The sequence below is a fragment of the Oncorhynchus clarkii genome, chromosome 2 (genome assembly GCF_045791955.1).
Source record: "Oncorhynchus clarkii lewisi isolate Uvic-CL-2024 chromosome 2, UVic_Ocla_1.0, whole genome shotgun sequence".
Taxonomy (NCBI): domain Eukaryota; kingdom Metazoa; phylum Chordata; class Actinopteri; order Salmoniformes; family Salmonidae; genus Oncorhynchus; species Oncorhynchus clarkii.
The window spans coordinates 17545018-17616451 of NC_092148.1; the positions used below are offsets into that span (position 1 = coordinate 17545018).

The 71434-nt window shown below is 43.9% G+C and overlaps 3 protein-coding genes across 5 annotated transcripts; 2 read left to right on the plus strand and 1 right to left on the minus strand.

Moving 5' to 3' along the window:
* The first annotated feature begins 3269 nt into the window (after positions 1-3269).
* Positions 3270-12499, plus strand: LOC139423412 (RNA-binding protein 42-like). Of its 2 annotated transcripts, none has more exons than XM_071175096.1 (11): positions 3270-3399; positions 3666-3726; positions 3906-4041; positions 4194-4263; positions 7883-7954; positions 8093-8265; positions 9700-9876; positions 10076-10222; positions 10408-10525; positions 11193-11387; positions 11799-12499. In XM_071175096.1, exons 2-11 carry the CDS (start codon positions 3671-3673, stop codon positions 11909-11911), a joined length of 1257 nt encoding a protein of 418 aa, XP_071031197.1. In that variant the 5' UTR covers positions 3270-3399; positions 3666-3670; the 3' UTR covers positions 11912-12499. The 2 variants fall into 2 exon arrangements, with proteins under 2 accessions (XP_071031197.1, XP_071031198.1); XM_071175097.1 differs by having other exon boundaries at positions 3273-3412.
* An 866-nt stretch (positions 12500-13365) lies between these two features.
* Positions 13366-56554, plus strand: LOC139423438 (rho GTPase-activating protein 33-like). The gene is made up of 24 exons (XM_071175099.1): positions 13366-13841; positions 28062-28153; positions 29875-29959; positions 33336-33422; positions 33688-33825; positions 34175-34267; positions 34754-34876; positions 35444-35521; positions 35874-35940; positions 37624-37674; positions 38974-39123; positions 39464-39566; positions 39719-39863; positions 39960-40042; positions 40628-40735; positions 40908-41056; positions 44817-44973; positions 45113-45252; positions 45430-45504; positions 45716-46464; positions 46586-46772; positions 46928-47274; positions 47713-51229; positions 51282-56554. The coding sequence occupies exons 1-23, from the start codon at positions 13836-13838 to the stop codon at positions 50116-50118; spliced, it is 5619 nt and encodes a 1872-aa protein (XP_071031200.1). The 5' UTR covers positions 13366-13835; the 3' UTR covers positions 50119-51229; positions 51282-56554.
* Positions 56555-61049: 4495 nt separating this feature from the next.
* On the minus strand, positions 61050-65604 carry LOC139423485 (uroplakin-1a-like). 2 transcript variants are annotated; one of them, XM_071175107.1, is made up of 8 exons: positions 65588-65604; positions 64990-65096; positions 64526-64726; positions 64286-64360; positions 64047-64154; positions 63257-63433; positions 62707-62790; positions 61050-62522 (listed from the first exon to the last, which is right to left on the minus strand). In XM_071175107.1, exons 2-8 carry the CDS (start codon positions 65053-65055, stop codon positions 62478-62480), a joined length of 756 nt encoding a protein of 251 aa, XP_071031208.1. In that variant the 5' UTR covers positions 65056-65096; positions 65588-65604; the 3' UTR covers positions 61050-62477. The 2 variants fall into 2 exon arrangements, with proteins under 2 accessions (XP_071031208.1, XP_071031203.1); XM_071175102.1 differs by lacking the exon at positions 65588-65604 and having other exon boundaries at positions 64990-65165.
* Positions 65605-71434: the final 5830 nt, after the last annotated feature.

Consider the following 71434-nt stretch of genomic DNA (forward strand, 5'->3'; position numbering starts at 1 on the left):
AATAACAAAAAAAATGAAAAACAACTGTGTGCCCCTGGCTATCTGTAAATCAAAGATATATATATATATATATATATAATATTGTACCAAGTAATGCAGTAACTGATGCTCCTCCCTCGATAGATGCTTTTAGTAACAGGGGTGTATTTACATACACAAAAATTGTTCCCTATTGGGTTGCACTAAAAAACAGTTAGCAGGAAGTTAAATAAAATTCAATTTCAACACACTGTGCTGGTTGGCAGGACAGTTCATCATTAAGATGAGGGCGAATTAGACAAAATATCTAAAGGAACTTATTATTAAAGACTTTGCAAATGTGAGTCTGTTGTAGACCCACTTCTTCTCTGCTTACTTTATGTCAATATAAAAGTCCCCCACAAGTGATTACTTTTTTGTCCACACATGGCACACGTGCAGGACCTTTATTTTGACATGAGGAAGTGGGTCTACAACAACAACAATAATAATAATACCTTTCATATATTTTGTCTCAGTTCCACTCGGCTCTTTGAAGGGGGGGAAAGATCTGTTTGAATCAGATGGTGTGTCGACTGGAGATGAAGGAGAACAATTGGATTACAGTGTGAAATACAAAAGGAAATAAGATAAGTGGTTGTGGAATCTAGTAAATCCAAGCCTAGTTCTGGGGAAAAAAGAGTAAGGGTTTTGGATAGATGTTAACTGGGAGACCTGTCTGTCTCTATAACAATTGTGGATGTGTTGTATAAGGTGGTGTCGGTGAGAGTAATGAGAAGTGGGCTTATTTTGGTTTTCGGTGTATCTATGTAACAGAAGTAGCGTGCTTTGCACCTCAAGAAGATATCGGATTGGAGTGTGTCGTGTTTATTTTCAAAGCAGAGCGCCTATCAATGGTGTTATCTCTGGGGTGACGCTAGAAGTGAATGCAAAGGATATATGTGAAAAATTGGATCAAGTGGTTGGTGCACACCGACTGACCCGCATGGTGGAAGGAGAGAGGTAGCCCACTCCATCCATTCTCTCCCTTATCACATGTATTTGGGTTTTATGAGATACCCTGTGAGAGCTTTTGTACCCAAACCCATACAGTGTGATGAATGCAAAATATTTGGCCATGTGTCAAGTGTATGTAGACAGGAGGACTATCGTATGACAGCTGAGCCTAAATGCTGCAATTGTGGTGATGATCATGCGGTGATGATCAAATTCCCTGTTAGTGTGAAGGCAATGGAGGTGGCAAGAATACGGGCTGTCCAGCATGTCTCCTATCCGGAGAAGAAAGGAGTGATGTTGAAGAAATAATGGTAGTAGGAGCAGAGACACCAGAGAATATTTATTGGCGACAGAGGGATCCTGACATGTTGCATGTTAAGAAGATGGACTTAGTAACGTTGATTGCATTGGTTATCATCAAACTCACAGCGCAAACAGAGAGGAAATCTGAGGAGTGCGGCTGAACGTTTTGTGGGACTCGGGGACTCAGGGATTTTACAGAAAGAATTGTGGCGATGAATGCTCTGTCCTCACAGGCCCCGGAGTCTGTGTAGGAATGTATTTAACTTCTGGCTTCCCATGGACTGTTTTTTGTGCAACCCAATACAATAGGGAGCAACGTTAGTGTATGTAAACACCGCCAACATGTATTTGAGGTTTTATGTTGCATTGATTGCCATGTGGATATCAATACATCTTGAACTTGACCGCTTTCTGTGTGATTATCAGACCACCTGGAAAAAGTTTTGCCTAGATGTGGACAGCTTGAGGTGGAGTTGGAGCAAGCTTGCGGGAAGATGGAGGATGGCGAGATGACACAAGGCAGAAAAAAGAGCGAAATGACGTGAGGCAGAAAGAAGGGGGCGAGGTTCAAACCCAAGACGACATCTGCTAAATACAAGCCGAGTACTTTCTCCTTTGACTCAAGTACAGGAGAGATAATTACGTTACACTCCTGAAACCCTGAGCAGTCGACAGATAGTGAACTTGAAATTGAACCTGACAGAAGTGAAGAGGAAGAACCTGAACACTTAGGTGAAGGCTTTTGAGCCTCACCCCAATGATCAGGAAAATGCCTAAGATTACTCTGGCCCAGTGGGAGTATGATTCATTTAGAAAGTGGATCTATGCCTTTTGACTGATTAGTTTGCTGGGTGAAGAAGCGAAAATATTCAGAAGTGGACTTACGTAGATTTTTATGTGTGTCTGCTGCCCAGGGGGAGAGGGCGCTGCGTTTTGCAACTCGGAATGAGAGCTGTGTCCTGCTTTGCTCTTAGGAACAAAATCCTGCTGAAAGGCTTGATAACTAGGGTAGTGTTGAGGTGGATCGAATTATGTTGAGGATCCCCGATGTCTGTGATGCATGCCCCTAGACTGAGGACACCCTCTCTGTCCTTCTGAGTTTAGATGCAGTGTTTGTTGGATAAAGTCATGCAAGGGTATATGAGTTATCCCATGAGAGCTTTTATTCAGAACCCACTACAGTGTTTCAGGTACCAAGTTTATGGTCATGTTGCTGGTTTATGGTCATGTATGTAGGAGGGAGATTCCGAGGTGTGAGAAGTGTGCAAGAGGACATGGTACAAAGGAGTGTGTTCTTTCGGTGGGAAAAGTGGAGTGTTTCAATTGTGGGGGTGGCCATGTTGCTGGGAATCAGAAATGTTCTGTGCGAGTGACACAGCTTGAAGTTTCCAGGATGAGAGCAGTGCAGAAAGCGTCATATGCTGAGGCAGTGAGAAAGTAGAGGATGGTGGACAAAGTGTGAGGGAAAGGATCCCTGTGAGTAGTAGGCCAGTACAGAGTGATTTGAACAGTTCTCTACACCAGCAGAGAAGTTTTTGGGTGTATTTTACTGCAGAAGAACTATAGTGGGTTTTGAGAGAAGGGGACACAGGCTCCCTAGCCAACGGCCTGGTGTAGGATCTGTGAGAGCCAAAGTAGTGGGAAGGGGTAGTGGGGTGTGTTGAGGATATTGCTGTTATAAACTGTTTAGTAACGTAACTGGAGCAGTGAAAATAAATGTTTTGCCATACCTGTGGAATATGGTCTGATATACCACGGCTGTCAGCCAATCAGCATTCAGGGCTTGAACCGCCCAGTTTATAAATAGGGTTAGTTGGTGGTACAATTACCCTTTTTTGTGAACAAATGTGCATTGCACTTTCTGAACTGTGAAAGGCAATAATATTCAACAAAGTGTATTGTCTGTCGGAAAACTACGCGAAGAAGAAGAACAGATCCCCTGGAACGGACCCAACCACACAGTCGTGATGGAACAAAACCACGACTCCTACGTCATAATAATGCGACTGGACATTTTGGACAACGTTGGCCTCGGTTTGTAGGGACGGATAAATACAAAAATTCATGCTTTATTTAAATAGCTAGTTAAGATTAAAGAGTTTTGGAACGTCACGATTTAGGGTAATAACGTTTTGTACGTATACGTGCTGTACTAACTTGCTGTTTTTTTTAAAATTATGGCATCCTGGTTAACGTTAGCCAGACAACTAGCGATAACTGTTAGCAAACAGTTAAAGTTACTAGCCAATACAGTAGCTATAACGTAAACAAGCTAACTATCAATGCCTTTGGTGTTAGCCAAACGTTAACTGTACACATTTTCAGTAGCTACCTAGATGTGTTTACCACCAAAGAATGGACTACCAACAAAACGTTTGTCTTTGCAGTAAGTATGGCGATGAAATCAGGAGAGGAGCGGTTGAAGGAGATGGAGGCTGAAATGGCTCTGTGAGTACAAGAGTTGAGGCATGACACTTCGGTTACCTTCAATAATATTGCAATGCCGTGTGTGGTGACTATGCCAAAAGAACCCCTACTAAATGGTCTTACTTCTCTATCAGGACAGGCAAACAATATCTCACGACAATCGTCATCTGTTGGTAACTCTTGTGTTGGTTCTGAACCAGGTTTGAGCAGGAGGTCCTGGGGGGTCAAGTGGCAATGACTGCAGGAGACCCTGTAGTGATGGAGTTGCTCCCAATGGGTGTTCCTATGACTGTTCCTATGATCCGACCCATCATCGGCACCAACACCTACCGACAGGTACTGAGCTCTTGAAGGAAGAATGATTGAACATTATATAGGAAAGATCAATAGTAGAATGAACAAACTCAAACCTATCTTCTGCTAAAAGCAAACAGAATGTGGTGGTAGCCGGATGCATCCAACTCCTTCAAATCCCCTTTCTCTCTCAGGTTCAGCAAACTTTGGATGCAAGGGCTGCCACTTTCGTGGGACCTCCACCCCCTGCATTTGTAGGCCCAGGTGACATGGTTTGATTCACGTTTATTAACATAATACTTTGCATTTGGAATGTATTCAGACCCCTTCCATTTTTCCACATTTTGTTACAGCCTTATTCTAAAATAGATGTAATACTTCCCCCCCTCATCAATATACATGATAATAACAAAATGAATATCAGGTTTTTGTAAGTTTTGTAAGAAAAATACATAAGAATTTAAACCCTTTGCTATGAGACTCAAAATTGAGCTCAGGTGCATTCTGTTTCCATTGATCGTCCTTGATGTTTCTACTACTTGATTGGAGTTCACCTGTGGTAAATTCAATTGATTGGACATGATTTGGAAAGGTACACACTTGTCTATATAAGGTCCCACAGTTGACAGTGCATGTCAGAGAAAAAACCAAGCCATGAGGTTGACGGAATTGTACGTAGAGCTCCGAGACTTGATTGTGTCGAGGCACAGATCTGGGGAAAGGTGCGAAAAAATCTCTGCAGCATTGAAGGGCCCCAAGAACATCGTGGCCTCCATCATTCTTAAATCGGAGGAGAAGGGCCTTAGTCAGGGAGGTGACCAAGAACCCGATGGTCACTCTGACAGAGCTCCAGAGTTCCTCTGTGTAGATGGGAGGACCTTCCAGAATAACAACCATCTCTGCAACACTCCACAAATCAGGCCTTTGTAGTAGAGTGGCCAGACGGAAGCCAATCTTCCCCAATCCGCCCACTTGGAGTTTGCCAAAAGGCACCTAAAGGACTTTCAGACCATAAGAAAAAAAGATTCTCGGATCTGATGAAACCAAGATTGAACTCTTTGGCCTGAATGCCAAGTGTCACGTCTGGAGGAAACCTGGCACCATCCCTACGGTGAAGCATAGTGGTGGCAGCATTTTGCTGTGATGCTTTTCAGCAGCAGGGCCTGGAATATAGTCCGGATCGAGGAAAGATTAATGGAGCAAAGTAGAGATCCTTGATGAAAACCTGCTCCAGAGCGCTCAAGACCTCAGACTTGGGAGAAGGTTCACCTTCCAACAGGACAACGACCCTAAGCACACAGCCAAAACAATGCAGGAGTGGCTTCAGGACAAGTCTCAATGTCCTTGAGGGGCCCAGCCAGAGCCCGGACTTGAACCCGATCAAACATCTCTGGAGAGACCTGAAAATAGCTGTGCAGCGATGCTCCCCATCCAACCTGACAGAGCTTGAGAGGATCTGCAGATAAAAATGAGAGAAACTCCCCAAATACAGGTGTGCCAGGCTTATAGTGTCATACCCAAGAAGACTTGAGGCTATAATCACTGCCAAAGGTACTACAACAAAGTACTGAGTAAATGGTCTGAATACTTGACTGCCCTTGACCAGCACAAAACCATCCTGTGGCGGACTGCAATAGCATCGAATAGTCCCCGCGATATGCAACTGTTCAGGGAAGTCAGGAACCAATACACGCAGTCAGTCAGGAAAGCAAATGCTTGCTTTATCAAGCAGTCATTTGCATCCTGTAGCTCTAACTCCAAAAGTTTTTGGGACAAAACAAGTCCATGGAGAACAAGAGCACCTCCTCCCAGCTGCTCACTGCACTGAGGCTAGGTAATACAGTCACCACCGATAAATCCATGATAATTGAACATTTCAATAAGCATTTCTCAACGGCTGGCCATGCCTTCCTCCTGGCTACTCCAACCCCGGCCAACAGCCCCAGCTTCTCCTTCACCCAAATCCAGATAGCAGATGTTCTGAAAGAGCTGCAAAACCTGGACCCGTACAAATCAGCTGGGCTAGACAATCTGGACCCTCTCTTTCTAAAACTATCCGCCACCATTGTTGCAACCCCCATTACCAGCCTGTTCAACCTCTTTAGTATCGTCGGAGATCCCCAAAGATTGGAAAGCTGCCGCGGTCATCCCCCTCTTCAAAGGGGGTGACACTCTAGACCCAAACTGTTACAGACCTGTATCCATCCTGCCCTGCCTACATAAAATCTTCGAAAGCCAAGTTAATAAACAGATCACTGACCATTTAGAATCCCACCGTACATTCTCCGCTGTGCAATCCGGTTTCCGAGCCGGTCACGGGTGCATCTCAGCCAGGCTCAAGGTACTTGAGATATCATAACCGCCATCGATAAAAGACAGTACTGTGCAGCCGTCTTCATCGACCTGGCCAAGGCTTTCGACTCTTGTCAATCACCGTATTCTTATCGGCAGACTCAATAGCCTTGTTTTTTTCTAATGACTGCCTCGCCTGGTTTACCAACTACTTTGCAGACAGCGTTCAGGGTTCAATTCTCGGGCCGACTCTTTTCTCTGTATATATCAACGATGTCGCTCTTGCTGCGGGCGATTCCCTGATCCACCTCTACGCAGACGACACCATTCTGTATACTTCTGGCCCTTCCTTGGACACTGTGCTAACTAACCTCCAAATGAGCTTCAATGCCATACAACACTCCTTCCGTGCCTCCAACTGCTCTTAAACGCTAGTAAAACCAAATGCATGCTTTTCAACCATTCGCTGTCGTCACCCGCTGCCAGACTAGCACCACCACCCTGGACGGTTCCAACCTAGAATATGTGGACAACTAAAAATACCTAGGTGTCTGGTTAGACTGTAAACTCTCATTCCAGACTCATATTAAACATCTCCAATCCAAAATCAAATCCTTCCTTTCCTTCCAGTTCTCTGTTGCCAGTGACTGTAACGAATTGCAAAAATCGCTGAAGTTGGACTTTTATTTCCCTCACCAACTTTAAACATCAGCTATCTGAGCAGCTAACTGACCGCTGCAGCTGTACATAGTCCATCTGTAAATAGCCCACCCAATCTACCTACCTTATCTCCATACTGTTTTTAATTAATTTTCTGTTCTTTTGCCCACCAGTATCTCTACTTGCACATCATCATCTGCTTATTTATCACTCCAGTGTTAATCTGCTAAATTGTAACTATTTGCTCCTATGGCCTATTTACTGCCTACCTCCTCATGCCTTTTGCACACACTGTATATAGACTCTTTTTTTTCTACTGTGTCATTGACTTGTTTATTGTGTTATTGGCTTGTTTGTTTATTCCATGTGTAACTCTGTGTTGTCTGTGTCACACTGCTTTGCTTTATCTTGGCCAGGTCGCAGTTGTAAATGAGAACTTGTTCTCAACTAGACTACCTGGTTAAATAAAGGTGAAATATAAAATAAATAAATAAAAACATATGTAAATGTGATATTTCAGCAAAAAATATGTAACCTGTTTTACCTTTGTCATTATGGGGTATTATGTGTAGATTGAGGATTTCTTTTAAAATCTATTTTAGAATAAGACTAATGTAACAAAATGTGGAAAAGGTGAAGGGGTCTGAATACTTTTCAAATGCGATGTATATGCCATTTAGCAGACGCGTTTATCCAAAGCGACTTAGTCATGCACGAATACATTTTTTATGATGGGGGGTCCCAGGAATCAAACCCACTATCCTGGCATTGCAAGCACCATACTCTACCAACTGAGCTACAGAGGACTACTTATTATTACATGACATACTTAAAATGTATATTTTACTCAAAAACAGTGTTCATCATTTACACCACCATGTCTACAGGTCTCTTCAGTTCATGCTGTTCTTTTTTTTCTTCTGCTCTTCAGCTATAACCCCAGGTGTCAGACCACCGCCAATGATGAGACCAGCGTTTATGCCGCACATCCTGCAGAGACCAGGTCATTTATCTCTACTGTTGCTGACTTCCCCTCAGTGCTAGCTAAATGAAAGAAGGAGCATCAAATCTCTACAGCAATTCAGTCTTCAAATGAAAAACAATGTGTTGGGAGGCTAATTTGAAATCTCTCTGTCAGCAGGTCCGAGGATGCCTGTGATGAGTGGTCCCCCTCCACAGGGTATGATGGCTCCCCCACTGCCACGCCCCCCTCCTCCCCCGCCCATGATGATGGCACCCCCCATGCAAGGACCCCCTCAGCATCCTCAGCATCCCATGGACCCAATGGGGCATATGAGCTCAGTAGGACCTCCGGTTAGTTGCTACAGTGCCTTTTGTCTACCCCGAGGCTCCTTGAACGACTGATATCAATGGTCTCCCTAAAGGCCCATGCAGACTCTACGATTTTAGCCATCTTATGCCACGATTTGGCCCTCCCAGACAACATTTCTACGTTGTTGGAAATTCTTAGGTCATAAACGATTTTCTTGGCTCGTTCAGTGTGACATGGTCTTGGTCTGCTGATTTTGAGTACCAGTACATGCAGTCGTAGGCTCAGACAAAGTTCTGGCAGTGTCAGAAATGTTGAGCCTTTATCGTGTAGTGTGGCTGGTGTCACGAGCCGATCCCGGTGACTTACCAATAGGAACACGGCCGGCACTGAGTATGCACACAACAGTACGATTATTGTGAATAGTCAGATTAATATACAGTGAGTTTCCATGAATGTGGTGATTACAGATAATCCTGAATTGTGAATAATGATAAGTGAGAAATAAAATGCTAACCTCCCGTTATTGTAAAGATAAGAGGTTAGTCTTGGAGGTATGGTATTTGTGCGTCTAACTTTCTCACTCATTATTTACGATTCATTCAGGATGATTCGTAATCATGGTAGCATCCACATTAATGTAGCAGTATTTAGAAACGTTCTATTCTTATTTATAATAAACGTGACTCTAAAATCACACAATACAGTATTTACCATTCATTTCTATTGGGCACAACCTAATCTGAAACAACCAAAACAAAGAGCAAATGCATCCAACAAATTTTAGCCAGAAGCTTGATGTAGTCATTTTGTGCTATGAATATGGGAACAAATACTTATCTTTTTACTACTTTAATACACAAGTGAATGTCCCAATACTTTTGCTCCCCTAAAATGGGGAGACTATGTACAAAAAGTGGTGTAATTTCTAAATGTTTCGCCCAATACCCTCAAATTAAAGCTGCCAGTCTGCGCTTTAACCTCCATAGTCATTGTTTGATTTAAAATCCAAACTTTTGGATTATGGAAGCAAAATAAGAAAACATGCTTCACTGTCCCTGTAGTAGTTTGATTTAAACATTTAAATGCTTTGCAAGAAGAACAATTTCCCTAATCTTGTTTAGGCTACATCTGACATTTTTGACATCTGAAATCAGATGCACCGGTGCAGTTGACGTAGCATACATCGGCTGACGTAGCCTCGCAAGCCAATCACAGAATGTGTCGACCGTACTGAAGCAAATCGTACGATCTGGACAGGTTGATAGATTTAAATTAGGTAAGATCGCACAGTGTGACATGTAATAATCGTAAAAGACTGATTCTGACGTACAGTGTTGGAAGGCCTTTAAGGAAATTCGGCATTAACTGTGTCTTCAATTAGGAATGTGAACAGGCTTGGTCAATCTTGCCCTATTCTGTTGTGAGTCATTATCTCCATTTCTCTATATGCTCTTACCATATCTTACCATCTACAGGTGGGATCGACCCATGGTACACCCATGGGACACTCCATGGTGTCTGCACCCTCCAGGTCTGTGACCCAGGCCCCTCCCAAGCTCACCCCCTCCATCATCTCTGCGGCCCCCACTGTCTACACGGCTCCCTCCGGACCCAAGATACCAGACATCCATGCCCAGAGAAAGGCTCGCATGGTAAGTACACTCACGTCTACTCTTTAGTTTTCATTGCCTTTGCATTAAAAAAAAAATGTTCAGCGACTACTTCAAATTTGCATTCTACATACTTGCCAAGTTTGCTCCTGTTTGTTGCAAATTCACACTGAATCTCATCTATCATCATACCTCTGATTTGTTTTTTTTCCTCTCTCGGTTCTCCCTCTGACTTCATCAGGAGGAGCTGGCAGCGTCTGTAGCAGAGCAGCAGGCAGCGGTGATGGCCGCCGGACTGCTGGAGGCTAAGAAGGAGGCCAGCCTAGCCGCCTCAGATGACAACGTTATCGGACCCAGCATGCCAGAGCCCGAGCCCGTCCACACTGAGGTACAGAACACTCTGCCTTGTTTATCAGCCCTGGCCCTAATTAAAGGGTTTAAACTTTTCTGCATTCAAAATGCTTGTACAATTCAATTGGTGGATTGAAATAGACTTGACCCAAACCCTACAAAGGATCAGTATTGCAGCAATCTCGAAAATATGTCTGACTCTAGAATCTTGTTTCTCTGCAGCCAGCGGATAGCACAACAGAGGAGAAGAAGAAGGGTAAGCAAGAGAAGGCGAAGAAGTGTATCCGTACAGCCGCAGGCACCAGCTGGGAGGACCAGAGTCTACTGGAGTGGGACTCAGGTAAACTAGCTAATGACTTCAGATTACACTGACACGATTATATAGCCCGCCGGATGCCAGAAGTTCAATCAAATTAAATGTCCACTTACTCTGCCAATTGTCCATAGGGTTGGTCCTTATGCAGGGGGGAAATTGAGAAAAAACATCTAATAGAACATAAATTAGACTTTCCAAAAGTGGGTCTTTCCTCAGCTTACTTCATGTCAAAATAAAAGTCCTGCACGTGCGCTATACATGCAAAAAAGAAAAAGCACGATATTGTGGGGGACTTATTTTGATGAGGTTAGCAGAGGAACATCTAAAAGGAACGCATAGTTAAACAGAATTTCAGGTGGGTCTGTTGTAGACATGCAGTTCCTGAGAGAGATCAGTTCTTCTGCTTATCTCATGTCAAAAGCCCTGATTTTTCTTTTTGTTAGTTATGGCACACGTGCAGGACTTTTTTTAAATACATTTTTATTCCCCCTGCATAAGGACAATTAACAGAGTAAGTAGAATTTTTTTTAATGATTTTACAAGCAAATTCTAGCGTTGCTTAAAGCAGCTACCTACTTGCCTGTATTGAGAATAGTTTTCACTACAATAGGCCACTGTCCCATTCCCTTTTTGTCCCTCCCTCTTTGCTCAGTCTCACACCTCATCTTCTAACTTCCCCTCCTCCATCCAGATGATTTCAGAATCTTCTGTGGAGACCTTGGCAATGAGGTGAACGACGACATCCTGGCAAGGGCATTCAGCCGCTACCCCTCCTACCTGAAAGCCAAGGTGGTGCGGGACAAACGCACAGGCAAGACCAAGGGCTACGGCTTTGTCAGCTTCAAGGACCCCAATGACTACGTCCGAGCCATGAGGGAGATGAACGGTGAGCAATATCCGTATGTGTAATATGGCCCAAAAAGTTTTGTATCCAACCCCAATATGTCATTTTAAAATGGGGAGTAACTCCTGATCTGGATCTTTTCATTCTGAGGAACTGTAGTAGTGAGTAATATCTCGCGGGAACATGGACATTTCGTTTTTCATGCAATAACAAGATTTTCTGCATAATTGGCAAGAAAACATAGTTAGAAAGCTAATGAAGGTGACAAATGCACGGCCAAGGGCAGCTTTGTCTGCTTCAAGGACCCTAACGATTATATCCGCACCATGAGAGAGATGAACGGTGAGCAATTGTTTGTGAGGGGAATGACTTACTCTTCTCCTTTCCTAACAGCTACCTGTGTGGTGGTGCCAGTCCAATTCTCAACTGATCGTAGACTTTTTTTGTCCACAGGGAAGTATGTCGGCAGCAGACCAATCAAACTGAGAAAGAGCATGTGGAAGGACAGGAACATGGAAGTTGTACGCAAGAAACAGAAGGAGAAAAAGAAACTGGGACTGAGATAGATGGTATTTCCCTTGTGTATGTATGTGCGAGTGTTGTTTTTTGACTGGGAGTGTGTGAGAATCACACTGATGGCAGAACACTGTTGCCATTGCCCAGTTGGAAGGCCACTCATCCAGCTATCTGACATGTTTTCCATTACCACAGAGTAGGGATGTCATTTTACTCATGGAACATGGTTAAACTAGGCTACAAAACACTGTACATGATCCTGGTTGTAATGGTTAGACATGAACCATGCCCTTCTGAAGTGTAGAATGTACTGATCTCCTGTTTCTGTTGTTTTTTTACATTTTAGTTTGTAAAAAAATTCAACATCACTCAGATTTTCTTAGTTGGTATGGCTCCCATGCATCTCATGATTTTTGTCTGAAATGTGCGTTTGGTGATCTTGTTTATGTATATGCTATTGTGGAAACTACTTCCAATGGCAATTATGTATTTCCGGAGAGCCTCTGTTATTCACACAGGGATTTAAAAAAAAAAAAAACTAAATATTTGTACATTAAAGTGGATTATTTTAAAGCAGCGATTTGAAAATAATGCAAAGTTTTTTTTAAATAAAACCAAATGTCTTAACCGGCTTGACATATTTGCCTGGCACTCACCTTTCCTGTCTCCTCCAGCCCAGGCAATGATAGCATTTGGTGAGGTGGGATAGTTTATAAATTGGTCTCCAATATCATCTATTGATTATTTAATCAACCGACTATTGAAAGGTAACCTTAATATACATTCCTTGCTTTAAATTGTAATGGTATACAAAATAGAAGTTAATGTCAGCTTTTAAGATAACTCATGTTGAATATTATGGCCAACTACGATTTGGAGTATTCAATGTTACCATAGCCAGAGGGTAAGGCATTCTCAAGTGTGCTATTCAATGGGGGAATATAGGATAACACTGTTGCGGATTTGATTTGAGACTAGGAAAGTATAGTGGAACTAAAACCTTTTGCCCTCACAGTGCACCATTTCTAGGAAATAGCAATGTGTTAAAGCAGATTAGGATGTCTGTCTAGGAAAGTAATTGGATGATAAATGATTGTATCAAGTCTCACCAATCTAAATATAATTCGAGGAAAAAGACGGCGAGCTAGCTGAATTGATTTTGTTGTAACTTGAAAGCATAAAAAAGGATAGATCGCCAGTCTGCTTCTTACGGCTTTGTCTGACCCGGGGCATCAACTGGACCTCAGCATTCACACAAAGCAGGGGAGCCCTATCGCCTCAATCTAAAAGAGTATTATTGGCTGATCAATGAAGATATAAAAAAATGGTTGATGTATCATTGTTGGCGTCGTTAAAATAATGTTATCTTATTTACGGTTAGCTAGAGCATTTCACGCTATCTTTGCGTTTCCATAAAATACGCATATCCCTTTGAGTTTTTGGTATTGGCGGATAGACATTGCCTATCCACATTTCAACCACATGTGTGTTGAAACGTCCCATCATTGCCTGAATTGAGGCAAAAAATGCACCATACTGGCAATGTAGAAAGGCCGAATTTGCATGAACCGAGAAATTATCTTCAGATTTCTAACTAGCAAATTATGTCGTCGATGACATTTGTCTACATTTTCATAAGGATCTCGCTGAAAATAAGTGTTTTTGTCAAAGCAAATAACTCGATTTCGCCACCCCCTCGTGGTCCCCGTACCTCCTCCCAGTCCTGTCTTGGAAGGGCTAGTGACGAGTGGTTTGGTCCTTTTTCGTGTTAGATTCACATCAACTAGGAATGATGCTTCGACATTTTCTAAATGTGAGGTAAACTGTTGGCATAGTTTGCTAACGTTACGTATCAATGTAAGAAAAAGAGGGCCACTTTAATGAATGCATCAATCAAACATTAATTTAAACCAGTGAGATTGGAATTTGAAGACGGAGACCCTCCGACCCTTTCCCCCGAACCTGGATATCGGAATGGTGGTAAGTCATTTTGTTTTTTATTTCAGGCTGCATATGTGTCCGTAGACATGAGGCAAGTTGAACAAAACGTTATTTTTATTTTTATAGTATGGCCACAAAATATGTGCTAGCTAGTTTGTCGTACCATGTATGTCATATATGGCTAGTCTGTGTGGCAAACTGAAACAGAAGATGCTGTCCAGTCCGTTGTTGCCATTAGTTACAGGGACACTGCTGAACCCTGGCCTGTCACTGCTTCGCTCAAGTCATTTGACATGGTTATTATCTTTATCTGATCAACTAACTAAACCATATAGCTAATGTTATTCAGCCAGATCCCACGTGGCTGTTCCGTTTTTTTTAGCTCATTTTAGCTAACTAACTAGTTAGGTTATTTCATCTAGTGTGCTAGCTAACTCCAGTTAGCCACATCGCGCGCCCCTCCCTTGAAATACAAGCATGAATGGCGGTGTTGTCTGTCAGCCAGGCAGGGTGATTCGGTTTTACGGGGCATTCATCACTTGGCTTAATATTAGTATTTATGTGCGATCTACAACGTGTCACCGTTTAACACAATCTAGCAAGGCTAGCTAATATTATTATGATTGCCTTGTTACTGTTTGCCAGCTCAAACAGTTCTGAAAACTGACCGTCTTTTGTCTACTCCGACCGCGGCTTCCATTTCATTAATTGCGCTCAACTTAGTCACACTACAGAGACACTAATGTAGCTAATATGATACGAATGTTATGCTCAGCACATTACAATGACAATGTTTCCCATTGTCGGGATGCAACGTTTTCAGATAGAAGCGTTTTAATGTCCCTATCCTTCGCTTGTGGATACAATTAGTCCAATGGGAAAACAATTGATTCCAGCTAACTGCATCAGCGTGATGAAGTATCACTTCAGACCGTTTCAACGCTGTGCCGTCGTCTTGCACTTTAACATCACTTCACTGACTTCGTGTTTTCCTAAGGTACAGGCGCATTAGACCTTATGGTTAGTCATAAATGTGCTGTGCAACTTTAAATATTGTTTTTGATTGAATGTAGCGATTGGCCTGCCAACTCAATGTTGATATCTTGTCTACTCCCCTCGAGTTATGCCGCGTTGACGTGCCAGTCAGAACTAGGAAACTCTGAAATTTCTGACTTCCTATATTTGACTAGCACGCGAACGTGGCATTATTCTTACATACAGCAGTGTTTTCAATAGACATTGAGGTTGTTCTAGCAGAGAATATGGTGGTTTATGGTCAGAGGACACAAATCCCTTTCCATCCATGAGTCTCCTGCTCTCAAGACTGACAATTAGTAATTTGGGTTAGGTCCCAAGACTGGCTCTTAGCCGCAGCACAGGGTATTTCTGTCATTAATGATCAGTCCGTCATTAATCTACCCAACGGCAGTGGACCCAGTATGTTACAGTTGAAACAGGCTGAACTGGTGCTTAGCTTCAGATTATGTCACCTATGTTTATTCTCAGACTGTACATTACTTTTCCCTTGGAAAACTAGGAATAGCCAGGCCTATTTTATGTTTCTGTATTCTCTAATGCCTGGTAAAACAAGGCATGTGTGTCATTACTGCTTTTTCCTTTATGGAACTAAATCTTATGGTCATCATTGTGGCTCTGTTGGATAGACTCACTGGCTTCCATGATCTAGAGAAGCATTACTGTGTTGTCAGTCCTGAGTTTAATGCTTTGCTCAAGGCTATAGTTTAGCCTCCATCTCACAATCTCAAGAACCATTGTTCTTGAGAGAGATTGAATGAGACTAAGACTGAGGGCCTGAGACAGAACGCCTGAGACGGAGACAGTGTGTGTGTCTGTGTGTGTATACCATTCAAAGACTGAGCAACAGAGACAGAAAAATACTGTGTGTGTGTCTTTGTTTCGGACAGATGGTTTATTTACAGCTGTTGGATGGACTCACTGGCTACATACCTCATTTATTTCGATTTAATTGTCTCATGTACGGTAACTTGCAATGTTTTCGGTAAGAGGAAAATCAATGCAGACTGATGGTAATGTTGTGTTAAGAGCCTTTTACGGTTGGACATTACATTTGCTGAGCAAAAGTTATTCTGCTTCCTTCGCATTGTTGGCACACTGTGTAGTCGCTGCAGTTCAATGTGTGTGTAGTTTTTATGTACGTATTTGTAGTGAGACTATTATAAAGATTAGGCTTCCGTTGCAGCACAAATTAGCCTATCCCAGCCCCAACTGAACCCAAATGCTAGTTGTTTTCAACATGCTTGATTTAATGTAAATGCTCCCCAGGGTTGCTCACTTGCCAACAGGAGAATGAAATGCTTGGCCTGTAGCTGCTAACAGCTGAATGATAGGGGGCTCTTACTGTACAGAAAGGAACTCTCTAATAATACATCCTTTTTATTTATGCATCCAGTCCCATGTTAGTTGTGTTGCTCTGGTGTGCTCTGGTTAATTTAATCCTATTGAAGATTGTGCCCAGCTGTTGTCCCTTCTTGCAACCATTGATGACCTGAGGAGTTAGTGGTAAGGGAAGTGCCTCAGTACACACACACCTTCCCTGTCCTCGGCACACCAGCATTATTATAACAAGTAAACATGAGAGGAATGGTTGATTTTGATCTTCGTCAGAATCAGCACTGCTGTTACGTAACCTCACATTCTATTTCACTATTCCCTTCCCCCTCTGCCACTTGGGCTGCACAAATTACATAAAGATGTCCTCAATGTGCAAATAAGGTAGAAAGAGAACCTAGACAGGAAGATGGAGAGAAAGGTAGAAAACAGAGACATGTCACAGCACGGGCACGCCCACCAATAATCCTCTCCATCTCTCCCAGCTTCCTGTTTACTGTGAGGCAATCCTACTCCCTTCCTCTCTCTACCCTGAATTCTTGCTTCTCTCTCTCTCTCTCTCTCTCTTTCTCTCTCTCTCTCCAGACAGACAGACACCTACCTACCTACCTTCCTGTGTGGATCTGCCTGTAATGGAGCATAAACACAGAATACACACACAAATCAATGGCTGCTTACAGACTCTGTAACACTAGCCGTTCTGGCCACACCTCTGTCATTGGCCACTGGTTTGGTTCCTCACTGACAGACAATTATTTTATCACATACCGTATACTAAGAAAGGAAACAAACACAGCTAAATTAACAACAACATTCAGTCACAAAGCAAGCGGTTTATGTTTGAGCTAAAATGAGGATGTGGAGAGAGGCAGGGGGGACTTGTTTAGGCAGCGCACAGCTTGTTGTCAGGGGTGACGGTCAGACAGTCCTCCTGTGTGCTCAATACTGCTCTCTGCTCGTCTCTACTTCCCCCTGAATGTGGACTCACCGTGAGGACAGATGTTTAGAAAGATCTAGTTTGACAACCTCAGAGCACTACTACGCCTATTGTTTGTCCTGTGTGCTTATTCTGTGGCATATTATTCAAGCAGCTCGCCAAAATGTGGTGCTGCATGTAGCCTAGTGGTTCGAGTGATGGGCCAGTAACCAAAAGGTTGCTAGATCGAATCCCCAAGCTGACAAGGTAAAACTCTGTCGTTCTGCCTCTGAACAAGGCAGTTAACCTGTTCCTAGGCCGTCATTGTAAATAAGAATTTGTTCTTAACTGACTTCACTAGTTAAACAAAGTAGAGGTCGACCGATTAATCGGAATTGCCGATTTCAAGTTTCAAGTCAACAATTGGAAAATAGGTATTTTTGGGCGCCGATTTGCTGATTTTTTTATTTTTTTTATATATATACATTTATTTAACTAGGCAATTCAGTTAAGAACACATTCTTATTTTCAATGACGGCCTAGGAACAACTGCCTTGTTCAGGGGCAGAACAACAGATTTTCACCTTGTCAGCTCGGGGGATCCAATCTTGCAACCTTACAGTTAACTAGTCCAACGCAATAACGACCTGCCTCTCTCTCGTTGCACTCCACAAGGAGACTACCTGTAACGCGAATCAGTAAGCCAAGGTAAGTTGCTAGCTAGCATTAAACTTATCTTATAAAAAACAATAAATCATAATCACTAGTTAACTACACATGGTTGATGATATTACTAGATATTATCTAGCGTGTCCTGCGTTGCATATAATCTGACTGAGCGGCGGTAGGCAGAAACAGGCGCGTAAACTTTCATTCAAACAGCACTTTTGTGCGTCTTGCCAGCAGCTCTTCGCTGTGCGTCAAGCATTGCGCTGTTTATGACTTCAAGCCTATCAACTCCCGAGATGAGGCTGGTGTAACCGAAGTGAAATGGCTAGCTAGTTAGCGTGTGCTAATAGCGTTTCAAACGTCACTCGCTCTGAGCCTTTGAGTGGTTGTTCCCCTTGCTCTGCATGGGTAACACTGCTTCGATGGTGGCTGTTGTCATTGTGTTACTGGTTCGAGCCCAGGGAGGAGCGAGGAGAGGGACGGAAGCTATACTGTTACCCTGGCAATACTAAAGTGCCTATAAGAACATCCAATAGTCAAAGGTTAATGAAATACAAATGGTATTTATAAATGGTATTTAATTATGGAATAGTCCTATAATTCCTATAATAACTTCAACCTAAAACTTATTACCTGGGAATATTGAAGACTCATGTTAAAAGGAACCACCAGCTTTCATATGTGATGTTCTGAGCAAGGAACTGAAATGTTAGCTTTCTTACATAGCACATATTGCACTTTTACTTTCTTCTCCAACACTTTGTTTTTGCATTATTTAAACCAAATTGAACATGTTTCATTATTTACTTTAGGCTAAATTGATTTTATTGATGTATTATATTAAGTTAAAATAAGTGTTCCTTCAGTATTGTTGTAATTGTCATTTATTACAAATAAAAGATAACAAAAAATCTGCCGATTAATCGCTATCGGCTTTTTTTTGGTCCTCCAATAATCGGTATCGGTGTTGAAAAATCATAATCGGTCGACCTCTAAAACAAAGGTTAAATAAATAAAAGCCTAGTGTAGGCTATGTTATTGACTCATAACCCCAAACAACACACAACACAGATCATCACCTCAACTAGCTGTCCGTTAGTTTTTAGTTATTAAATGAAAAGGCTTTTGTCCTACAGTGATAATGGTGAATTGAATTACCGCTAGCTAATGTTTTGCTGAGCATGTTAACATGTTGAGCATCTTTCAAGCTGCTTTCACAGCAGGCCCTTTAGAGAGGTGCTGCATCTCATGTGAGCCATTACTGTGTTATTACCAGGCACTTAACTGCTGTACCTCATGTCATGTGAATAGTAAAGGGATCTTTGATCCCTGATAGGTCTAGAGAGGTGAGCTGTAAGCTGAGATAAAGAGGCGTGACTGGGGACACCAGCCCTGACCCTGTTCCTAGGCCTAATGCCTGAACGGCTGGAGCTAGAGAGCTGTAGCTGGGCTCACAGGGCTGCTGCTCACAGCTTGGGGCCAAGGGGTGTCAGAGTCCCGCCTCAGGCTGGAGAAGGGCTTGTCTGATCTGGGCGAGGGCACTGCCTCACGCCTTGTCACCCATCATCTGCTCTAATGCCCTCAGAGGAGAAGCCAGCCACACCCAACGCGTACGCACACACTACTCACCCTGGAAATGGAAAAATACTCTTTAATGGGTGCTTAACATTAGATCTTTGTGCTAATACTGTGTACGGTCATATATGGTTTATTTACTGTACATTAACCTGTATACAAACCTACGACTTTCATCCCTTCCCCCTCTCACTACTCCTCTCTGTCTGTTTTGGCCTGGAGGCTGGAATGTGTGCTATGCCAATATCTGTTTGCCTCATGGATCACCCTTCTATCCTTGACTTACAGTACAGTCAGTGCCTATAAACCGGTTTTGCATTATGATTCATATCCTGGTTGTCCAAGCCCTTATACAGCAGCTTGAAGAGACACTGACTAAACAGACGGCATGCCTACCTATGCAGTACAGACACAAAGTCACTATCTTGGAGTGTAGCCCTCTGTCCGTCCATATACTCAGCCACTAGACATGCTAGCTCTATAGTTTAAAATCTTTCATGTTGCCTGGACATCCTCCACACTCTGCTGAAGCATGTCTTCAGAACCCCTTCCCTCCCTTTTACCATGGCTGGGACCTTGTTTCCCCCACCAGACCTCCACATATGGATCATTTGTTTTCTGTTAGTGTATTCATTCAGTCATTCTCTCTTTCCTTTATGGTTTTTCTCTCTCTCCGCTGCAGTCAGATGCTCTGGGTGCCAGCTGCCTGCCCCTATAGAAACATCTCTTCTGAAGCCATGCCCACATTGTTCCGTACCAACACAAACGGCCCCCTCGTCCACTGTCCCTCATGTCTCGCTACACACAGCCACACACACCACACACTTGTTCACAACAGTTAGTCTTCTGATGAATTCACCCTCTTTCTTTCCTCCCCTTCTTTCTTCACCCACATCTCTTTTTTTTTCTACTTTTTAGTCTCTTCTTTCCCACTCTTGTGTTTCTATCTCACGTGGCTGCAGCTGGAATGAGGGCAGTGTTTGGTGTTTAGTATGCTGCCGGTGGCTCTGTGTCTTTCCTGTCGCGTGGAAGAAAGAGGACGGGGCTTCTAGAGAGCCTCTTTTTGGGTAACGTGGGGGGTGACAGGGGGACTGTAAGAGGACTGTCTGTTTCCCAGGGACCCTCTTCTGGAATGTCAGTGATAGAGCCCACCTTGCTCCTTTCTTACACTACCCCGACCCTCCCCAGCCTTCCATCTCAGCTATCCTTCCCTATGGCTTCCCATGTCAACTTCCTATGGGAAGGCCAAGGCCTGTTTTGTTCTATGAAAGGTCAGAGGGAAGTGGTGGGGGCAAACGGAGCTCATGCATTAGAAACACACTCCCTGTACAGTTGTATTGAGGCTGAGGAGACCGAGGAAGAGACCGAGGAAGCACCCCTCTGGTACACCTCTACAGTGTTAGTGATGGCATACTACATCAATAACCAAGGGGCCTAATGTTGCGTGAAACATGAAAAGTAATCATGTGCAGTCTAGTGTTGTGGTGACTATCTAACTGTACCTCACTGAGTGTATTTACATGTGCCATTGGGCTGTCAACCTGCTGAATGACTTGACCCCTGGCCTCTTGTGTCTGGATCCAGGCTGAAGTTTCTCCCCCATGTCCAGTCCCCAAGCTCCTGTCACCGTAGTAGCCCCTGGATTTGAACAACAGTCCCTGTCTGTCTCCGTCAACCCCTCCCCCCACGTGTGCAGTGTGTCCGGCGTGACAGATCAACACTTGTAGCCACGACTGTACTTGCCCCAAACTGGCCCATTCACGTCACATTAGCCCAGCCGCGACCACTTGCAGATGATGACAATAACGAAAAGAGCAGATTTGTGATGGCCATCCTCCTCACCCCGCCTCCCCCGAATTCTCTCAAGACCCGTCTCCCAACATTACTCACTTATTCAGTCCTCGGAGAAAGAGGGGCTGACACTTCTATTACACTGGGTTGCTACGAAAGAGAGGAGGAGGAGGGAGAGTGAGCATGAAAGGACACTCTTTGAATCTTTTCTTCCCCCTGGAGAAGGAAGGAAGGAAAGAAGGGTGGAAAAGTGTGGGGGATACTCATTGTCCTCTTTCATACAGAAAGTGAGTGAAATGGAGGAGGAGTGAGAGAAGCAGGGCATGGGGAAGTAGCAGGGGGAGTTTTAGACAACGAGCAAAACTGTTGGAGCAGCTGGGTTACACAAACAGACATTCACCTTTTGGGCTGTAGTATTCTCTGTTGGTAAGGTTGTCACTCAGAAGACAGAAGAAGTAAAGTCTTCCTCTTATCTATGTTTGATGGCACATGTGGCCAGGCTTCCTCTTCTGGGTTTTCCCATTATCATCATCCCATTCAACCCAAGCCAGACCCAAACCAACCCAAGCCAGACCCACCCAACCAACCCAAGCTGGACCCAAGCCAGACCCAGCCAACCAACCCAAGCCAGCCCAAGCCAGCGTTGTGCTGTGACCTGAAGAGGACAGACCCAAGACTCCTTGACTGTGAAGACAGTGATGCTTGGAGTGGGGGGGTTTACTGACTGTGGGAGAAAGGGGACAATAACAAATGGCTCTTCTTCTACTTGACTGACCCTCTATCCTATTGTCTTCTTTTGGGGTCAAGATCCAGGACACCTGCTGAGCCGCAGAGAGGCAGAGACAAAACAATCATCGTAATAATAGCCAGCCAGGGATTTAGTTATGAGAGATTTGTCAGGATTCATTTACGCAGAGTGGTTTTGAGCTTGTTGTTTTTTAGTCGTCATAAGTATATGGTGCATATGTGTGTTAAATCTGTGTGTGTGTGAGAGACCCACTTCACTCAATACACCTACAGGCATGAGAGAGTTGCTGGCCACTGTCGCTACACCAACTTCTGTGGCAAGTCCAGAGTTAGTAGAGGAATGAGAGGAACATACACTCATGGTGCTCACTCATCCCTGCACACACACACCGTCCAGTTCACCCCACACAGAGTCTAGCACATTTGATCCTGCTTAAATCCTCTCAATCGCACAAAGATATAAGTAGTTGAATCGGGCTCTCTCACCATTCTTTTTCTTTCCCTGTGAGAGAGACACACGCACACACACTCTAGTATGCACATCCACACACTCTCTTATCCTACTCTGACATCCTGTCCACCCAAATCTTATCCATGCAGTCCTTTATAAGCGCGAGCAAGCACACAATCTCCCTCTCACGGCCTGACATGCAAAAACACGCTGCGTTACCATAGCGATGCTGCCCACATGATGGAAGATCTCGGCAACTGTTGGTAAGGCTCTGGCTGACTACAAAGCATGGAGCCTCACTCCCACATCACAAACACCAACGTCTGACTGCACAGACCAACTTGCTGCCCACTGACTCTAGTCAACATTTTAAACGCATTCAATGCCTGAGACTTAGTAAGTTTCATGGAACAGCCGCACTCGTGATTCATAGGGTAGAGTAAGCCTAGCCGAACTCCCTACATTCACTCATTCATTCACAGATTTTTTTGGGGCCACTCGCCTAGCTAGACACAATACCCCATAATGACAAAGTGGAGCCTAACCCCCCCCACACACACAGCATAGCCACACCAAATATTTTATACACACACGACTTAGGCCTACTAAAGAAGGAACAAAACGGTCACATTTAACCCATTTCCTTAGTGTGTTGACCCATGTCTGTCTGCTCCTCTCCCACCTCCAACTAACTAGATGAGTCAACTCCCCTCAAACAGACAGTGTGACAACACTTCACTCTGCTGTAATACTGGGAAGTCCAAGCACAATGATGCTGTCCATGCTGACAACCTGACAGGTTAGACTGTTAGAAATGGTATGCGACTGACTTATCGAAATACCAAGGGTTGTTGTCAACAAAGAGGAGTATTCAAAACCAGCATAGGCATTTGAGATATGTTTCTCTCTGTGGGTTATGGGTTAGATGGCACTATTATAGGGATGGTTCTGTATGGGAATCAAGTGATCTTTTAATTGTCAGAGTGGAGAAGGCTTTCAGAGCAGTGGTGTTGATGCATGGCCTTGTTACATTAGATTAAGGGCTGGTTGGTTAAGGTTTGGCTCTTTATGATGGAGCGTGAACAGTCAGCCAAGTCCTCTCGCTCCAGCTCTCAACACAGGCCACTTGGTGTTACAGCAAAGATTAATAACATTGTGGATTAAATCCTCAATGTTAAAAGAAATACAAAAAAATGTACCCTCAAACAATTAGGCTAAACAAAAGTCTGACTTTCTCTCCTGAATCAACTGTGAACTTAATCAAATCCCTCAAGGAAGCAGTCTAGAGTGTATTGTCTCTTGTCTACACACATTAAGCCTCTTGTGTGAAGGGACGGAAATTAAATGTGCTTCCTTCGTTTTCTTTTTCTGTGTGAAGTGTCGTGACCCCAGTGGGTTGGGAAATGCACCATGTTTATACGCGCTATGAACCGGACAGTCATGTCTGGTAAGTCTCCGTCTACCCAAACTGTCTGTATGCACCTCTTTATGTCTGCGGGTACGTATTGTGCCTGTCTATATGTGGTCTGGTGGTCTGTCTGCATGTGTGTGTGTGTAAATGTACATGTGCATGCGGTCAACAATTATTACAAGTATTGTCAACCTCTATGTCATCAGCACGATGAGTGTGGCTTTACCCAGTGTGGTGTGAGTGATCTGCTATTCTGGTAGATATTCTATGCATGCTTGTTTTGTCTTGTTTCCCTGAATGTCTCCATGGTGAACATGTCTCTGTGGCACTGTTTTCCCACTGTTCTGTGGCCATGTTCATTATGGCACATTGTTATGGACCTAACACTACCCAGCAATGGATGACTTTGTACCAGTGTTGGGGAAGCTCCTCTGTTAATATTGATTATCAAGCTACCAATTACTTCACACTGGAAGAAGTTAAACTACACCAAGTTCATTTGAAAAACTAGTTCACTAGATCCAAACTACTTCTAGATACATTCTATTTAAATCTGAAATGTCATATACTACACATTGTTAAAACAGATCACTCTGCAGTAAGATAACAGAATGTGCATATTAAACACAAAAACTGTGTTTCAAATGAGAATTCGGGGATGGGCTGATGCTAAAAAAGAAAGGAAATTCTTGTTTACTTCAGCCATATCATATTTTCTATTTGCGAGAACAGTAGTGTGTAGTTCCAGTAGTTAGCTACAACGCTACATGGCAAAGAAAGTAATTAACTAAGTACTAAAACACTACCAAGATTGGAATTTAGTTCAACTACCACCAACTTCAAAATGTAGTTAAGTTACTTGTTGAACTACATGTAGTTCACTACTCCCCAACACTGCTTGGTACTGGGTAGACACTGGGTACCCTGCTTGGTACTGGGTAGAGCTGGTGCTGAACAACTGCAGCCGCTCTTCCCAAACAGGCTTTGAATTCAGTTTTTCCCGGTCCCTAAAGAGAGGCTGGAATACCAGGCATGCATTATATGGACTGTTGTTGTTGGATCAGGGCACAAACATTCAAACTATGTGGGTGAGATCTGATGACAGCGGCCTTACTGAGAACCAGGGCTTATCATTTAAAGATGTCTAAACTGAGAGTGGGTTTATATAGCATGCAGGATCCTCTAGACTCAACAGAACACGGTTTCTTGGTCAGCCTACTATACAGTTCTTCTCTGTACCACCAAGACTCCCTCCTCTTGGCCTTGTCGAAGCATTAAACGTGACACCTTTTTATAGCCTCCTTATGTGGTTTTGCTATGATGTGGAGGTTGTGTTGCCCTGTATAACTGCCAGTTGTCGCCAGATAGATTAGGAAGGAAACCAAGCGTTTATATAAAGCGACCGACCGCCCGTCAGTCCGTCTCCTGCCCCTCTCACAGAACAGCTGAGAAGCCTGAGCTCTGGCAATTGCCCAGGGTTCAGATCGCTGTGTGTGTGTGTGTGTTCACACTGTGAAATGTTCAACATTCAAGTATGTGTCTGTGCACACGCGTGCAGACGTAACCACTTACCTGTCCCTCTGAGCAGAATGCACTGAGAGGGGACAGGGGTGACTGTGATGGCTGGGCGGAAGTATCCATGGGAGACCGATGGTGACACACAGATAGATAGAGGAGATGCATAGCACTGGAGATAGATTACACCAACATCTAAAAATAACTCCCGCTCCCCTTGAAAGGGTTGGGAAGGGTCCCTCAATATGTTCAAGAAGAGGAGGATGCGGAAGGTAGAGAACAGGAGAAGTGGAGAGAAAGAGGGATGCTGTGGAATCAATGAGGGGGTGTGAGTGAGTGAGTGACTGCAAGGGTTATTACCCTGCCTGAATGCCATTAGGTTTCTCATGTCTTTGGTTTTGGTCTGAAGAAGACCTGACTGCGTTGTTGCTGTACAACAATACCTACTAGAGCCTAGTCTCTTAGGATTAACGGCTGGTATTGTCCCTGACTGTTGTGTGTGGATACTGCCCTGCTCTGACCGCCTGCCTGTGTCTCTGACCGTCTAGCTAACTGTTGTTTGGGAGCGGTGGCTTCCATGGCAGATCCAGTTTCAGGTGCCTGTTGTTCCATACTGGCTGCCCGTGAAACTCTAGCCTGGTGTAGAGTGAATAGGGGTGTGAGTTGCTAGAAGAGCAACGACATGACGTGGTCCTCTACGTGGTCCGCTAATGACCTTTAGCATCCATTACTGTACCAGTCGGGTGGTGTACTAAGGTTTTACAATGTTGGAGATGGAATGAATGCATGTTGCAGACAGTCAGTGCAGACTGGATACAGGCCAGGGTTCTTGTCTATAAATACCTCATCCCCTGCTTTGTAATGATGGACTCTCAGCTCGTTGAGTTTCTCTGCTGTTGCCACGTTGTCAGCCTCGACTCAGTCCCTCTAAGGGGCCGGTCTGTACTGAGGGCTGAACAGACACATCTTGGTGTGTGATACACTCAATGCTGGAGTGATGCAGCGCTGATGTATTCTGATGAAGCCTAGCTGTGCCCAGTTTAGCCCCAGTGCTTTCAGCCTCTAAGGGCCCCGCTGAGCGTGTACACCGACACACATACCAGGTGGAGGCAGGGCTGTCCAGGCGTACTGTTAACAGTCAATTTACCACAGCAAGCCTATGCCAGCTGCTCGCTCGTCCACTCTCCCACTCACTCACCCAGGAACGGTGAGGGTGTCAGTTGTCCCTAAGCGATTGACCAGGACCAGTTTGTGTGGGTAAGGTCAGTCCCAGGAGTAATAGTACGGATCCTAGGCCAATACTCTGAGGAGTAATGTTTTTCCCTGGAGCTGCAGTACTCTATCCAGCTCTGCATCCTCTGCTGAGGAATAACCTGTGAACAGACGCGCTGTCCCCAATCACAAGTGATTCACAACTGGGAAGGTTTTAAAAGCCCAGGTCTTTTCATTGCTGTATCCTTTAAAGGTGTTTCAGGAGCCTGTGACAGGCCGAGTAGTGGAGAATCTGATCTTCAACCTGGCTTGCACCCTTCCAAACTGTATCCAGCCTGTTATTGTCACTGCTGTTGGTATGTGAGAGTGAGACATTGTAAGACAGGCCAACTCTCTGAGAAAGCGGTAGATTCTCCTACACTTGTTCAGGTGGGGTTTTGATATTTGATCCCATTGAGTATTTTAAGGAGAATTGGGAATCACTCATCCACATACTTTTAGCCAAATTCCCATCCCATCCTCCCCCCATCTGGGCAAAACCATTTCTCACCGTCTTTCTTGTGAATGGAGATGGTTGTCACCAATTCATCTCATGGAGGAGACAACCCTGTGTATATTACAACCCTTAGTCTATTTGGGACATATTTTCCTGACAACAGACAAATGACCTCAGTTAGCCTCTACCAAAGCCGTGTGTGTGTGTGCTCACACAGTGAGTGATTGATGTTCATTCCCTCTGGTGGTTGACAGCTCATCTGTGCTGCTACTTGTTTGTGTGGGTGTGTTGGTTTGCATTCATCAGCTGGATAATATGGAAAGGAGGTGAATATTGACATTTGAGAGAGAGAGAGAGAGAGAGAGAGAGAGAGGTAAGAATGAAAAGAGGGACATATTTGTCTTTCGTTCATTTGTGATGATGACGATTACATGGCTGTATGCTGGTTTAGAGATGAGTGAAGGTAAACCTAAAGCCAGAGGGAGAGGAGGGGTGTGTGTCTGGCTTGCTGTAGGGCCTGTGAAGGTGTGAACCGTGTGATGGTTAGAGCTGTGTTTCCACCTGCTGTTGAGTCAATGTGCATTCAGCTCCGCTGTGTGACGGCTGCTGCATCGTCATGCAGATCCTGACAGGAAGGACTGGATACACTCAGGGGGACAGGGATTTACTAACTAACAGCTTATATCTGCTACACAATGTGAAGTAGAATCAGACACAGCTACCACTACTACAGTTTGCTCTGTCCTCTGCAGTGGTGTTAGTTGTGCTGTGTTTGTGTAAGTATCTTCTGCATGTTATGTACTGTAGTCAGGAGTGACATCGTGGGGCTGAGGAAGTTGCTTTGACAGAGTCAAATGACCGTCAAGAAGGAAGAGCCATGCTGTATAAAGATTTTGTAGATGGTGTAGCCTATAAACCATACTTAGTTACTACAGTCTATCTAGATATATCTGATGTCTTCTTGAGATTCGTGTCCTCCCTATCTCCCTTTGAGGTACAGTCTTGACCACCACCCCTGGAGACAGACAGACACCATGTAACTTGGCCTGTTGACTGTCGTGTTTTACTATGTGTCTTTTTCCTCTTTCCAAATCTACCTCCCAAAGGCTTGGAGCACCGATAATCTGGACACTTCCGGGGAGCCCACTACCCGCTCCGTGGGCACCACTGCCAACTTGAAGGGGAAGATGAGCAAGAGGTGAGACTGCCACTTAGACTGGCACACTGCCCTCCAGGTCTTAATAATTTCACTGAGGGTGAATTGGAACAGTTAAAGATCATTTTAAAGAGGGTGGAACAAGTACACTGCTGACCTGCACAAGGGAAATGTGACTGCAGTGTAGTTACAGGACGCAGAAGTGGTGTGAAATGTAAAACCTGAGGCACAGATGGAACTTTGGTGCCAGACGAGGGATGCCAAGCATAGACTGAGAGGAAGGATGTATATTATATAGACTGTAGTATTTCAGGTCCGCTATACTTTGTAGCTGTGCTCTGTGATGAATGCCCTTGTATGGACATCCCTGTCAGGTCTTAAACCACTTCTGTAGAGACGCGGGACAGAGAGAAGTTTAAACGCATACAGAGAACCTCAGAACTCCCCTTACGGCCCACGCAGTGCTGTGAAACAGGAACGTCCCCAGTTTCATTTCCCCCTGGCTGCTGTGAGGTTATGTGGTAGTTGACAGTGGGAGGTTGATGTAATGTGAAGCTTAGAGGAGTGAGGGATGTCACTGATCAAGTTTGGCCCTGGTCACCGTATTGCCCCTAAATAACCGCAGGTTAGCATAAAACCTAACCTTAACCACAACGCTAAACCTAATGTCTAACCCTAACCTTAAATTTAAGACCAAAAACACCTTTTTGTTTTCATACATTTTTACAATATAGCCAATTTTGACTTTGCAGCTGGCCCATCTAGCAGAAATCGCTCATATCTGCCTGCAGGGCAAGATTCATGACAATAAACGTCGAGCTGCAAAAATCACCATGCCATGGAACTGCCGCAGTCAGTGTGTGCATTTAGGAGTAGGGACATGCAAAGCAGTCTGCCCAGGCTGGTTTCTGTTCATACGAGAACCACGGTCACTGTCAAGCTCCCATAGCTACAGTTTTGTTTGTCCTGGCTACAGTTTGTCCCATAGCTACAGTTTTGTTTGTCCTGGCTACAGTTTGTCCCATAGCTACAGTTTTGTTTGTCCTGGCTACAGTTTGTCCCATAGCTACAGTTTTGTTTGTCCTGGCTACAGTTTGTCCCATAGCTACAGTTTTGTTTGTCCTGGCTACAGTTTGTCCCATAGCTACAGCTTTGTTTGTCCTGGCTACAGTTTGTCCCATAGCTACAGCTTTGTTTGTCCTGGCAACAGTTTGTCCCATAGCTACAGTTTTGTTTGTCCTGGCTACAGTTTGTCCCATAGCTACAGTTTTGTTTGTCCTGGCTACAGTTTGTCCCATAGCTACAGTTTTGTTTGTCCTGGCTACAGTTTGTCCCATAGCTACAGCTTTGTTTGTCCTGGCTACAGTTTGTCCCATAGCTACAGTTTTGTTTGTCCTGGCTACAGTTTGTCCCATAGCTACAGTTTTGTTTGTCCTGGCTACAGTTTGTCCCATAGCTACAGTTTTGTTTGTCCTGGCTACAGTTTGTCCCATAGCTACAGTTTTGTTTGTCCTGGCTACAGTTTGTCCCATAGCTACAGTTTTGTTTGTCCTGGAGCTTCTTCTAACCTAAGTGTATGTCTACTAATTCACCCAAACATAGACAGACTGTATACAGGGCTTCTACTGCTGCACTAACGTTAGAACAGTGTTGGTCTGCTGCTGTTCAAGACAAATGCATTCTCTGTATTGTGACTCTCACTCTGTGACTGTATAATGCTGTTATTTCATCTAATCTGACTGCTGTGTGTGTTTCTATCTCAGGCTGTCTGTTGTGAAAGGTCACTTCCCTAAGCTCGTTGACTGTGCCCACTTCCACTATGACAATGTGGAGTTTGGCTCCATCGAGGTAGGTTTTGACACAAGACTGTGCGTGCGGGCTAAAATGCCCATTTTAGAAATGTAAACTACAAAAATGTCCGGCTGATTAAATGAAGTGTGTTTTAGCCATGTCTATCTATTACTAACGTTTTAGGTCCTTTTGGATGTTCCAGTGGCCTGCATTAGAACCCTAGCCTCATGCTGTAATGTTACTGTAGTGACGACAACCCCAGCCTCATGCTGTAATGTTACTGTAGTGACGACAACCCCAGCCTCATGCTGTAATGTTACTGTCGTGACGACAACCCCAGTCTCATGCTGTAATGTTACTGTAGTGACGACAACTCCAGCCTCATGCTGTAATGTTACTGTAGTGACGACAACCCCAGCCTCATGCTGTAATGTTACTGTAGTGACGACAACCCCAGCCTCATGTTGTAATGTTACTGTAGTGACGACAACCCCAGCCTCATGCTGTAATGTTATTGTAGTGACGACAACCCCAGCCTCATGCTGTAATGTTACTGTAGTGACGACAACCCCAGCCTCATGCTGTAATGTTACTGTAGTGACGACAACCCCAGCCTCATGCTGTAATGTTACTGTCGTGACGACAACCCCAGTCTCATGCTGTAATGTTACTGTAGTGACGACAACTCCAGCCTCATGCTGTAATGTTACTGTAGTGACGACAACCCCAGCCTCATGCTGTAATGTTACTGTAGTGACGACAACCCCAGCCTCATGTTGTAATGTTACTGTAGTGACGACAACCCCAGCCTCATGCTGTAATGTTATTGTAGTGACGACAACCCCAGCCTCATGTTGTAATGTTACTGTAGTGACGACAACCCCAGCCTCATGCTGTAATGTTACTGTAGTGACGACAACCCCAGCCTCATGCTGTAATGTTACTGTAGAGACGACAACCCCAGCCTCATGCTGTAATGTTACTGTAGTGACGACAACCCCAGCCTCATGCTGTAATGTTACTGTCGTGACGACAACCCCAGTCTCATGCTGTAATGTTACTGTAGTGACGACAACCCCAGCCTCATGTTGTAATGTTACTGTAGTGACGACAACTCCAGCCTCATGCTGTAATGTTACTGTAGTGACGACAACCCCAGCCTCATGCTGTAATGTTACTGTAGTGACGACAACCCCAGCCTCATGTTGTAATGTTACTGTAGTGATGACAACCCCAGCCTCATGCTGTAATGTTATTGTAGTGACGACAACCCCAGCCTCATGTTGTAATGTTACTGTAGTGACGACAACCCCAGCCTCATGTTGTAATGTTACTGTCGTGACGACAACCCCAGACTCATGCTGTAATGTTACTGTAGTGACGACAACCCCAGCCTCATGTTGTAATGTTACTGTAGTGACGACAACCCCAGCCTCATGCTGTAATGTTACTGTAGTGACGACAACCCCAGCCTCATGCTGTAATGTTACTGTAGTGACGACAACCCCAGCCTCATGCTGTAATGTTACTGTAGAGACGACAACCCCAGCCTCATGCTGTAATGTTACTGTAGTGACAACAACCCCAGCCTCATGCTGTAATGTTACTGTAGTGACGACAACCCCAGCCTCATGCTGTAATGTTACTGTAGTGACGACAACCCCAGCCTCATGTTGTAATGTTACTGTCGTGACGACAACCCCAGCCTCATGCTGTAATGTTACTGTCGTGACGACAACTCCAGCCTCATGCTGTAGTGTTGCTGTAGTGACGACAACTCCAGCCTCATGCTGTAGTGTTGCTGTAGTGACGACAACTCCAGCCTCATGCCTGTAGTGTTGCTGTCGTAATGATCACATGTGAACAGGACTGACACACTACTAAGGACCTCACAGTACAGGTCTCACTGTGGGTTACTGTGGGTGGGTGGGTGTGTGTACCGCATGTCTGTACTGTGTGTGTTCCTGTCAGAATACATCAGGGCTATGGGCGGAAGGTGGTGGGCACAGTGGAGAGATGAGAGCAGCAACATCTCCAGGGCTGAGGCTGGCTCTCTTTCTTTGTACCTGACCTACACAAACTCACTCACTCACGCGCAAACAAACTCACTCTGATTTTCAGTCCATGGGCATCATAGTGGAAGAGCAGCAGTACTCTCTTTTCTCTGACGTTCTCACTCATACCTCTCTAGATATAGATAATGTAACGTCATCCTATTACAAGGATTAGGTAACTTAATGCTATTTTAAACATATTCATGATGATGAACACCATACACCTGATGTAGTGAGCGACATTATTACCTCCATGTCTCTTCCCGCCCAGCACAGCTGTTGGTGCTCTCGTTCTCTGTGCTGGAGTGTGTGTGTGTTGAGCTGAGGGAGCACTGCTCATTAGTGTCTGAAGCCCCTGAAGAAAAGAGATCTGAAAGAGGCCATTCTCATCTCATTGTCCTTGCTCTCTGAGTCAGAAACAAACACACGCCAAAGCGCCTCCTTTTCTTCTTCTTTCTTTCATTTGCTTTCTTAAGTCTCTCTGGTTCCTTTCTCTTTATCTCTCTCTCTCTCTTCCTACCGCCCTCCACTGAGTCTCTCTCTCCCTCTCTCTGCATCTCTCTCTCTCTTCCTACCGCCGTCCACTGAGTCTCTCTCTCTCTCCCTCTCTCTGCATCTCTCTCTCTCTTCCTACCGCCCTCCACTGAGTCTCTCTCTCTCTCCCTCTCTCTGCATCTCTCTTTCTGTCCTGCTGCTCTCTCTGTATCTCTCTCTGCATTAGTCATAGTGGATTTGATGTGAAGGTCCTTCAGACAAACGCTCCGAGGTCCACAACACTGCCGGTCTCATTTCAGATGAAAGTATTTTCTCTTTTAATCCACCTGGAGCCTCAACACCGCCCTCACTTCTTCCTCCTCTTCCCCAAAAAAGAGAATAGACACGAAGAAACCGTCTTCCTTTTGTGCTTGTTTGTAGAAGCCCACTTGCTTGTAAATCCGGGCCACCAGAATCCCATGGGTGTCCTACGGCTCCACCCGAGGCTTTCTATTAGTGACACATGGCTCTGTTGTCACTAGTTTAGCAGGCTTGTCTTTTCACAGCTTTCTCTGCATTGTTAAGTCCATTAAACTTTAATACTGTTTGTTGGCTGTTTGTCGGCCATTTTGAAAGATCTCCTCTGATTTAGTTGGCTACTTTATTAGAAGATGCAGAATCTGGGCGACTAGGAGGGAGGTTGTGTAAAAGGTACCAGGCAAGGATTGCCATTTCCCTGGATATAATGTATCCTGATCGTGTGTGTAGGTATAGGAGGGTGCTTTGCAGTATCCTTGTATGTGTGTTTGCTTATTCAGTGTACAGTAGGCTATATGTTTTGTATAGTTGCTCCTCCTGTTCCTCTGACCCATGCTTGAGTGTGTGTGTGTGTTTCTGTTCCTCAGTTGCAGTTTGCAAATGAGCAGAGCGTTGCTAGCTGGAACTCGGGCTCTGCCAAAAACCTGGTTTTCCTGGTGCAGGTGTCCTGCCAGGTGAGTGGGCATGGCCACATACCCTCGCCCAACACGAGCACATCTCCTTGCCAGGGTTATATTTAACCCAGACACATTCATACCAACACGTATGAGTGGGACAGAGTGGGAATATATTTTGTATATATTTAGAATTTGTGTGGGAATATATTTCCCCCTCCCTCTCTCCTCCTGTCTGACTTATTACCCCCCTTCCTTGCTATCCTCCTCACATTAATATTTATGTCCCCTCTTCTTTCCCTCTCTCTGTCTCTATGTGATGTAGGCTAAGATGTGGATGGTTCGGCGCTCCTATGAGGAGTTCCGTACTCTGGACGCTCACCTCCACCAGTGTATCTACGACCGGCGTTACTCCCAGCTGCTGCCCCTGCCACCCCTCAGCGAGATCGGGGACAGGGTAGAGGTGAGTGGGGACTGTGGGAGAGCTTATTTGTTGATGTGGTTATGTAGCATTCTGGCTGAATTAGCTGTAGAATGTTTTTCTGTACTGTATGGAGGTCAATGTTACCGCTGTAGGTTAGCATGACAGCTCTGAGAATGACATGAAATGACCTTCATCGAGGTGATGTAGTCATGGTTGTCTGTGACCTGTCTGTCTCTACCCATTTGTTCTCTGATTCTAGCAGGTGTTGATATTTGGGTCACCTGTCTTCATCTATGGTATCTGGGAGTAGATGTATGTAAATGGCTGTCGGCTCCTACAGTAGCTGTGTGTTAAAAGTCCTGTGTCAGTTGTTTTTGTTGTTTATCAGATCTTCACCCCGCTGCTGTCGGAGTACCTGAGCCGCCTCTCCATGATCGTGGACAACAAGCTCAACTGTGGGCCTGTGCTCACCTGGATGGAGGTGAGACTAAGTATCTTTAGAAAACATAAGAGTGTGGCCTGTGTGGTCCAGTGGTTACAGCTGCTGACCCCGGCTCACAGATATGCCAGAGTCAGCATGGGTTCGAATCTGGCCCACTGCCTTTTGATTCTCCCTCCCCATCTTTCACACGGTAGTACGGTCTCTTCAATAAAGATACAAAACAAAACATAGTGGGACTGCTTTTTTTTTTTGAAGGAGTCCCCCTGAAGATATTGAAAGAAAGAGTGAAGGTGAGAATAAGCTGTAAAAACATGGAAACATAAGAAGTTGGCCAGAGAAAGAAGACAATTGTTGGGGAAGACCAAAGAAGAGTGGGAGAGAGAAAGACAGCTAGAGAGACAGGCTTTGTCTTACCACCTGTGCATTAGCCCTACTACTATAATTAAGGGTTATTGAGAAAGTGGTGTAATTATTTGCCTGTCTATTCCTTAAACAACAGAGGTTTGTGTTTGCTGTTCCTCCCAGATTGACAACCGTGGGAATCGGTTCCTCCTGAAAGAGGAAGCTTCGCTCAACGTTCCCGCCATCGCCGCTGCTCATGTCATCAAGCGCTACACCGCGCAGGCCAGCGACGAGATCTCCATTGAGGTATGGAGCTGCTGCAGGGATACACAGAACCAAATGAGATTTACATTAGTGGCAGTCATAGTTTTCAGATTTCTATGTCACCTCTGTCTGGGCCTTGGTATCTCTGTTTGGCTGTCACCTTCCTTTTCCTTCTATTTTTTCCTCCTCCATCTTCATGTTCTGTCTATTCCTGTCCTCTCCTCCTCCTACTGCTCCTCTTTCTGTTTCTGGGCCAGAGCACCCTGGAATGGGGTTACCCATACACTGAGGCACATTTTAGCTCTTTCTTTCTTTGTGTTGCTCTCTGTCTCATCTCCTCTCTGTCCTGTCCTCCTCAAAGTGAGGAATGGCAACTGTTTCTCATCTGTTCTCTGAAATAAGCTCAGGCAGGACTATATTATGCCCTGATCCAGTTTGTTGTGTCTGGATAATGTTTAGTTTTGGGGCTGGTGTTATGTGTGTTGATGTACTTTTGGCTCAGATGGTGGGGGTGATAAATGAAGTCATCTGGCTCGTTTGCCTATAGACTTTGTCTGAAGTCGGAGGTTGTTTAATGTTTAATGTCTTTGTCTGTGTCTCTCTCTCCAGGTGGGAGATATCCTGTCTGTAATTGATATGCCACCCAAAGAGGACTCCAACTGGTGGAGGGGGAAGCATGGCTTCCAGGTACACAACACAATCACTGGAGACTTCCGCCGCTGGCTGTCTCCCTCACACACGCCTGTCTTCCCCACCTACTCTGAAGAGACCCGCTGCAGGACAACAGTTCTCCAGATGATGGCTACGTTCACTATCTCACGTCTCCATGTTTCTGTACTTCCCTTTCCCTTCTCATTTTGTTTCCTCTATTTCTTTATATTTCTTTCTTTCACTGTTCTCTATTTTCACTAAGCTTCTACTTTTAACTCATTTGCTCTTGTTTTTTTTAACCCATGTCATGTGTAAACTATTGTGTGTGTTTTTGTGTGTGTCCGTGCTTGTTATCCTCAGTTACTTTGACGGTCTTTCCCCACTTTAGGTGGGCTTCTTCCCCAGTGAGTGTGTGGAGCTCATCAACGAGAAGCCTCAGTCCACCGCTAAAATAGGTAGCTTACACACACACACACACACACACACACACACACACACACACACACACACACACACACACACACGTTATGACACCACCATACTGAATCCCACTTACTGTACATTATCACATACAGTGCCTTTGAAAAGTACTCAAACATTTTGTTGCGTTAGTCTTATTCAGAAATGGTTTAAGTACATGTTTTTCCTCAAATCTACAGACGATACCCCATAATGACAAAGCGAAAACAAGTATAAAATAAAAAAATAAAAAAACAGGAATACCTTATTTACATAAGTATTCAGACCCTTTGCTATGAGACTTGAAATTGAGCTCAGGTGCATCCTGTTTCCATTGATCATCCTTGAGATGTTTCTACAACTTGATTGGAGTCCACCTGTGGTAAATTCAATTGATTGGACATGATTTGCAAAGGCACACACCTGTCTATATAAAGGTCCCACAGTTGACAGTGCATGTCAGCAAAAACAAACCATGAGGTCGAAGGAATTGTCCATAGAGCTCTGAGACAGGATTGTTTCAAAGGCACAGATCTGGGGAAGGGTACCAAAAGAACACCGTGCCCTCCATTCTTCAATGGAAGAAGTTTGTCACCACCAAGACTCTTCCTAGAGCTGGCCCGCCCAGCCAAACTGAGCAATTAGGGGGAGAAAGGCCTTGGTCAGGGAGGTGACCAAGAACCCGATGGTCACCTTGACTGGGCTCTAGGGTTCCTCTGTGGAGATGGGAGAACATTCCAGAAAGACAACCATCTCTGCAGCACTCCACCAATCAGGCCTTTATTGTAAAGTGGCCAGATGGAAGCCACTCTTCAGTAAAAGACACATGACAGCCCAATTGGAGTTTGCCTAAAGACTCTCAGAACATGAGAAACAAGATTCTCTGGCCTGATAAAACCAAGACTGAGCATTTTGGCCTAAATGCCAAGCATCATGTCTGGAGAAAACCTGGCACCACCCCTACGGTGAAGAATGGTGGTGGCAGCATCTTGCTGTGGGGATATTTTTCAGCGGTGCGGACTGGGAGACTAGTCAGGATCGAGGGGAAAGATGAACGGAGCAAAGTACAGAGGGATCCTTGATGAAAACCTGCTCCAGAGCATTCGGGATCTCAGACTGGGGTGAAGGTTCACATTCCATTAGGACAACGACCCTAAGCACACAGCCAAGATAATGCAGGAGTGGCTTCGGGACAAGTCTCTGAGTGGCCCAGCCAGAGCCTGAACTTGAACCTGATCGAACATATCTGGAGAGACCTGAAAATACCTGTGCAGCGATGCTCCCCATCCAATCTGACAGAGCTTGAGAAAAATGGGAGAAACTCCCCAAATACAGGTGTGCCAAGCTTGTAGCATCATACCCAAGAAGACTTGAGGGCTGTAATCGCTGCCAAAGATGCTTTAACAAAGTACTGAGTAAACGGTCTGAATACTTATGTAAATGTAATATTTTTTAAAGTAAATTTGCAAACATTTATGAACTGTTTTTGCTTTGTCATTATGGGGTACTGTGTGTAATTTGAGGGGGGGGGGGGACAACTTAATACATTTTGGAATAAGGCTGTAACGTAACAATGTGGAAAAAGTCAAGGGGTATGAATACTTTCCGAATGCACTGTACACCTGCACTGTTGTCACCAGATCAATGTCAAATGTATTGAGTGACGTTTGTGTTTCCAGATGGAGATCCAGCCAACTCCAGCGCACCAGGACCTCCCTCTCCTACATCCGGTAAACAGAGGCAATCAATCAATCACTACTGTATGAGTATTCAGTCTCTACAGAGCGTGTCGCCGGTTTTGCAGGGGCTGGCTTGAAATTAGTTTGACAACATGCAGTACTAGTTGTCATGGTTACTATGTTTTCTTTCTGGCATGCAGCATATATTGCTTATATTTAATTGAACTGTGTATAACGGCCACTTTTCCTCCCTCCCTTGTATCTTCGTCTTGTAAGTCTTCTAAGTAAACATTATAAAATGATATCTCTCTCTAGACAATTTTTTAATTAAAGGATCCATAACCTCGTGTTATAACCAGAAACACACAGCGGATCACATAGTTTCACAATTACTCAGCCCATAGGTAATTTTGCTTGCCTAATGTTGTCACCACAACATCTTTGCTATCTTCATATTTGTATCTCCGACCACAGTATATCTCTGTTTTGGGAGTGCTAAGTACAGAACAACAGTGTATTTAGCTGGTGTTCCAACCGCCTTCCTGTTGTATCTATTGCCTTTCTCTCTTTCTCTCTTTCTCTCTCAGTTCCTCAGCCTTGGTACCTAAGACTTGCTGGTAACAACAACTGAAATTGAATGTCTCTCTCTCATTAATCTATTTGTCATCTAATCAGAGTCCTTCCACCGTCCTTATCTTTCCTAATGCCTCATCTCTCCCCTTAATGCAGGGCCTGTATAACACATTTCCCCTTAAGCCAACCTGGAAACGTTCAATAGCCATTTATACAACTAGCCAAGCCTAGGGCTGTTCACATGCAGCATGGCAGGAGTGGCGAGGATGTTTTTAGAGTAGAATTAGTGTACATGTATTTTAGAGTCACCCATAAATCATAGGAACACAATGGAGCTTGTTGTATAAATGAGAAGCAAGTCGTTGTTTTAGAGGAAGACGATACAGGTTTATTATGACCAATGACAATCGTTATTTCCTTGATCCTAATCTTCACCATGCGTCCAAGTAATCTGCTGCTGCTTATTGTTCTAATGATGTTGATGGTCGTGGCTCATTGGTCTAGAACACGACCCAGCCGCCTACTAGTGTCCATGCTCCAGCTCCCACTAAACTCTCCTATTTTCTGATGTCTTTTCACCCGTTTTATATTCGATGACGATGATGACATTCATGTTAAACATTCACGTGTGGATACACACACACACGTTTGCAGGCACTTCTCTGTACACACAAAGACACGCCACTCACAAAGATGGACCCCTCATCCACCACAATAGTCTCTCTTTCCCACTGTAGTTTCATTACTCAGCAGCTCTCTGTCGCCCCCCTCTGACAGTTTCTAAGAAGCACGGCAAGCTGATAGGATTCCTGCGCACCTTTATGAAGTCCAGGCCCACCAAGCAGAAGCTCAAACAGAGAGGCATTCTTAAGGAGAGGGTGTTCGGCTGCGACCTGGGAGAGCACCTCCTCAACTCAGGACTGGACGGTGCATAAAACACACTTATCCTCACGTAACCTTTTGGGGATGTATAGAAGTTGTCAATATCTTTGGGCTTATGATTTTTATAGTAACGTAAGAGTTGAGTTGCTGGCTACAGAGAGTGAGAGGTTTTGGTGTGTCAAGTGAACTCGGAACAATATTTAAGTCAATCATGCCATTTTAGGATCACATTAGTGCTTCGGAGTGGATGAAATGGGCCAATTGCCCTAGTTAGAGTTCTACAGTTCTAATTCTAGAGTCTCAGGGAGTCATCTCTGTGTGTCCTTGAGAGCCTGGTCTGGTTTGGTGTACTACATGTGACATGGATCTTTGTGTGCTTCTCCAGTTCCACAGGTTCTAAAGAGCTGCTCAGAGTTCATAGAGAAGCATGGTGTGGTGGACGGCATCTACAGGCACTCTGGAGTCTCCTCCAACATTCAGAAACTCCGGTACCACTCCTCATGCTAACCCTAACCCTGCATGTCAGGCCCTGAACCTGTAAAGTCTTAGAAGAACTACATAGATCATTGACTGCATTAATAAAATACATATATGCAATAATATTTTGGCATTCAACCCTATTTGACACTCTCTCCACCAGACATGAGTTTGACAGTGAGAATGTTCCAGACCTGACCAAGGATATGTACATGCAGGACATCCACTGTGTGGGGTCCCTGTGTAAGCTCTACTTCAGAGAGCTGCCCAACCCCCTGCTCACCTACCAGCTCTACGACAAGTTTGCTGTGAGTACATGGCCATAACACAACTCCCTCCAACTGAAAGTACTGTCCATTGTCAAAGGCTAAACCATTTGTTTTTTCCCTGGTCTTCCTCCGTAGGACTGTATGGGAGAGATGACGGACGACGAGCGCATGGTGAAAGTACATGATGTCATCCAGCAGCTCCCACCACCGCACTACAGGTATACACACAACACAGCCATGGAGACCGAGACTACAGGTATACACACAACACAGCCATGGAGACCGAGACTACAGGTATACACACAACACAGCCATGGAGACAGAGGCTACAGGTATACACACAACACAGCCATGGAGACCGAGACTACAGGTATACACACAACACAGCCATGGAGACCGAGACTACAGGTATACACACAACACAGCCATGGAGACCGAGACTACAGGTATACACACAACACAGCCATGGAGACCGAGACTACAGGTATACACACAACACAGCCATGAGACTACAGGTATACAAACAACACAGCCATGGAGACAGAGACTACAGGTATACACACAACACAGCCATGGAGACAGAGACTACAGGTATACACACAACACAGCCATGGAGACAGAGACTACAGGTATACACACAACACAGCCATGGAGACAGAGGCTACAGGTATACACACAACACAGCCATGGAGACAGAGACTACAGGTATACACACAACACAGCCATGGAGATCGAGACTACAGGTATACACATAACACAGCCATGGAGACAGGTTGTGGACTGAAGTTGTCTCTCTCTGTCAGGACCCTGGAGTACCTCGTTAGACACCTGGCTGGTCTGGCCACCTGCAGCGGAGAGACCAACATGCACATCAAGAACCTGGCCATTGTCTGGGCCCCCAACCTGCTCAGGTGTGTGCCTGTGTCTACCTATTGTACCTGCGTTGTGGATCATTCCTATAGAAATATATCGTTTAGAACAGGTGTGCCTCTGACATGTACAGTAAGGAATCATGTCAGCTCTATTCATTGCATTTCTGTCTGCAACACCTTCCTGGAGTGGCTTGTGTTGTCTCCGTGGCAGGTCTATGGAGATCGAGGCGGTGGGTCTGAGTGGTGCTGACCCGTTTAAGGAGGTGCGGATCCAGTCTGTGGTGGTGGAGTTTCTCCTCGGTCACGTGGACGTGCTCTTCAGTGACTCCTTCACCTCTGTAGGACGCTTCACAGGCACAGGTATGTACATCACCATAACCCCAACGCTGGCTTCTCTAACGCTCACTGGACACAATCCTCCGAACTTGAGTTCCATTTGTGTGGATACACACATTTCCCATTGAAATCAATGCATTATTTGCATCAGTTGGCAATCGTCAGCGACGTGTGGATTTCAAGTTAGGATTCGACTGAAAATGTCTTCTCTCCTTCAGAGTGCTCCCTCTGTCCTCTCTCCCTCTATCAGCTCTGTGGTTTTGTGTTATCAATGCCACACACAGAGCATTTACCTCAGAGCCTCAAAGCCTCTTTTTAGTACCTACAGTAACTAGCTTTACTACTCAGCCAGCCAGGCTTCCTCTATCCTCTACTTAATGCTTTTAGGTGTCTGGTTAAATGGAGAGCTTTGGTTAAAGCCCTGTATATAATGGATGACACTTCTACCGCCATTACAACTGTCACCACCGCCCGCTGTCCTCCGCTTTTTACCCCGCAAATGCTGTAAGTCTATGAAAGCAACTCTACTTGAATGACTGTGACATATTATTTCATTGCACTCTTTGTCTTGCCTCGCAGCACAGTAGAACATGTGTATGACTAGTCTAAAATGGCAGTAATATAAGTGATTTCTACACTGCATCCATTTTCTTCATAATTGATTTTCCAAAAAGCAGTACAATATTTGGCAACATTTTGTTCTTTACTCTCGATAAACATCCGTATTAAATATGGAATAAAACTGAAAACTTGCCATAAAGTGAGCCCTCAGCCACACTGATACTGTAACCACCCCACTGGGCACAGACTTCAATTCAACGTCTATTCCACGTTGATTCAATGTAATTTCATTGAAATGACGTGGAAACTACGTTGATTCAATCAGTGTATGCCAAGTGTGATTGAAGCAGCAGATAGTGAGCGAGAGCTGTGTGTCTCCATAGCAACGGGCAAGCTGGAGTGTAAGGTCTCTCGGCAGCACCAGAGAACCAGGCTGGTGAGTCTGCAGGAGGCCAGGGGTGAGGAGGAGGTGGGGGAGACCAGGGGTGAGGAGGTCCCTAAGGCCCCCAGGCCCCCTACACTATCTGCTCCTCTTCTGGAAGTCACCGTAGAAAGGCGACGCTACTCCATGTTCTGACCGTCTTCTCTATCTCTCTATCGCTCTCTCTATCGCTCTCTCTCTATCGCTCTCTCTATCGCTCTCTCTATCACTCTCTCTATCTCTCTATGCTGGATGCTTACAAGCACTCTAGCGTTGATTGGTTTAGTTTAGGCTTGATCTACTTTTGGCTTCTGTGTGACCCATTTGTCCTGAGATCTCTGTACGATGTGCACAAGAAAGAGTTCATGATGAATGTGTCTCATCCTACTGGCCTTTTGTCTGTTGTTTTCCAGTAGATAGCAAGTATAGCCAAGTTGGCCTCTCGAGTGGCGCAGTGGTCTAAGGCATGTATAAACCCACTAGAGATTCTGGGTTCGTGTCCAGGCTCTGCCGCAGCCGGCTGCGACCGGGAGACCCATGGGGCGGCGCACAATTGGCCCAGTGTCGTCCGGGTAAGGGGAGGGTTTGGCCGGCGGGGATGTCCTTGTCCCATCGTGCACTAGCGACTCCTGTGGCGCAGTGCACACTGACAAGGTTGTCCAGGTGTACGGTGTTTCCTCCGACACATTGGTGCGGCTGGCTTCCGGGTTAAGTGGACATTGTGTCAAGAAGCAGTGCGGTTTGGTTGGGTTGTGTTTTGGAGGACGCACGGTTCTCGACCTTCACCTCTCCCGAGTCCTTACAGGAGTTGCAGCGATGAGACAAGACTGTAACTACCAATCAATTGGATACCACGAAAAAGGGGTAAAAAAACAAACATTTAATATAAGTTTTGTGTGCACATGCTGACATGTGTTTCTATAAACCCAGTGTCTCTTCATGATTTTAGTCACTGGTCAGCTGTAAACTCTCACATGATTTTTCTACTATATTGACAGTTTAATAGGTAATAAACTTCCATCCTGGTTCAAATTCATCCCATCTTGAAGTAAATGTGGTCGGTTACATTTTGTGTTGTTTTTGACATTTTAAATAGTTATTAAAGTAACTTTTAGGTTGTTTTGCGCTGTAATCAAATCAAAGTTGATTTGTCTCGTGTGCCGAATACAACAGGTGAAATGCTTACTTACAGGCTCTAACCAATGGTGCGAAAAAAGGACAAAAAGTGTGTGTGTGTGTGTGTGTGTGTGTAGGTAAGTAAAGAAATAGTAACAGTAAAAAGACATTTGAAAAAAGAGTAGCAAGGCTATATTCAGACACCTGTTAGTCAGGCTTATTGAGGTAGTATGTACATGTAGGTATCGTTAAAGTGACTATGCATATATGATGAACAGTTTTAATGCTCAAACTATTAAAGAATAGACGTTGTTTTGATCGATGTGTCACAAATGCTGTGGATGTTTCTTTTAAGAGGATTACATTGAGCCAGAACCACCAGGTAAAACAACTGTTGCATTGATTATTCCCAGCTTCCATGATCTGTTTTGTCTTGTCAGCTAGCTAAATAATCAATAGGCCCTATAGCTACAATGTTTAACCTCAGTGTTGTCTACAGATCAGCAGTATCTGTGTGCTTCTCCAGCTGAAGAGTTTTTGTCAGCGTCCCAGCCAGGGCTCAGTTAGATGCTTTGCTTTGTGTCTCAGACTCCACGCCAGGAAAGTCCCAAAAATATTTTGGGTGTCCGATTGTTCTGGCTATTCTCACAGAAACTTAATTGTCAGGATGAATGTTTGATATGGTTTTTACATTTGTATCACAAACCATTTGTGAGAAAATCCTCTAAGACCCTATGATCTGTGAACTGTACATGATAGTGTGCTCTAAAATATGGATTATGTCTAGATTATGATTTTGTAACACATTTATTCAACATAACATATTAGTGAATATCTCGTACCATTTAGATTTTTGTACATTTTTAGACATTGTTTTAAACTATGTACTGTACAAGTACATACACTTTTCAACATTCTGCTACTTTTGAAGTTATGATAAATTGTGAGCACCACCAGTGAATGGTGAAATGGATTCAAATGGAGAGCAGAGCACAATTTGACGCATTTGAAGAGTGTTTGACATGTTGTTCCAACAATTTGTCCCAAAAATATGCTAAATCAAAAAGGTACTTTGAAAATATTAATACAAATAATTTTATGTTGAATACATTTAATGTGAAAAATTGTATTGCAGAAAAAAAAATTGGGGCTTTCCTGGCATGTACTTGCCCTATAAGACACTGTTACAGTACTCTGTTAATTGCATTATAATAATACATATTTGTTTAGATGTTAATCCTGTCTGATGACCCATGCTCTGCTCTCCCCTGACGGCTATCCTGTTTAGCAAACCTCAGCAAACTTTGCCATTGAGGTTACTTTGGTTGCTCTTTGATTTGGAGTTTCAAATGAAAAGGTCCAACATCCTCTGCATACCTCAGCCTTCCCTCCCTTTGTGTTGTTTACTCCATGTGATTTCTGATTTGCAAGCGTGTCTGTGTCTTATTCGCTCTCATTGGGCAAATCTGTAATGACACCCTATTTCCCGTATAGTACTCTTTAAAATGTTTTTATATATATATATATATTTTTTTTTATTGCCACTTAGGGGCTTTGGCCAAAGGTAGTGCACTACTATACAGGGAATAGGATCTCATTTGGAACAAAGCTTTTGGCCTCTGTCACCAAAGCCTCCTCACTCTCCCACCCTCTACCTATTACTAACTGTCCTGTCTCTGCCTGCAGGGCGGCACTCTCTGACCAGGCCCAAGTCCTTTGTGTCCGCCAGGCTGCTCTCCCTAGAAGAGGCCCAGGCCAGGACACAGGCTCCTCTGCTCCTCCAGGGGGCGCCAGTCCAGTTCCAGGGCCAGTTCCACACCGTGCTGGACCACCCTGTCGACAGGTGAGTGGGAGGCCAGGCTTATTCCAGACCATGCAAGTTTCTGTAGTTTTGCTATCACATGCAGTTGATTTAGCAGTCTCACCCACCTAAATCTCTCTCTCTCTCCTTCTCTGTCTTGCTCTCTCTGATCCCCCTACAGGAGGAAGAGAGGGATGAAGGTACGGAAGGCAGCTGGAGGGAGCTGGAAGACATTCTTTGCGATCGGGAAGCCTCCGGGGGCGGGGAGACGTAAACCAATGAGGATCAGCTCCCTGTTCCAGCCCGCCACCTCACACGCAGGTAGATATCATGTCTGATTTGGACCACCACCTGGATGCAGGTGGAAAGAAAAATAAATGCCAACTCCACAGTTTGTCACCCTTTTTGATCCCCTTCTCTCTTTGTATGACAGATCTCCCTTTCTCTCTCTCTGGCTGTCTCTTTCTCCCTATTTTCTCTCCTTGGTTTCTCCTGCAGGTTGTCGTGTGGACAGTGTGACCCTGCGTTCAGCTAAGAGTGAGGAATCCTTATCGTCCCAGCACAGTGGAACAGGTACATCACAGTAGGCCATAACTCACTGACGCTAATACTGATACTCATCTCAGCAGGTTAAGTCCTCTGACTGATCGATAGCAGAACCTCTCTCTTCTCGTCCGTTAAGTATAGAGTATGAGATGTCTCTGTCAGGGGAGGCTATGGAAGAGAAGTAAATGCGTCTTTTATGCTTTCTCCCTCTTCCTACCTCTCCTCCTCGCTCTCTCAGGACAGTCTATCCGTCTGCGGCGGCCCCGCTCCAGCAGTGATGGTCTGTCTTTGGCTGCCTCCATGGACCCCCAGCACCTGCCCCAGCGCCCCCCGTCCCGCCTGCCTTCCAGCCGCTCGTATGACAGCCTGCTGCCTGAGGACCGCCGGCCCAGGGATGATGGTGACGAAGAGGAGGATGACGACGAGGAAGGCATCTACATGCTGCCTGACTTCTCCAACCAGGACCCGGCTGCTTCCTGGATGGCCGAGGACGTCATTGACTTCAGCCCCACCTTCCTGGAGGACGGACCAATCGGCTTGGGCAGCAGCGCAGTCACCGCGGGCGGCAGGGAGTCCCCGCCAACTGCCACGCCCCCTCCCTACCGCTGCCTCAGCCACCAAGGACACTCTCACTCCAGCAGCCAGCGCTCAATCACAGAGGACCCCGACTCGGTGCTCAACCAATCGGATGCGGCCGTCAGGAGGAGTCTGATTATCGCCGCCACAGCCCCGCCCCTTCAGGTGTTCTGTCAACACAGACCGGCCAATACCAGCCCATCTGCCGGCCAATCAGGGGAAGGCTCCAACCAGAGTACCTCAAACAGCCAGGGCCAGCCCACTACACCTGTGACCTCTGCCCCCTCTGCTCAGCCCCCAACAGAGAGAAGATCTTTCACCCGGAAGATGGTGAACGCCTTCTCACAAAAAGCCCCTAAGTCCCCTACACTGGACATCTCTGACCCTGTATCCATCAGCGTCCCTGCTAAGGTAATTCCTCCCTCTCTGTCACTGCTGTCCCTATATTTCTGTATCTCAGGATTGGAGTTTACTTTCCTATATACTCTGTATGATACATTTGCCTCCCCAAACTTGACTTTCTCCCTCGTAGGTGTTGGACATGATTGGCGGCCGAGCTGGTGAATTACAGCCTGGCATCCCAAGCAGTGGACCCTCCCAGTCACAGCCTCCTCAGATGATCTCCATGCTGCTGAGGTCATGTGACTTCCAGCTGACGGAGAGCTGCCAGCAGGAGATCCGCAGCAAACTGGGCCCCGAGGCCAAGATCAGAGGACAGGGTGAGTAAACAGGAATGGACTCGGCCAACACGTTTAATTGATTGAATGTATTAGTTGATTGATTTATAATCATCAAAAATTAGTTTGTTTTCAATGATTTGAGGTTTTACTGCAGACCATAGTCATGTAATTTAACCCTCCTCTCCCCTCTACAGGTATAACGGAACCCACCGGTGCCCCCCTGCTCTCCCAGCCTCCCCCTCCCCCTCCTAAAAACCCAGCACGCCTCATGGCTCTGGCCCTGGCTGAGAGTGCCAACAAGGCCCTGAGACAGGGCGCCTCGCCCCCCTACCGCCCCCCTCAGTCTCGGTCCCAGGACGCAGCCGACACCCACTACCAGAGGTCCCTGTCTGCCGACGCAGGAGAGCTGCTGTCCTCTGACCCCAATCCGCTCTACTCCACAGTGCGCCCCCTGTCTGTGTGGATGACCGAGGGAGATGGACACGCGACAGAGACTGCAGCAGATACAGGACACGGCCAGGGAGAGAGGACTCCAGGACAGGTGTGTGGGAGTGTGCACATGTCTGTAAGTGGCACTGTTTGGGTGTACCTTTGTGTAAACTGTGTCCGTTTTGTACTGGTAAATTCTATGTGGTGGATATGTTGTTTTGACTGTGCTGGAGATGTTCTAATTTTGGGCTCCATATGAAGAGCGACAACAGTGCTGTCAGGTCATTTTCAGCAGAGCCTTCATTTCCTAACCATAACAAGCAAGATGTTTACAGTTGCCTGGGCAAAATTAGATTCCTTTTTTTAACTGTCGTTGTTATGAGAAGACTGACAAAGCCCATGTTGTAGTTTCCCAGCTGGTTAATCAGGCTTAGAGAACAGTACAGTAAAGTATGTCCGGCCGCACGTAGCTACAGCATGCATGACTAACCAGTACTGTAACTTAATGTATGGCGGTAAAAAAAGCTATATATATATTTCTTTTTTGCAGGATACGGAGACCCTGTCCTCTGAGACGTCTGACTCTGTGGCGTCCAACTCGGAGCTGTCTGGTGGGAGCGCCTCTGGAGACGACCAGACCCCCAGCCCCATCTACAAGAACCAGAAGCAGCTGCCCCAGTCACAGCCCCCCAAACCAGGCCAGTCTGGGGAGAGACCTAGCCCCACTGAGTCCCAGTCTCAGAGGAAGCCCCCAGCCTACTCACGCCAGTTATCTGCCCCTCACCTCCAACAGAAATCAACCTCCACCCAGTCCAAGCCGTCCTCAGCCCACCCCCAGCTCCTGCACTCCAAGTCAGAGTCCCCTCTGACTCAGGTCCGTGCCTTCCAGCCCACCCGCCCCAAAGTACCCCCTAAGCCCCTAGATCTGAAGCGTCCCCACAGAGCACCACTGGCCCAGAATGAGATGCGTCGCTCCCTGGACTCAGGGCGCATCAGGCGGATCTTTGGTCAGCAGGGGAACCCTCCTCTGGCCAGGGCCTTCTCAGAGCGTCTGAGTGGAGCTCCAGACCACCTCGCCCACTACCACGCAGCCAGGGCAGCCAGCCAACCATCCCCGGGTCAGCAGCCCCCTCAGCAGACCCAGATCCGGCCCGTGCCCCTCTCCTCCACCTCAGAGGACCAGGGAAAGATGGAGAACTTCTACTACGAGATCGCCGGGCCTGAGAACCCGCAGGGCCCCCCCAGCTATGCCCGCCACAGCTACCAGAACATGAGGCTGGACCTGGAGGGTAACTTCCGCCCGGCCCCCCACCCAGAGGCCAACAAAAGGCCCATCTCCCGGGGGCATCACCAACACCAACCCCAGCCTCTCCACCACAACCAGGGTGGACCCAGAGGGGAGAGGGGGCCCCAGCTCTGGTCCAAAGAAGCCACGCGGGCTTGGGCAGCTGCCCACTCCCAGTCCCACTCATTCTTCCACGGACACTCCCACTCCCAGGACGGCTCCACCCACCACCATCACCCCTCTCACCCCCGGCCCCAGCGCCAGACCTCCTCCTCTGTCCGGCTGGCCCGTAGTGAGATGCACCCCCTCCCCTCCTCCTCCATGGTTCCCCTGGCGCTCTACCAGCACCAACACAACCTCCACCGCTCCAACAGGTCAGCCTCCACAGACCTCACCTCCTCCCAGCTACACCCCTATTTTGAAAACGGGAAGGTGTGCTATCGTAAGCCAGAGGAGGCTCCTCTGAGTCTGAGCCAGCCTCCCCAGGGCATCTCTCTCCAGGGTCAGCCATCTGAGCCCATCTACGTCAACTTCCCTTTCCCCAGCCCATCAACTGGGGCCCAAAACACGAAGAACTGGACCAGCACAGACCTGGATGGAGACTCTACACAGGATTCTGAACCTCTTGCCACGCCAAACGACCCCCCTCCCCCAGAGGACCAGAGACAGTCCTCCCCTCGCCTGGCCCCTGACCAGGGAGGCTCCACCAGCGTTAGCCTTACCCCCTCCACTCCAGACAGCCCAGCCGCCCACAACGACTCGGCTGCAACGACCCCAGGGAGCATCCAGGAGAGCATCTTCCTCCCAGCTCCCATAGCGTCTACATCGACAGGGATCCACTACCGCAGCCGCTCAGACCCCCAGAGCTCCATCTGCAGTATGGAGCACATCCCGGGCCTGTCGGGGAAGGAGATCGCCTCCCTGCTGATAGAGAAGCTGGCTGAGGAGGAGAGGGCTGAGGGTCCCTCCACAGTCACCTCCTCCTCTGCCTCCACCAGCTCCTCCCCTGCCATGGAGCACCCTGCCAACCCCTACCCCAGCCAGCAGCACAACCAGCCCCCGCCTGCCTATAATGTCTACACCCCGGGCCCCTCACTGATCAGGGCTCCTCAAAGGGCCGGGGCAGGGGGCTTCCAACGCCAAGACCCACTCCGGAGGTCCTCGCCGGGGGGCCAGTACAGGCAGGCCTTTGACGTCATGCCCTCAGGCGATCAGGTGCTCAAATACTACCGGACCCAAGACTTTACCCCTGGGCCCCTGGGAGAGCACCAGAGCTCTGGCACTAACCCCTACCCCCCTCGGCTGCACTATCAAGAGCCCCCCTACCCCATCCAGAGCCCCCAGGACCCCTGCTCCTCCGGCTACCCCAGCCAGCCCCTCTTGGAGCCCTCAGACTCCCCATCTGCAGCTTTCTCCAACCTGACGCTGGGAGCCCCCAGGCCCTTCCCCGGCCAGCCAGGAGGCCCCCAGTACAGCCAATACCCATTCCATCCTGGCCCGATGCTGGGCCAATACCCCAACCCTCCCCCCCGCAGAGATGTGGTCCACGAGCCGGTGCTGCGGCCGCAGGGTCTGAGGAACCAGAGAGGGCTGGCACGGCAGGGCAGCTTACCTGGACCATCACCCAACTGGACCATCCATACTGAGGGTCAGACACGCAGCTACTGCTGAGGAGGAGCGCAAAGTAGACTTTTACACACTGTACCCTATCAGACTGAATGTGAAAGAGAGAGAAAGAGTTAGGAAGAGACCATGTAAAACTCTCATGGTCCACAGAGAAAGGGAACAGGACGATAGAAAGCCTTCCTGGAAGCGTGAGACAACCGGTCATGTTTAGAAATGAGGGCAAGGCATTCTGGGGTAGCTAGACATAAAGTCCAGTTTCCTGTTTGAACATTCCCTGGGGCCTATCACCATTTCACACCTGCAACCACTGGACCCATGAGGAAGAAGAGATCAACGAGAAGAACCGAAAAGTGGCTTAGATTTGAAAACATTCCAGAGCAGACTGTTGTTGTGAGTGTTGAGAAAGAAAGGCAAATGGCTGCCAGGGTCTTTTCTGGATCAAAATGTGCTTAGGTGGTGGGCGTGGCCAATGGTGGCCGAGCAAAGATTTAGAGGCCCTTCTGTTGGCCGCAGTGACAGAATGTAGCAGTTTTAAAGCACATTTTCTCCAATTCAAAAAAACTATTGTGGCCCCATGCCATGACAAAAACATCTGGGGGCCCCATGCCATGACAAAAACTCCTGAATGCATCATTTTATGCATTGTAGATTCTCCCTGTGTCTAGCTTTTATTTTAGTGATGGTTAGTTCTCAAAGATGATCTTATTAAAAAATATATAGGTCCATTATCTTTCTACATTATTCACATCTCTTTTTAGTAATTTAAGTTTACACTGAAAATCCAGACAATTATTTATTATATAAAAATTAAATATATATGCACACAGTACCAGTCAAAGGTTTTGACACAGCTACTCAAGCAAGGCTTTTTCTTATTTTCTACATTGTGGAATAATAGTGAAGACATCAAAAATATGAAATAACACATGGAATCATGTAGGGACCAAAAAAGTGTTAAACAGATTTTAGATTCTTCAAAGTAGCCACCCTTTTGCCTTGATGACAGCTTTGCACACTCTTGGCATTCTCTCAACCAGCTTCACCTGGAATGCCTTTTCAACTGTCTTGAAGGAGTTCCAACATGCTGAGCACTGGTTGGCTGCTTTTCCTTCACTCTGCGGTCCAAATCATCCCAAACCATCTCAATTGGGTTGAGGTCGGGTGATTGTGCGGTCCAAATCATCCCAAACCATCTCAATTGGGTTGAGGTCGGGTGATTGTGGATGCCAGGTCATTGGATGCAGCACTCCATCACTCTCCTTCTTGGTCAATTAGCCCTTATACAGCCTGTAGGTGTTTTGGGTCATTGTCCTGTTGAAAAACAAAGGATAGTCTTAGCGCAAACCAGATGGGATGGCGTATCGCTGCAGAATGCTGTGGTAGCAATGCTGGTTAAGTGTGCCTTGAATTCTAAATAAATCACTGACAGTGTCACCAGCAACGCACCCCCACACCATCACACGCCCTCCATGCTTCACTGTGGGAACCACACATGTGGAGATCATCTATTCACTTTATTCTGCATCTCACAAAGACATGGCGGTTGGAACCAAAAATCTCAAATTTGGACTCATCAGACCAAAGGACAGATTTCCACCGGTCTTATGTCCATGTCTTGTGTTTCTTGGCCGAAGCAAGTCTCTTATTCTTATCGGTGTCCTTTAGTAGTGGTTTCTTTTCAGCAAATCGACCATGAAGGCCTGATTCACGCAGTCTCCTCTGAACAGTTGATGTTGAGATTTGTCTGTTACTTGAACTCTGTGTAGCATTTATTTGGGCTGCAATCTGAGATGCAGTTAACTCTAATGAACTTATCCTCTGCAGCAGAGGTAACTCTGGGTCTTCCGTTCCTGTGGCGGTCCTCACGAGAGCCAGTTTCATCATAGCGCTTGATGCTTTTTGTGACTGCACTTGAAGGAACTTTAAAAGTTCTTGAAATGTTCCGTATTGACTGAACTTCATGTATTAAAGTAATGATCGACTACTGTTGTTTGTCTTTGCTGATTTGAGCTGTTTTTGCCATAATATGGACTTAGCCCTATTTGGTAAAAGACCATCTTCTGTATCCCACCCCTATCTTGTCACAACACAACTGATTGTCTTAAAAGCATTAAGAAGGAAATAAATTCCATTTTAACAAGGCACACCTGTTAATTGAAATACATTCCAGGTGACTACCTCATGAAGCTGGTTGATAGAATGCCAAGGCAAAGGGTGGCTACTTTGAAGAATCTCAAATATAAAATGTTTTGATTTGACACCTTTTTGGTTACTACATGATTCCATATGTGTTATTTCATAGTTTTGATATATTCACTATTATTCTACAACGTAGAAAACAGTAAAAATAAAGAAAAACCCTTGAATGAGTAGATGTGTCCAAACTGTTGACTGGTACTGTATATATCATAATATATAGTCCTTTTATTTTTTACATAAGCAGCCCACCCAAGACTTTTCTATGTAGAAAAAACCCTGGCTGCTGTACTTTTGAACAGATGATTTGGTGTTCTGCACAGTGGTTTGATTGGGTTTGCCTTGTTGTTTTTACAAGGTTGTGGTACTGAGAGAGGACTACACAGGGAAATATCTGCAGTCTTTCTCCTTCTTAAAAAGAAGAACCTCAAATGCTGCTGATTTGGTTTAGTGGTTTTCAGAAGCTTGATTTGACATGTTATATTTATTTTATATTCTGTTTCGAGGAATGCATGTAATATAAATCATTTGTTTGAAATAAGTCTGTCGTTCCACCAATTCGGTGCCTTTTGATCTGTATATTGTTTGTTGATCACCTACTTTTAGACATTCTATCATAAAGAGTACATGTTCAACTTAATTTAAAAAACACATTTTCCCATCTCGAGTTTGAATGTAAAAAAATGAACTATAGTAAGTGCCAAGTAAAATCGTCAAGCTTGTTACTTTATCTTAAATCAGCCATAAATCCCCTTGTGATAGAGCTTATTGTGTGCAGCAGGGAGGGGAAATTCAATGCATGCTTCACAAAACAATAGAATTCTTCTAAAATGTCAAGCCTGGGCATCTATGGTTAACGGGGTTGACGTGTTGTGCTCGGCCCGCTCAGTTTTCCACTGCAAAACACCAGAAATGTTTTCAGAAGAACCAGCTCACCTGCTCGTACTCAATTATTTGGACTAATAGATATTCAATGTGTTTTTATTAAAAATGAATATTATTAAAGTTTCACCATATTAAAACAACAAGAGTTCTCATAACCGGGTTGAGCTTAAAATTAGGGAAAGGTTTATTTTTTTCTTTAAACTGAATGACTAATCGCATTTTAAATGAATAATAATCTTCAGAAATGACTGTCAAAGCAACAAAATAACTAGGACTTTACAATGATGGAGAAATGTTCATCTTCTTGGAAGTCACAGAGAGACATCAAATGCAGAATTTTGGCAATTTAGTAAGTCTTTATTCATATAAAAAAAAATATTTATTGAAATCTCCATGTGGTCTATATTAAAGGGCACTTCATCAAATATAACGCTGTTAAATTTTGTGCTTAAAATGTCAAAGGGATGCAAAGGCACTTATTTCGTGGAACGACCCAAGTAGAATTTGATTGTTTTAATTTTTATCCCTGGACAGAATGTGAGTGTGTGTGAATGTATGTACACATTTCTACTCTGACGAGGGTCTCTCATGGTGAGCTAAAAAGCACATAATTCATCAAATGAAAAACTGAAAGAAAACATTGCCTTCTGTTTTAGGGAAACTGTTTTTACAGACAGTACTTTGTCATTTTAGCATTAGTGGTACTACACTAGTTTGCGCTGTCATTCTGAATGCTGTGTGTCTCTGTCTGACTGACTGCAGAATGTTTGTACTGTGCGTCTTATCTAATGTACTTATCCTTGAAGGATGTTTTTGTACATGTTAAAAAGTCTAACAGATGCTTTTATCCAAAGCAATGTACTGTGCTGATAATACAATACCACACACTGGTCCTCTGTTGTTTTTCTGTATCCAGATGTCCTTACCTCCATTTTGGGAGTTGTACTCACTGCCTGCCCCTATGCAACATATACCTGACACGTACAACACATTACTAAAGATGTGGTTATTCAGTAGAGGCAGAAACCACATACTGTATGTGTTAATATCATTCCATTAACACACCACCATGTCTTAATTCATGTCTCCCCCATTCTGACGTTATGGCTGCAATACTGGTATTGGACAACAGGGGGAGACACTTCATCTTGGTAGATCATTACCTGTACTGTAATGGGTTTTGCACAGACTTCCACTATATTAAACTGTGTGCGCTTGCACATGTTTATCACTTCAATAATGTCGCTATGACTGTGTCAGTTACAAAACTGGTTCAATCCTTTCCCAGTCGTTGATATGTCTCACTAATGTCTTTGTGGATACTTTTCCATCGCAGATAGACAAATGTCCCAGTGGAGTTGTATTGTAGGAGAGCGAAACAAAGGACAAGGTTGTGTTAGGCTAGTTTAGCTTAGCAGTGCTGTCCATTGAACATTGGGAACTATACATCTTTCAGGGGTGTTTCCTCAACTGTGTTGTAATGCTGTGATACCACTGTAATGAAGTGAACGGGAAGGAAGAGGGGTAAGAATGTGAAATATGGTGTCCGTATTCCTCACGGTGCCACTTCTAAGATGTACTTCTTGGGTTTTGTTCAATGTGCCTTTTTGATGAACAATCATTTGGTTCCATAAAGCATGTTAAGGCGGTAACTTTCTCTCTTTAGGTCCAGGCTGGTAACATTGAATGGTATCTTGCCATGTGCACTATAGCTCTTTACTATGACGGTACAAGGCAGCATACAGGACCTGGTACTCTTTGTCCCTAAACTCCTTAGATTAGATGAAAGAAAATTGCACATTTTTCATAGAACTCCCTAATGACTCTGGACTTGGGCTTTTTGAAGGATAATTGTTTGTGTAAACGCATGTGTTCTGTTACTGTATGTGTGTGAGTGTATGGTCCTGTTGTGTGAGCAAGCATGCATCCCTCCCTCCCTCTTCTCTATGCAGTGACCAAGTACATTGAAGTCCCATACAAGTTGGAAAGACTTAAAATGGCTATACTACCTATGTGTGTATTTGGGTGTAACCTGAATTTTCAGTCCAATACGATCCCTTTCAGCCTTATAGCACTTGGCAAAAGGCAGTTCATCATATTTTGTAATATTTTCCAAGGTGTGAATTAAAAACCTGATGGTTACATCACAGATGAAACAATTTGTAATAGTTTTTTTTTCTTAAACTACAGATTTTGTCATGGAATAGAATACTAAAATTAGAATTTAAATGTATAAACATACAATGGACATTTTGAAGATTAAGACAGTTGTAGTTTCATCAGCAATTTTAAATTAAATGTATTCTTCATCCATATATTTACTTTACGATTATGCAGCCTTGGGATTTCACCTTCTATCCATTGTTTGATTGAAACTAAACTGGTTCTGCATTCTGGCTGTAACCCAGAGAGTAGAATAGCAGAAAACCAAGGTAACATTAACCTTCAGCTGCATAGATGACCTTCAAACAGTTATTCTTTATACCAGGAGACACCATTGTGTTGTCTTTGGTCCCTTGTCCTGATATTTCTTCAAATGAAATGTGAACAATGTACAGGGTGTGTTTGTGGAGTTGTTTGTCTCTTGCCTATACCTGTGACGTCACCTGAAGTTGGTTGTACATCCTGACCAAAAGGCAATCCTACTTTTGGATGAGGATTCATAAAATTAGCCCGAAACTAAAAGGTTTGGATGTGACGTATTCTATAGGTGTGCCATGTCCATACACGGAACACAGAGCAGGGAGTTCTCCACGTTTTTGCTTTTGGCACACCCAGACCGCAAATACTGGTAAAACCAGAAAACAATACCTGCTATTGCACAATTAAAATATTTTGTCATCCTTTTTTGTCATCTACTGTAAAAAATATATAATTACAATTTCCAAAGGAAAGGTTAGACCATTTAGGATAATTTGAGTACAACAGTTATGCAAAGTATTCAGACACCTTGGATTTCTATTGTGTTATAAAGTGTGATTAAAATGGATTTAATTGTCTTTTTTGTAAAAAATCTACACAAAATACTCTTACAGTGGAAGAAAAAGGTATATTTTTTAAGATCAATACAAAATTCATAACTAAAATGTAGTTGTGGCCTAAGTATTCAGAATCTTTGTTCAGGAAATCCTAATGATTTCAGGAGTGCAATTTGGCTTAACAAATCACAAGTTATATGGACTCACTCTGTGTGAAATAATAGGGATTGACATGATTTTTGAATGATTAACCCTTCCTCTGACTTCAAAGTATTCACACCCCTTTTTCCACATTTTGATGTGAATTTAAAATGGTTGAAATTGAGATTTTGTGTCACTGGCCTAAACACTACCCCATAATGTCAAAGTAGAATTATGTTTTTAGAAATGTTTACAAATGAATAAAAAATGAAAAACAGAAATGTCTCGAGTCAATAAGTATTCACCCCCTTTGTTATGGCAAACCTAAATAAGTTCAGGAGTAAATTTGCAAAAAAAAAATTGCTAAACAAGTCACAAAAGTTGCATGGACTCACTCTGTGTGCAATAATAGAGTTTATTTTAACATGATTTTTGAATGACTACCTCATCTCTGTACCCCACATATACAATTATCTGTAAGGTCCCTCAGTTAAGCAGTACATTTCAAACACAGATTCAACCACAAAGACCAGGGAGGTTTTCCAATGTCTCGTAAAGGAGGCCACTGATTTGGTAGACGGATAAAAAAAATGTTTTTATTAATTACACTTTGCCGTGACTGGGTGTATTGATACATTATCCAAAGATACAGGCGTCCTTCCTAACTCAGTTGCCGGAGAGGAAGGAAACTGCTCAGGGATTTCACCATGAGACCGATGGTGACTTTAAAACAGTGGAGACTTTTTAAATGGAGACTTTAAAACAGTGTTTAATGGCTGTGACTGGAGAAAACTGAGGATAGATCAACATTGTAGTTATTACTCAACAATACTAACCTAAATTAAAGAGTGAAAAGGAAGCCTATACGGAACAAAACTATTCCAAAACATGCATCCTGTTTGCAATAAGGCACTAAAGTAAAACTGTAAAACATTTGGCAAAGAAATTAACTTTGTCCTGAATACGAAGAGTTATGTTTTGGGCAAATCCAAACCTCACGGAGTACCACTCTTCATCTATGGTATGGTGGTGGGCTCATCATGTTATGGGTATTCTTGTTACTGGCAAGGGATTTGTATTTATTTTTAGAAACAGAAAATGACTAAGCACAGGCAAAATCATAGAGGAAACCCTGATTCAGTCTGCTTTAAAACAGACACTGGGAGACAAATTCACCTTTCAGTAGGACAATAACCTAAAACACAAAGCCATATATAGATTGGAGTTGCTTACCAAGACGACATTGAATGTTCCTGAGTGGCCTAGTTACCGTTTTAACTTAAATCGGCTTGAAAGTCTAGGGCAAGACTTAAAAAGGAATGTTTAGCAATGATAAACAACAAACTTGACAGAGCTAGAATAATTTAAAAAAATATGTAAATATTGTACAATCAAGGTTTGTACAAAGCTCTTAAAGACTTACCCAATAAGATTTACGGCTGTAATCAATGCCAAAGGTGTTTCTAACATGTATTTAATCAGAGAGCAGGTATTTATATTTTGTTAATCTAAAAAAATATATACACTTTTTCTTCCACTTTGACAGTACAGAATATGTTGTGTAGATTGTTGACAAAAAATGACAATTAAATACATTTTAATCCCATTTTGTAGCACAAAAGGTGAAGAAATCCAAGGGGTCTGAATACTTTTGCAAGGAACTGTAGCTCAGAGATTCTTGAAAGACGGAACAATCTCAACTTTTTCACAAATAATATATTTTTTAAATACTGTAAAAGATCAACCATTTGTAAAAAAAAATAATAATAATCAATTAAATGCAATAAACTGAATTCATGTCAACTCAGTCAGACACCATAAAAGGCATTTTATTTTTTACATGTATTGTCCAACAAGTGTTTAAAGGCCTTGATTGTTTCATTCTAACATGAGATTATTCAAATACGTTATTAAAATCTCCCAACTTTTTATTTATTTATTGCACTATATAATGCTTCAGGGCTAATTTTGTTAGCATTTGGGCATGTTTCTATAGATTCAGAACATAAAACATTTATTAAAAGTATCACTTAGGTATATCACTACAAATACTTCAACAGTTTAAGCATATTAATATTTATTCAGAATATTGACAAAAGTATCGATCAGAGTTGAAATGCCTCTAATGGAGTACAGATACTTAAAACAGACATTTTTAAGTTCAATACAAACATTTTCTAAATAATGGAAAATAATTCCCCAATAAAAACATAACTGTTCAATCAAATCTTTCAGCAACCTGGCAGAGTTGACATTAGACATAAATCTGACGGAGTTGGTGTTTTATGGAGTTGACAATTTGCATATTTTTCTTCAACCTTCAAGTGGTATACTTAACAGCTATTTTGTTTTTCCTCAGTTATTTTATGACTCTTAAACCTAATTAAAATGAACATATTTGAACCATAACTCATATTCTATCTTAATCTATAAGTAGGGTGACCACATGTCCCTGATTGTACGGGACAGTCCCGCGTTTTGGTCCTCTGTACCGCGTCCCACAATCATGTCACGCATTTGATCAAATGTAATTAAACACCACAAGAAAAAATTATAAAGGTTGATTTGTCCCTTTGTCTGTCAGCCAATCAGCATTCAGGGCTCGAACCACCCAGTTTATAATGAAAGATATGAGGCTCTCCAGGCTCTATGCTCATTAGTTGCTCATTCAACATATTTGATGATTTAAAATTTCAAAAAAATGTAAGTCTACCTATTGTTTTACATTCCCTGAGACCAACCAGAAATATTTCATTGATTTTGATATTACCAGATTTTCATTAAACAGACACACCTGCTCTCTAGCTTGTGTATAATCACATTTTGCACTGAGGAAAAATAATAGGCTATATGCCCTTAAATTCAGCTTGGTCTCAGTGGCATGTAGTCATGGATGCCAAGAGAAGCCAGGCTTCCCCAAAACATGGACATTTTTTAAATATATATAATGTATCTTTCTCTCTCTGTGCTTTATAATTTTCCTTCAATTTGCAAGAGGCTGAATGTATCTCACCGGCGAAAGCATCCAAGTGAGTGAAACAAAGCCCCTCTGTCTCTGTACTGTATGTGAGCCCATCTATTTGATGCTGTCTGGTAAAAAAATAATATGATATTGTTGCTGCCCCTAGCATTGAATACAAGGGAAGCCAGCGAGCATTTTCCCTCTCTTGATAGCTCTTGATATATATATATTTACATAATAGCCAATCAGCATTGAGCTAAACTAAGTGAGCTCAACTGTGAATGGTCATAGCGCACCAAAATAAATCCTATAAGGGAGATGGAGTTGACAGGTTATTGTTGTGAACATGGTGATTTCAATATTGTTTGTTTAAATCTATCAAAAGTAGAGGACTTTCAGGACCATGCGTTGTCTTGTTGCACTACATGCAATCAGGAGATGAAGAAAGGGTTGTCCTGGTATAGCTGACCCTGCTCATTCATGTCTGATTCATTTAATAAAGATAGACAAATCTGATGGAGATGAACAAAACTCCTGACACATTTTTTCAGGAATCACAGTTTTCAGATACTGTAAGTCAGGAAACTACATGAGATTCTTTAAATTATTTCATTTTTGCCATAATTTTTTTTTGGACACTTTCAGGGAGTTTGCTCTGGACAAGGGCATTTCCTGGCATACAGTCTACATGGAAATCAATAATATTGAAAATATTTAGAAAATTACCTCAAATAAATATTTAAGCTTAAATAATGAAAAAATAAAAACAGCCATACAAATTAGTCTCCCTTCCCAGACAAGGATTGTCCTGAATTTCAAGAATCCCCCAGCAAGGATCTCTGTTAATAATATAATAATATCATTATTGATATAAGTGTTAATCTGTTAATAATATAACACAACTCAACAAGAAATGGAACATGGTATACAAATCTGAAATGCACAACAGCCAATCATGTTCTTGAAAGGTTTATATACATTTTATCTTACAGTATCAATCAAAAGTTTGGACACACCTCAAGTTTGGACACATTCAAGGGTTTTTCTTTATTTTTACTATTTTCTACATTGCAGAATAATAGTGAAGACATCAAAACTATGAAATAGCACATGGAATAATGTAGTAACCAAAAAAGTTAAACAAATTTGTTAAACAAATCAAAATATATTTTAGATTCTACACAACTCCATATGTGTTATTTCATAGTTTTGATGTCTTCACTATTATTCTACAATGTAGCAAATAGTCCAAATAAAGAAACACCCTGGAATGAGTAGGTGTGTCCAAACTTTTGACTGGTACTGTACATTTAATGATAAGAACTATATATCTATCCTATTACCAAAGCAGTTAGGACATTGAAGTTTGCAGGCCAATCACCATTTGTTCATCTAGAATTTACAGTGCAATAAACCATTAAAAAAATAAACATAAATAAAATATACAAATTTGAGACCATTTACCTAAAAAGATGGAAAATCCCTACACAGTGTTCATTGTCTATGTATCAGAAACACTTTTCTGTCATCATTCCCACAGACATTTGTTATTTAAGAAATTAGGTACGGTGGCTTGCGAAAGTATTCACCCCCTTGGCATTTTTCCAATTTCTTTTGCCTTTACAACCCAGAATTAAAATTGATTTTTGGGGGGTTTGTATCATTTGATTTACACAACATGCCTACCACTTTGAAGATACAAAATATTTTTTATTGTGAAACATACAAGTAATTAAACAAAAAAACAGAAAACTTCAGCGTGCATAACTACCCCCCCCCCCCCCCCCCCCACACACACATCCCCCCTCCCAAAAGTCAATACTTTGTAGGGCCAACTTTTGCAGCAATTACAGCTGTAAGTCTCTTGGGGTATGTCTCTATAAGCTTGGCACATCTAGCCACTGGGATTTTTGCCCATTCTTCAAGGCAAAACTGCTCCAGCTCCTTCAAGTTGGATGGGTTCCGCTGGTGTACAGCAATCTTTAAGTCATACCACAGATTCTCAATTGGATTGAGGTCTGGGCTTTGACTAGGCCATTCCAAGACATTTAAATGTTTCCCCTTAAACCACTCGAGTGTTGGTTTAGCAGTATGCTTAGGGTCATTGTCCTCCTGGAAGGTGAACCTCCGTCCCAGTCTCATCTCTCTGGAAGACTGAAACAAGAATTTCCCTCTATTTAGCGCCATCCATTATTCCTTCAATTCTGACCAGTTTCCCAGTCCCTGCCAATGGAAAACATGGTGTTTTTGGTGTTCTCAGGGTGATGAGAGGTGTTGGGTTTGCACCAGACATAGTGTTTTCCTTGATGGCCAAAAACCTCAATTTTAGTCTCATCTGACCAGAGTACCTTCTTCCATATGTTTGGGGAGAATCCCACATGCCGTTTGGCGAACACCAAACCTGTTTGCTTATTTTTTTCTGGCCAATCTTCCGTAAAGCCCAGCTCTGTGGAGTGTACGGCTTAAAGTGGTCCTATGGACATATACTCCAATCTCCGCTTGCAGCTCCTTCAGGGTTATCGTTGGTCTCTTTGTTGCCTCTCTGATTAATGCCCTCCTTGCCTGGTCTGTGAGTTTTGGTGGGCGGCCCTCTATTGGCAGGTTTGTTGTGGTGCCATATTCTTAAAATGTTTAAATCATGGATTTAATGGTGCTCCGTGGGATTTAAGTTTCAGATATTTTTTTTAGAACCCAACCCTGATCTGTACTTATCCACAACTTTGTCCCTGATCTGTTTGGAGAGCTCCTTGATCTTCATAGTGCCGCTTGCTTGGTGGATTCGCTTAGTGGTGTTGCAGACTCTGGGGCCTTTCAGAACAGGTGTATATATACTGAGATCATGTGACCGATCATGTGACACTTAGATTGCACATAGGTGGACTTTATTTAACTAATTATGTCACTTGTGAAGGTAATTGGTTGCACCAGATCTTATTTAGGTGCTTCATAGCAAAGAGGTTGAATATTTATGCACGAGCCACTTTTCCGTTTTAAATTCTTTTACATTTTTTTAAACAAGTAATTTTTTACATTTCCCTTCACCAATTTGGACTATATTGTGTATGTCCATTACATGAAATCCAAATAAAAATCAATTTAAATTAAATTACAGGTTGTAATGCAACAAAATAATGCCAAGGGGGTGAATACGTTTGCAAGGCACTGTAGTTGCTGAAGTGAGGGTTGGTGTGGCTTCAGCAGAAAGTCAAAAACATGGGTTAGAGACATCACCTCCAGACTTCTCACAGCATCAGGTAGTACACCATGGCCAGGATCAACAGCAAGAACTGAATCAAATAATGACAAGGGAATGTTAGACTTACAGCAAGAAAGTGCAAGTGTTGTTAGACTTTATCTTATGATAATGTCTCTACTGGACAAAAGTGTCCGATAAATCATTTTCAGGTAATTAAACTGTTGCAACAAATACTTAACTATTTACCAACCTAAGTAGACCAGCTGAAAACTCACCATAAACATTAGCACAGCGAAACCATACCAGCTGATAGCCCATGTATATCGACTGAACACAGACTCAATGTGGTTGAAGCAGCCCTGGGTAGAAAGATAGAGCAACATTTTTTATTTATTTTACCACTTTTTAACTAGGCAAGTCAGTTCAGAACAAATCCTTATTTTCAATGACGGCCTAGGAACAGTGGGTTAACTGCCCTGTTCAGGGGTTGAACGACAGATTTGTACCTAGTCAGCTCAGGGATTCAATCTGGCAACCTTTCAGTTACTAGTCCAACGCTCTAACCACTAGGCTACCTGTCGCCCCAATGTGCTTGTGCTTCAAGAATGTACTTACTTTCAAGTGGGAGGTATAAATGACCCCTAACCACTGATACTGTACAGGGTCAGATATTTTCCATACTGTTATTAGTTACAGTACAGTTATAATTCATGGCAGGTACTGTATAATCAGATCCTAGATCTGTGGTTATGAGCTACTTAAATCTTGAGCCTTCAAGTGCAAATCAGAGAACCTCTTAGGTTTTATGGGAATGTGTTTTCTCACCTTAGTGAACATGGTGGTGTTCTGGCCATTCTTGCAGGCCTCCACATTCACCACATCGTAGTTGTTCTTCCTCTTGCAGCAGTGGGTGGGCCAGGGGTAGTCTGTACCAAACTTCTCCCTGAAGGTGGAGTTGTACTCTATCCAGTCCACTGGGCCATCCGTTCCACAACACTCCACCTGAAATAGGGTAGGAGAGGATGTTGTAGAAACAATAGATGGGTGAGGAATATTCTTCAATCAAACAGGAATAGTTTAGTTGTTCAGTCGACAAACTGATGTTGTGACAGACTTAACTCACTTCACTCAAACTGAACGAGCTACTGTATAAGTATTTGTAGAACGTGTTACTGATACACATGTTTACTGTGACAATTGTCTACTGTGACTCTCAGCTCTACATTCTTTATCCTAGCTTCATCAACACAGCCTGCAGTGGTTGTTTCTGTCCCTGTGCAGCAAACTGATCTCATCCCTTGTGTTTCCCACACTATTGGGCTGTCCAAACCGGTTCACCCAGCAGAGACGCAGCGTGACTCTGGCATTGATGATGGAGAGAGAGGGACATGCTATGTCATGTCAGAGCTGACAATTCATCTGCTACTCCCAAGGGTGTGTGCGTGTGAGTGTGTGACTGTGTGTAAGTGGAATGTGATACCTTTCCCTAACAGATATTCCACACAATAACCTAGGTTTAGTCGTTCTTCGTGCTAGTCATCTGTTTGGAATGTGTGGTGTGGCTCTGATTAGTCAGATTATCCTGACAGATTCCTTTGATTTGGTGACCAGTCACCTCTTTCATCACTTTGTTCCATGTCAGTGTGATCTGACTGCCAGAGTCACCATCGGCTGCATAGTACTTCAGCATCTGCTTCTTCACCAGATTACTGTTTCCAACCAGCTACAAACAGCACATAGGAGAGGATGAGACAAAACAGTAGAATACATTTAAGTTGTGTTTCTAGAATTGTGCTGGTCAAACAATGTGAAGAACTGAAGGTACCCCAAGGTGCCCATTTCCCATGTACTCACATAGTCTCTGTGGGTGACTGCAGTGATACACGAGGCACACTCAAATATGTAGATGATCAACATCAGGATCAGATACTGTCAAAATCACAAAATCAACATTTTCCTTTTACTTGAAAAGAACAACAGAGAAAGAGATATAGGCATACCATATATTCCACTTGAATTATATTTTTTCAGATGAACAAATGAAGAACTTCGGTGACCAAATAAATTGTGATGAATTTAGTATCATAGTCTTACTGTTAGCATTAAGGCACGGCTCTTCATCGCAGCAGCCAAGATACCAAAGACGCACATGCAGAAGAAGGCAAAGCCTGTGAAAATGGCAATCCAGGCCCCGGCAAAGATGTCATCTTTCCCCGACACACCAGATATAGGGTAGAGCTTGAATTGATCTACTGCAACCCAGATGGCCAGAGCGCAAAGGGCAAGACCTGCTGCCTATAATAAGGTAATAAGGTAATAACAGGTTTATTAAGCGTTGTTATAACAAATTGTAACCCATTATTATAACAGGATCCTACATTACAATTTAAAGTGTTAACAACCCGTACAGCATAGTGCTGAAAAGGACCAGAAATCGAATGTACTGTAGTAAACACCATAGATCTGCACACCATTTGTCTACCATATGATTACATATGATTCAAAAAATACTTTCAAAATACAGCTACTATAGGAATCAAATCAAGTGCAACTCTTACAGCTCCAAATATATTCCCCAGGATGAGAATGACCATAAGACAGGTTAATCCCTTTCCATCAGCCATGGTAGCAGTCCTTCTGTCAGCTCCTTCTAAACCCACTGCTCCTGAGCAGAGAAGAAGAAGACAGTGAAGAAATAGCAGACCCAGGTACAAGTGTTCCTAACAGATCCAAGATAATGTAGGGTCTGGCTGGATGTAATGAATTGTAGACATGGGAATGTGTCCAGGGAGTGGCTTGATCTTATTCACACTAGCAGCAACAGAAGTGGTCCAACCAGTTAGGATCAGCAAGAGATTGCATTGTGGTCCTTTTGAATGGAAACACTGAGATATTGACTACAAAATATGACAAAAGAAATGGATTCATGATCAACCTAGACTACATCTGGCCCAGACAGAGAGTGAGCAGTTCTGCATGAAGCCATCAATCCTTAGTCTACCCTTAGGCTGTATAATGTTACACCTATAGCAACCGGTATTTAACCATTCTTGACCTTTTTTAGGTTACACCAGTCTCTTAAATTAGCAGGTTTAAAGACTGTTAGAGTTAGAGCAATCATCACATTATCTATTTTTTACACACAACAAACATTACCTCCCCTGCAGTGATGTCAGGCCCTGAGCATCTTCTTCTGTTGACCAAACACCTGTCATTCTGTTGCACCTGCTGTGCTCAGCACCTGTCTCAGCTTGCTGTTAAATGTAGTCTACTTCCATGATGTCATGGTGCATGTCTGCACATGTCTTGATCCCAAGTTCCTAAAAATGAATACAAATCTTTGTACAGTATGTTTACATGCATCTTCATTGTTTTGTATGTGTGTACTGTATATTGACTAATTGGGTAGTTTGCAACATTGAATTTATAGTCAACAGGCCTATTTGACATAGCTCAATAATACACTATTCCAGTGGACTGAGTGGCGTTACTATTAGTAGGTTGAGATGAAAAGCAATGATGACATCTGCTGGGGAGAAGTGCCATTGATCTTCTTAACTGTTCACACTCAAACAGGATACAGGACAATTGCATTGGGTAGTAGGCTACATTGTTGAGAATGGTGTTTCTCATGAATGGATGATTAAAAACCTCTACAAAGTAATTTCATGTCACAATAATGCTTTTGTTAGGCTCTACATTACATTTGGTCTATGAAGAAACTTGTAGGTTATTGTCTTAAAATCTCTTTGGTGCAGGCGTCCCGCTAGTGACCCACCTTGACAACATCCGGTGAAATTGCAGAGCACCAAATTAAAATTACAGAAATAGTCAAAATAAACATTAATGAAAAAACAAGTGTTATACATCGATTAAAATATTAACTTCTTGTTCATCCAGCCGCTTTGTCAGATTTCAAAAAGGCTTTGCGGCGAAAGCATAACATGTGATTATCTGAGGACAGCGCCCCGCACACAAAAGCATACAAACATTTTTCAACCAAGCAGATGAGTCACGAAAGTCAGAAATAGCAATAAAATTAATCACTTACCTTTGAAGATCTTCATCTGGTTGCAATCAGAAGGGTCCCAGCTACACAATAAATACTTGTTTTGTTCGATAAAGTTCCTCTTTATATCCCCAAAACTCTGATTTGTTGGCGCGTTTTGTTCAGTAATCCACTGGCTCAAAGGCGGTCAAAACATGAAGACGAACACATCCTAATAGTACCGGTAAAGTTCGTCGAAACATGTCAAACGATGTTTATAACTAACCCTTAGGGTGCCAGTTATCTAAATAATCAGTAATATTTCAACCGGACAACAGCGTATTCAATAGAAAGGAAAAATTAAGGGTGCGCACACAGTCACGTGCGCAAACCAGTACTGCATGCTTCCCCAGTCCCCTGACCAAAAGGTATTTTTCCTCATAGTTTTTTAGAAACCAAGCCTGAAACCATGTCTAAAGACTGTTGACATCTAGTGGACGCTATAGGAACTGCAATCTGGGCACTAACCAATTACATAGTCAATAGGCATTCAATGGAAAACCACTCACATCAAAAAAATCCCACTTCCTGGATGGATTTTCCTCTGGTTTTCTCCTGCCATATCAGTTCTGTTATACTCACAGGCATTAATTTTAACAGTTTTAGAAACTTCAGAGTGTTCTCTATCCAATTCTACCAAGTATATGCATATCCTAGCTTCTGGACTTGAGTAACAGGCAGTTTACTTTGGGCACGTCATTCATCCGAATTTACGAATACTGCCCCCTGTCACTAAAAAATTACATGTAAAGTAAAATAAGTGGCATTTGTAATTGTATGGTAATACTTATGATCTGAATATCAAACAACAAATGTAATCTTGTTTCATGCCAAGTAATATTCTTGTGATGAAAGCAGCCAGTTCTTGTGTTTCCAATAACAGTCACCAGTTTGTCTCTCTGTATTCACAAACCGCAGTCTTGCTAACACCAGCCTCTCTAGCTTGCTGAATTGTCCCGTGGGTCGTGGCCAGCCAGACTACACACACCTTGCTCCACCTGGAAAAAAAATCTATATCTGTGGTGTATTTACGATGCAGCATGTGACTGACTTGATCAACAGTGAAGTGAACGGGGTTCACTACATTGGCAAATCTCCAGAAGAGACGGATTACTCAATTCAAGAGGAAAAACCACTCTAGTGATATTAGCCTTAAAGTCAAGTCTGCATATAATTTTTATTTTATCTCTGCAAGGTAAGTAGTCTGTCATTATTTATGCTTAAATATTATCCGTCCAACTAAATCAGCATCACTTTACATTACAGTAGACGGGAGAAAGGGCTGTAATGTAGTGCTACCCTAAAATCTGATTGTTTCTTACTTCATAGTGTTATGTAGTAGGTAGCGTAGTGTTAGCACACAGTTAGGCAACACATTGACATGATACACTTCCACACTCCATTCCACCAGGTCAATAGAGACAGAGCTAGCCCTGGACCAAGGTAAGATTGCTGTCTCCCTGGGCACATGTACATTCAACACCTAGGCACATACATTGATTTCTCACATAGATGTACATTAACTCCAGTTAGCCTAGGACCCCTTAGACAAAGAGAGGGCAACAATATTTGTAGGCTAGTTATTGGTTTTGTAACGAGCATTGTGTACAATATCAAGTCTTAGGAACACAGTATTGTGACAAATACCTTTTTAATACTCATGTGTTTTTTCTCAAGGAGATAAACTGAGCTCATGACTGGGAAACTGAGTGGCTGGGAAGCTGCTGGCACCATGGCGATCGTCCTCACCTCAGACTCTGGGAGGTTGTCCTGGTGCTGCACTGTCACGGAGCTCGGAGACAGGGACCAACCACTGTTCTTAGTCAGAGCTGAACAGGAGTGGGACCTGGTCCAGGAGAAGCTCACAGGACCCTGTAAGACCTGTGCCTGGGAGAGAATGAGAATGCGTCAGATGGAGATTGAGAGGAAGAGGCTGGCAGCCACAGATGGAGATGCTGAAGTCCCAGAGGATGTGAAGCAAACGTTACTAGAGTTAAGAGAGATTGGAGTGGCCATGAATATAGCTCTGCCTGAGCTGAGAAAGAAAGCCTTCTGTCAGTTCATGGTGGATGTTTTCAGAGAAAACAGAGTTCCAAAACTGCTGAGGAATGACGAACAGTGAGTGTGTGTTTAGTCTCATGTTGTGGTTAATTGTGCAAACAGTGTGTGTACAGATAATTAATATTGATGAAACTACATTGCAATTTTCCAGATTTAGAGTAAATAATCAAGTTTGTCCCTTGAGGAGATAATACAAATGATGTAATGCTTTGTTTTACAGTATCGTGAGATAAGGGCATTTCCCAGGTATATATCTTTTTTTCTTTTACCCAAATCACACTAATTTGTATCATTGCATCCTTTTGCTCGTAGCCTTCCCTACAGGTCTCTGCTGTCAGCTGGTCTGAGAATGGACAAGCTGCGTCCGGGGGACATTGATCGGAATGGACACCTGTTTCAGTCCAGAGATCTGACCATCCAGTCTTCTCTCTGCTCCCATGGCCCTGGAGCACCTCCGACTGGGGGTCCTGGGGCAGACGGGTTGAGGCAGCTCCAGCCTAGTCAACTCGCTCCTGGGCTTGAAGAACCAGGACGAGAGGGCGTTTCCCACTGGAGTCACTGAAACCACCATGCAGGCTTTGGGGTTCTCTCACCCTGAGCTGCCTTATGTCTGGCTGTGGGATCTACCAGGCATGGGCAGGGTGGGGGAACTGGTTCCCTCCTCAACCAAGACAGATCAGAAGGCTACTTCATCTTCTCCGCAACCTCAATCTCCAAACCCTCCGATGTTGCTGACTCCTCTGTAGCCACCATGTGATGTCTACATCCTGGTCTCGCATCTCTCAGGCTTAGCCAGGCCTGTGTCCAGCTGCTGCAGAGTCTGTCAGCTCAGGGGAGGATGTGATACCTGGTCCTTTCCAAGGCTGACTTAATGGGGGAGGGGGCTGTTGAAGAGGTTAGAAGGTGGAGTGAGGAGGCCCTAGGTTGACTAGGCCTCAAACAGACCACTTTCCTGGTGTCAGCTCTCCACCAGGGGAGCTGGACTTCCCCAGACTGCAGGAGCTGTTGTGTAGTGCACTGGCTTCCCACAGAAAGGCTGCCGTTGTTCATTATGTTGTAGAACTTTTAGAATCAGAGTGGGTGGGGAGTTCGCCCGTTTCCTCCCCGGCACAATGCCCCAGGCGCATCCAGGCTGGGGTTTGGCAGGGGGCAAGCAGACAGACAGACAGACCCTTGGAAGCTTTAGTAACATGTCATTTCAACAAACTGTATTTTTATTGAACCTTTTTATTTAAGGAGCTAGATACGTTATTTTAGTCTCCTGTTGTATCAAAGCCATGATGTGAGATGTCAGAGGCTCTGGATAATCTGAATGACTGGGTCCAGGTTCTATATTAAAATCTAGATAACATCTAAATGTATTGGTCGCATACACAGATTTAAAATCAAATGTTAATTGTCACATGTGCCGAATACAACAGGTGTAAGTAGACTTTACAGTGAAATACTTGCAAGACTTGCCGGTGTTATGGCAGGTGCATCGAAACACTTGTTACTATAGTTGAAGTCGGAAGTTTACATACACTTAAATTGAGTCATATATCGACATAACCTGAAAGGCCGCTCAGCAAGGAACAAGCCACTGCTCCAAAACCGCTATAAAAAAGCCAGACTCCGGTTTGCAACTGCACATGGGGACAAAGATAGTACTTTTTGGAGAAATGAAACAAAAATGGAACTGTTTCGCCATAATGACCATCGTTATGTTCAGAGGAAAAAGGGGGAGGCAAGCCGAAGAACACCATCCCAACTGAAGCAGGGGGTGGCAGCATCATGTTGTCGAGGTGCTTTGCTGCAGGAGGGACTGGTGCACTTAACAAAATAGATGGCATCATGAGGGAGGAAAATTATGTAGATATATTGAAGCAACATCTCAAGACATCAGTCAGGAAGTTAAAGCTTGGTCGCAAATGGGTCTTCCAAATGGACTATGACCCCAAGCATACTTCCAAAATTGTGGCAAAATGGCTCAAGGACAACAAAGTCAAGGTATTGGAGTGGCCATCACAAACCCCTGCCTCAATCCCATAGAAAATTTGTGGGCAGAACTGAAAAAGCGTGTGTGAGCAAGGCCTACAATCCCGACTCAGTTACAACAGCTCTGTCGGGAGGAATGGGCCAAAATTCACCCAACTTATTGTGGGAAGCTTGTGGAAGGCTTCCCGAAATGTTTGATCCAAGTTAAACAATTTAAAGGCAATGCTACCAAATACTAATTGAGTGTATGTAAACTTCTGACCCACTGGGAATGTGATGAACGAAATAAAAGCTGAAATAAATCATTCTCTCTACTATTATTCTGACATTTCACATTCTTGGTGGTGATCCTAACTGACCTAAGAAAGGGAATTTTTACTAGGATTAAATGTCAGGAATTGTGAAAAACTGAGTTTAAATGTATTTGGCTAAGGTTTATGTAAGCTTCCGACTTCAACTCTATCTCCAACAGTGCAGTAGAATGTCTCACAAATACAGTACAAATATATATATATATATATATATTTTCTTTACCTTTATTTAACCAGGTAGGCCAGCTGAGAACAAGTTCTCATTTACAACTGCGACCTCGCCAAGATAAAGCAAAGCAGTGCGACAAAAACAACACAGAGTTACACATGGGATAAACAAACGTACAGTCAATAACACAAAATAAAAATCTGTATACAGTGTGTGCAAATGAAGTAAGGAGGTAAGGCAATAAATAGGCCATAGTGGCGAAGTAATTACAATTTAGCAATTAACACTGAAGTGATAGATGTGCAGATGAGGATGTGCAAGTAGAAATACTGGTGTGCAAAAGAGCAGAAAAAAAACAAATATGGGATGAGGTAGGTAGTTGGTTGGATGGGCAATTTACAGACGAGCAGTGTACAGCTGCAGCGATCGGTAAGGTG

Bases quoted from the DNA above. Each gene is read 5' to 3' on its own strand.
- LOC139423485 (XM_071175107.1), bottom strand. From the start codon at position 65,055: ATGGCTGATGGAAAGGGATTAACCTGTCTTATGGTCATTCTCATCCTG. The intron at 64,727-64,989 runs GTAAGAGTTGCA...ACCTTATTATAG, and splicing joins TGGGGAATATATTTGGAGCT to GCAGCAGGTCTTGCCCTTTG. The intron at 63,434-64,046 runs GTGACTGGTCAC...ACCCTATTTCAG, and splicing joins GGAACAAAGTGATGAAAGAG to GTGGAGTGTTGTGGAACGGA.
- LOC139423438 (XM_071175099.1), top strand. The intron at 34,877-35,443 runs GTATGGAGCTGC...CTCTCTCTCCAG, and splicing joins GCGACGAGATCTCCATTGAG to GTGGGAGATATCCTGTCTGT. The intron at 35,941-37,623 runs GTAGCTTACACA...TTGTGTTTCCAG, and splicing joins TCAGTCCACCGCTAAAATAG to ATGGAGATCCAGCCAACTCC.
- LOC139423412 (XM_071175096.1), top strand. From the start codon at position 3,671: ATGGCGATGAAATCAGGAGAGGAGCGGTTGAAGGAGATGGAGGCTGAA. The intron at 4,042-4,193 runs GTACTGAGCTCT...TTTCTCTCTCAG, and splicing joins GCACCAACACCTACCGACAG to GTTCAGCAAACTTTGGATGC. The intron at 8,266-9,699 runs GTTAGTTGCTAC...TACCATCTACAG, and splicing joins TGAGCTCAGTAGGACCTCCG to GTGGGATCGACCCATGGTAC.